The 72,089-nt window shown below is 37.3% G+C and overlaps 2 protein-coding genes across 5 annotated transcripts; one reads left to right on the top strand and one right to left on the bottom strand.

The window, feature by feature from the left end:
* The first annotated feature begins 41,760 nt into the window (after positions 1 to 41,760).
* On the top strand, positions 41,761 to 46,005 carry LOC107771655 (G-type lectin S-receptor-like serine/threonine-protein kinase CES101). Of its 2 annotated transcripts, none has more exons than XR_012704526.1 (8): positions 41,761 to 43,022; positions 43,304 to 43,426; positions 43,928 to 44,017; positions 44,104 to 44,288; positions 44,449 to 44,659; positions 44,743 to 44,980; positions 45,082 to 45,215; positions 45,490 to 45,630. XR_012704526.1 is itself a non-coding variant. In XM_075242273.1 (8 exons), the coding sequence occupies exons 1-8, from the start codon at positions 41,897 to 41,899 to the stop codon at positions 45,796 to 45,798; spliced, it is 2,433 nt and encodes an 810-aa protein (XP_075098374.1). In that variant the 5' UTR covers positions 41,761 to 41,896; the 3' UTR covers positions 45,799 to 46,005. The 2 variants fall into 2 exon arrangements, 1 of the variants encoding a protein (XP_075098374.1); XM_075242273.1 differs by having other exon boundaries at positions 45,065 to 45,215; positions 45,490 to 46,005.
* A 12,309-nt stretch (positions 46,006 to 58,314) lies between these two features.
* Positions 58,315 to 66,686, bottom strand: LOC107771654 (potassium channel AKT1). Of its 3 annotated transcripts, none has more exons than XM_075242098.1 (12): positions 66,386 to 66,620; positions 64,054 to 64,100; positions 62,007 to 62,372; positions 61,849 to 61,906; positions 61,330 to 61,647; positions 60,699 to 60,944; positions 60,513 to 60,611; positions 60,372 to 60,404; positions 60,057 to 60,242; positions 59,764 to 59,958; positions 59,594 to 59,669; positions 58,315 to 59,430 (listed from the first exon to the last, which is right to left on the bottom strand). In XM_075242098.1, exons 3-12 carry the CDS (start codon positions 62,051 to 62,053, stop codon positions 58,529 to 58,531), a joined length of 2,160 nt encoding a protein of 719 aa, XP_075098199.1. In that variant the 5' UTR covers positions 62,054 to 62,372; positions 64,054 to 64,100; positions 66,386 to 66,620; the 3' UTR covers positions 58,315 to 58,528. The 3 variants fall into 3 exon arrangements, with proteins under 3 accessions (XP_075098199.1, XP_075098200.1, XP_016446562.1); XM_075242099.1 differs by having other exon boundaries at positions 64,050 to 64,100; positions 66,386 to 66,613; XM_016591076.2 differs by lacking the exon at positions 64,054 to 64,100 and having other exon boundaries at positions 66,386 to 66,686.
* Positions 66,687 to 72,089: the final 5,403 nt, after the last annotated feature.

Raw genomic sequence — 72,089 nt, 5'->3', positions numbered from 1 at the left:
CCGTTCCACCCCTACCTCCACCAAGAGCGGCTCCACACCGGGTGTTGCCGAATGAAGGGTATGCAAGTGCTATAGTCCCACCTCGCATTAGGGCGGGCAACTTTCAAATCACAAATGTTATGCTCATATTGCTAGAGCAACGGGGATTCTTCACCGGGGCTCCGAATCAAAATGTGTACAAACACTTGAAAGGATTTGTGGACACTAGCTGGGGGAGTAAATAGACAAACGTCTTCGAGGATGCTTTAAGGTTGAGGCTATTTCCTTTCTCACTATGGGGGAAATCCTTGGATTGGTTAGAAAGGTTGCCAAACCATTCCATCCATACATGGGATGAATTGGCGGAGAAATATATTTCCAAGTTCTATTCTCCCGGACATATGGCTACTCTTAGAGACTAGATTCTTGCATAAAATATGGGAAAGGTACCAAACTATAGTGAAAGAATGCCCAAACAATGACATGACAGAGGCTATGATTTAACAAACTTTCTACAGGGGGATCAATACTACCAATCAATGCGTGGTCAACCAACTTGCCGGTGGAAATTTCATGACAACGCCATATGCCGAAGCTTGTGAGATCTTAGATGAAATGGCGGATACTTCATCGGCATGACAAAGTAGAGAAAATGTTCCTCAAGGTGATCCAAATGTGATTCACCTACATAAAATATTGCATGATCATGGGCAAGCAATTGCCGAGTTGACCACTATAATGAATCAATTGCCCAAAGCCCAACTTCAACAAGTGCAAGGTCCTTAGAAAGTAAATGCAATAGAGGGAGTTAATATGATGGTAAACATGAGAAGGCAAAAGGGTCCTAAAGTGCAAAACCATACGAAACATTATGTGCAAGAAGATAGTAGGTTTGATCAAGATGAATCTTGCAATGACCAAGAGGAGGAAGTACAATATGTGAATAACTTCTAAGGGCAAATAAACAACTCTCAAGGACCTAATCAACAACAATGGCGACCTCATGGTAATCAAGGGAATTGAAACAATCAAAATAACCAAGGGAATTGGAATAATCAAGGAAATTGGAATGATCAAAATAACCAAAGCAATTGGAGTGGCAATAGTCAAGGATATTGGGGAGGAAATAACCAAGGGGGATGGAACAATAACCAAGGGAATCATGGGTCGGGTTTTTCAAAGGCCCCTGATGTATCAACAACCAAGCAACCCGCCTCCTTATCCTTCCCATGGTCCTAGCTCTTCCAACAATGAGATGGGGCGAATTGAGAACATGTTCAAACAAATGATGGAGAAGAATGCCGACTCCGATGCTTAACTAGCCTCTCACAACACTTCAATTCGCAATTTGAAAGTTCAATTAGGGAAAATATCGCAAGCTTTGAACACTCGTCCTAAGGGGGCACTGCCAAGTGACACGATGGTGAACCCAAAGGGTGGGAACAACCCGGGACATGCCATGGCCATGAATACAAGGAGTGGAAAATGTGGGGAAGCAACCACCTCAAGTCAAAGAAAAATTGTGGATGATGAACAAATGATTAAAGAAGATGAGATTCCAAATAATTTGGTGCAAGCCAATGATGAAGGAAGAATTGATATTGATGACAATGTGGAGGAGACTCAAGAGGAAGTGAACCCGTCTAGGGAGCACATTTTAGACATACCGGAACCATAGTGCCAAAGGCTAAGGCACCAATGCTAAGGCCTTCTCCTCCATACCCTCAAAGGCTTGCCAAGCAAAATGGCGAGAACCAATTCAAAAAGTTCATTGACATGATGAAAATCCTATCTATTAATGTGTCATTAGTTGAGGCTTTGGAGCAAATGCCCGGTAATGCAAAGTTCATGAAGGATTTGGTGACAAAGAAGAGGTTGATGAATTGTGAGACTATAAAGATGACACATCAAGTGAGTGTAATTGTGCACTCAATGGCTCCTAAATTGGAAGATCTCGGCGCTTTCACAATCCCTTGTACTATTGGAAGCACCGACTTTGCAAAAGCTCTTTGTGATCTTTGGGCAAGTATCAATTTGATTCCCCATTCGGTTTTCAAAACTTTGGGAATTGGGCAACCAAGACCCACATCTATAAGGCTACAAATGGCGGATCGTACTATGAAGAGACCATTGGGTATTATTGATGATGTGTTGGTTCGTGTTGATAAGTTTATCCTTCCGGTAAACTTTGTGATTCTTGATTTTGAAGTGGACTATGAGGTGCCTATTATCTTGGGTAGAACTTTCCTTGCTACAGGGAAGGCTCTTTTTGATGTGGAAGCCAGTGAGCTCACCTTTCGGGTGGGCGATGAAAAGGTGGTTTTCCATGTGTGCAAATCTATGAGGCAACCGAATAGCAATGAAGTTTGTTCGTTTATGGACTTAGTGACCGAAGTGATTGTTGATGATGCTAGTGCCGTGATGAATGTTGATGATACTTTGGAAGCCGTATTGCTTAATCATGATGATGATGAGAAGGAAGGCTATGTGGAATGTGTAAATGCATTGCAAGGAATGGGGTCGTACACTTATGAACCATTAAACATTGTCCTTAGATCTTGAGAACGGAAGACTCCTCCAATAAAGCCCTCAATCGAGGAGCCTCCCACTTTGGAGTTAAAGCCATTACCTCCACATCTCAGGTATGAGTTTCTTGGCCCATGTTCTACTTTACCAGTTATTCTTTCCTCTTGCTTGACTAACATGCAGGTAGATTCTACTTTGGCGGTGCTCCAAAAGAGGAAGAAAGCTATATGATGGACATTGGCGGGTATTCGGGGTATAAGCCCTGCCTTTTGCATGCACAAGATTATTTTGGAGGAGGATTCCAAACCCTCCGTTGAACATCAAAGAAGACTAAATGAAGCAATGCAAGAGGTGGTCAAAAAGGAGATCATAAGTGGTTGGATGCCGGGGTTGTTTACCCCATTTCCAATAGTTCGTAGACCTCTCCGGTGCAATATGTCCCAAATAAAGGGGGCATGATGGTGGTCATCTTACAAAAATGGTGACCGAGTGGAGAGTGTGTATGGACTATCGCAAGCTCAATAAAGTCACAAGGAAGGATCATTTCTCACTTCCCTTCCTTGATTAAATGCTTGATAGGTTGGCTGGTCATGCTTTCTATTGTTTCCTTGATGGGTATTCCGGCTACAATCAAATTCTTATTGCTCCGGAGGATCAAGAGAAGACTACTTTCATATGTCCTTATGGTACTTTTGCATTCTCGCAGATGCCATTTAGTTTATGCAATGCACCGGTGACTTTTCAATGGTGTATAATGGCTATATTCATGGACATGGTGGAGGATTTCCTTGAGGTCTTCATGGATGACTTTTTAGTGGTCGAGAATTCTTTTGATGATTGCTTGAAAAATTTGGATAAGGTCTTGGCAAGATGTGAAGAGACGAACTTAGTACTCAATTGGGAGAAATGTCACTTCATGGTCGAGGAAGGCATTGTCCTTGGCCACAAAATTTCAAAGAATGGTATTGAGGTCGACAAGGCCAAAATAGAGGTGATTTCTAAACTTCCACCCCCAACATCCATGGAGGGAGTGAGGAGTTTCTTGGGTCATGTGGGGTTCTACCGCCGTTTCATCAAGGATTTTTCCAATGTGGTGAACCCCTTGTGTAAGCTATTGGAGAAAGATGCCAAATTCAATTTCAACGAGGATTGCATGAAGGCATTTGAATTGATCAAGTCCAAATTGACAACTACTCCTATTATCACTGCATCGGATTGGAGCTTGCCTTCTGAGCTCATGTATGATGCAAGTGATGTGGCGGTCGGAGCAGTTTTGGGGCAATGTATCAACAAAATCTTCCATCCGGTCTACTATGCTAGTAAGACCATAAACGATGCCCAAGTCAATTACACGGTGACCGAAAAAGAGCTCCTTTCTATTATTTTTGCTATGGAGAAGTTCCGCCCGTACTTGATGGGTACAAAGGTAATTGTCCACACGGATCATGCGGCGCTTCGGTACCTAATGAGCAAGAAATATTCAAAGGCGCGGTTAATGAGATGGATGCTTTTATTGCAAGAGTTCGATCTAAAAATCCAAGACCGCAAAGGCAGTGAAAACCAAGTGGCGGACTACTTGTCTCGCTTGGAGGAGGAGGGGAGGCCACATGACAGCCTTGAAATCAATGACTCCTTTCCTGACGAGCAACTTCTAGCCATTTCAATGACCAAGATGCCATGGTTCGCCGACTTAGCAAATTATCTTGTGAGTGGTATTGTACCGAATGAGTTCTCTTCAAACTAAAGGAATAAACTCAAACGGGATTGCCTTGACTACTATTGGGATGAACCGTACCTCTTCCGAATTTGTACCGATGGTGTGATTCAAAGATGTGTGATGGAGGAGGAACAAGTGGAAATTCTTGGTGCTTGACACGCTTCATCATATGATGGTCACCATGGTGGAGCGATAACGGCGGCGAAAGTGTTGAGTTGTGGATTCTATTGGCCTACTCTCTACAGGGACGCAAGTGATCTAGTCAAGCATTGTGATGAATGTCAAAGGGCCGGTGGGATTTCTAAGAAAAATGAGATGCCCCTCACCACCATCTTGGAAATTGACATTTTTGATGTGTGGGACATTGATTTCATGGGACCGTTCGTAAGCTCTTATGGGAAGACCTATATTTTGGTAGCTGTGAAGTATGTGTCAAAGTGGGTTGAGGCCGTTGCTCTACCCAACAACGAAGCTCGAAGTGTGGTGGCATTTTTGAAAAAGAACATGTTTACAAGATTTGGCACTCCAAGGGCTATTATAAGTGATGGGGGATCGCACTTTTGCAACAAAGCTTTTGATACCTTACTCACCAAGTATGGTGTCACTCACAAAGTCACGAACCCCTATCACACTCAAGCAAGCGGACAAATGGAAGTCTCCAACCGGGAGATCAAGAGTATTTTGTCAAAGACAGTGCAAGCCAACCAGACGGATTGTCAAAGAAACTTCATGATGCTTTATGGGCTTATAGGACGGCTTACAAAACACCGATTGGGATGTCTCCATACCGGTTGGTGTTCGGAAAAGCTTTTCACCTTCTAGTGGAACTTGAGCACAAGGCTATGTAGGCATTGAAGAAGCTAAATCTTGAGTGGGATGTCGCCGCCAACTTAAGGGTGGAACAATTGAATGAGCTTGATGAATTTCGGTACCATGCATATACAAGTTCTTCCTTATACAAGGAGAAGATGAAGTACCTCCATGACAAGTACATTAGGAACAAGGAGTTCAAAGAAGGTGATCTTGTGTTATTGTTCAATTCTCGGTTACGGATGTTTTTGGGAAAGTTGAAGTCTAAATAGAGTGGCCCGTTTGAGGTTGTGAGTGTGACACCCTTTGGTGCATTAGACTTGAAGAATAAAAATGATGAAGTGTTTAGAGTCAATGGTCACTGGGTGAAGCATTATTTGGGAAACGTTGATGATTGCCACGTCATGGCATTGATTTATTTCAAGTAATTGATGGTAATCTGCATCGTGCCGCGACGTTAAATCAGGTGCTTCTTGGGAGGCAACCCATGTTTCTTTTTATTTTTCTTGTTTTTTAGATAGGTCTTGTTTTGTGCTAACTGGTTTTGAAGTATATTGCAGGAATGAGTGTGCTTTGCAGGAACTGTGCTCAGGAAAAATGCTAAGTGTGGAAAAACGTGCGGACCGCACAATCTTGATGGCCACAACAGAAAGGAGCCTGCGGCCGCACAACTAGAGATCACAAAATTGCAAACTCTCTGATGTTTGAATTATAAAGAAATGGCCGATCTGCGGCCGCACAAAAATCTATGGCCGCACTCAGAATTGTGCGGACCGCAGATCGACAAAGAGTGAAGTAAGTGACAGGTAAAGAGTGCAGACCGCACACAAAATTGTGCGGCCGCACTCAGCTGCTAATCCTTGCCCTAAAATCGGCCAACTATAAATAGTGACCCTCTACCGATGTTCAAAACTTTACACACTCTGACTAGTTTACACCAAATCAAGCACAGTGCACTCAAATTGATTCAATCATCTCGCATTCACTTCATCACCCTAGATTCTTCCCTACATCATTCATTACTGGTATGTTCAACTCATGTTTAGATTCTTTCAAATTTCTTAATTTTTGTTCTTTATTTGTTTAGTTAGTTTTCGGCCTAAATGTCAAAATTAATCATTATGTAAGCTTAAAATAGTATGGGTAACTTCATACTTGTTAATTGGGGGATGGGTAAACCGTGTATCATGTTTAATTTGCCAATACCATGTCTAAATTGTGCAAAAATTGAAAAACCAATCTAAGTTCAGTGCCGTCCAATTTTGAATTGTGCGGCCGCACAAGAAATTGTGCGGTAAGCAGATTTTAGGTGAGGGAAAAGTCTGTGCATTGATTATGAGGACCGCACTCAAAATTATGCGGTCCGCAGAAACTAAACTGCGGTCGCAGAAAAATGTGTGTGGCCGCAGATCAAAACTTTAGAGAATTGGTATTTCTGGGCCTTGAATTGTGCGGCCGCACTCAGAATTGTGCTGACCGCACTTCAATTGTGCGACTGCACTTCCAAAATTGTGCGGTCCGCACAAGCCATTCTGCGGCCGCACTCAGAATTGTGCGGACCACACTTCCCCCTCTTGCCCATTGTTTTGTCTACAACTTTTTTATAGTCTGTGTTTGAACTTTAACTTACTCATGTTGCTATGTATTGCAGAAAATGGTTAGATCAAGTGGACGTGGTGATACTTCCAAAGGGAGGGGTGAACCCTCCCGAGGCCGAGGCAGGGTACCCAACCACTCTCAGTCCATGGCCCACCAATAATGTTATCCCTAGTCAACCCTTTTGAGCCTAAAGCCTTTCTCATTTGATAATCATGTTACAAGCCTTTACCTGTTTTGTAGTGACCCTCTCCTGGCACCCGAGCTTTCTTTAACACTCATGAGAAGCAATTGGCGAAAATATAAGTTTGGGGGAGAGACGAGGAGTTTGAAAGTAGTATCAAGGTACAAAAAGAGATAAGAAATAAAGAAAAGGCAAGGCAAAGAAAAAGAAAGAAAGAACAAAAGAAAAATACAAAAAGAAAGTGAATAAATTGAAGAGTTGAAGGGATTCAAAGAAAAGCAAAAGTGCAAAGCATGGAGGAAACAAAGAAGGAAAAAATGAATATCATGACCAATAAAGAGTGATGTCAAGTCTCTCTAGTTCCCCTAAGGAAAAAGAAAATGACTCAAAGAGTCAGCAAAGCATGAGCCAAAAAGAGAAAATGGAGTGCTTAAGGAAAGATGAACCCTTCTACACTAACATTTCCCACCTTAGTCCAAAAGTCTTCATTACATGCCGAAAAATCCCTACGTGATTTCAAGCCGAGTGATCTTACATTAGTGGTGATTTACATGAGGGGCTAGCATATGGTACTTAGATCTGTACTTGTGACATTCTTTTGAGAGAGATGCGCAAACTTTTCACAAATCCTTGAATTGAGTGCTTCATTCTTAAGTGAGATAAGCTAACGGAGAGTAGAGGAGGAGGAGTTTGGGATCCACAGTAACCTACATGAAAGAGCGAACTTCCTTGATGAGTAAGTCAACTCTTGATGCTAAAGTGTCTCATTAGAACTATTTGTGCTTAAAACTTCAAATCATTGCCTTGTTGATAATTCATAAGTGTTGTAGGTAATTGTTGGTCCCAATTGATGTGTATTTTCTTCACTTTAGATTAGCTGGATAGCTCTTTTCTTGTGGAGGTAGAAATTACCTTATTTGCTCGAGGACAAGCAAAAGCTTAAGTTTGGGGGAGTTGATAAGTGGGGATTTTGACTACTTATTTGCGCATTTTGGATTTTGTTTTAGTTCAAAAGTATTTAAAGGTATTCCCAAAAACTGATAAAATATTCTTACTTGTAGGAGTATTGAAAAATGAGCCATTACTATGAAATTAAACTCAAGAGGAGTGCTTTTGAACAAGGACAAAAATCAAGCACAAAAAGCTAAAGTGCGGACCGCAGATTTCTGTGTGCGGCCGCAGAACATGAAGAAGAATTAACAAAGCTGCAATGTAAGATGCGGACCGAACAATAATTGTGCAGCCGCAAAAGTTAAGGTTCAGAGAGTTTCAACTCTAAGCCCAGCAAGAACTGCGGACCGCACTATAATTGTGCGGCCACAAAAATTAAATGTGCGGCCGCACCCAGAATTGTGCGGTCCGCAGAACTCAAGAGACGCGGCCGCAATGTAGAATTGTACGGCCACAAATCCAACTCCTGTCAAGAGCAGAAGCAAAAAGTGGACCGCACACAGAATTGTGCGGCTGCAGAACCTCCGAAAGGGCAATTTTGTCAGAAAATTTCAGCTGTGTATAAATAGACTTTTTTGACGAAATTAGGTTAAGTTTTGAATACCAGAAAGTCTGCAGCCGTTTTTCTTTACCCTTTTAGGAAACTGTAGCTTATCTTGTTGATTTTATATTGGATTTTTATCTATTTATTTTTCAATATGAGTTCTATCATCCTTTCTTCTTTATTTTCTTCATTACCCACTATGAGTAGCTAAATTTCTAGCTAGGGTAGTGATCCAACCCTAGTGTGGGAACCTAATGGGTGGTTGATTTAGGGCTTGTTTATGGTTGGGTACGTATTATTTAGCCTAGTTCTTGCTATAATTGTAGAATTAATGGTTGAAAATATTGGTTCAAGCCTATTTGACTTGGTCTCTACTTGAGAAAGAGAGACTTAGTCTAGAAAAACTTGGCTAACAAGAGTTTGGGATGAAATCAAGAGATTGATAGTCCCAAATAAAAGGGTTAAACCTAGAGATAGTATTAGTTCAATACCCATTTGGACTTGAAAAAGCCAAATTGGACAAAACCACTCTCTTACCGAGAGGTATTGAGTGGGTATTTGAGTGTTGATTGCTATAATACACCTCGACCAACGAAACTCGCTCTAAAGCCCACAACCCGTTAGGGAAATACCTAGGTGGAGGTCACAACCCTAGACCTTTTACATATTTGAAAAACAACAACAAAAACATTCTTCTCTAGTTTCATATTTTTCGATTGCAATCCTTAGTATAATTTTAGAAGTAAAATCAAAATAAAGTTTGGGGAAGTGCAACTTAGACAATTCACGTGCTTAGACCAAATACATACCACTAATCCTATCTACGCTCCATGTGGATTCGATCCCGACTCCTGGTTGGGTATTATTATTGCAATCAACCGCTTCACAACCCCAATTTGAGGTGTGACTTGGGTGAGAACACTCCCCATCTTCAACTTCGGGTATTTAGACTTCCCCTAATCTACAAACAAAAATAAAATAAAATGTGACACTATAAAAATAAAAATAATAAAAATAAAAAACATGATGGGTTGCCTCCCAACAAGCGCATGATTTAACGTTGTGGCGCGACTCTACTACTCTGCTCAGGCTGGGCACTTTCGCTTCTTCTTCCTCCCATGAAGTCTAGCCTTTTTGCACGCTCTAGTAAGATCTCCTCTTTCATCTCTGGCTCTTTTCTCAATCATCTTTACACACTCAGCTTGCAACACTACCTCCTTTAACTCAGTTTTCCCACCTGGATCACTACAATTCACATAAGGACTCTTCTTTATCCCCTTCGATTCCACCACAGTAATCAAGCACAAGTCCTCATAATGCGTAGGGAGCTTAAGTGCCTTATACACATTAAAAATAATTTCCTCATCATCAACTCTCATCTTCAACTTTCCTTCCCTCACATCAATAATCGCTCCATCAGTAGCTAAGAACGGCCACCCCAAAATAGTGAGCACTTCCTTATCTGCCTCATAATCAAGAATAATAAAAAGCAACAGGAATAATAAACTTTCCGACTCGCACTAGCACATCCTCAATAATTCCTTCCAGCATCACTAGTGACATATCTGCCAACTGTAAGGTGATTGTAGTAAGTCTAAGGGCCCCCAATCCTAGTTGCTTGAACAAAGATGATGGCATCAAATTTATACTAGCCCCTAAATAATAGGGGGATGTATCAACTTCTTATTTCCCAATAGACAGCGGAATTGTGAAACTCCTAGGATCCTTCAACTTAGGAGGAAGTTTACTCCAACTCTAGCACTGCACTCTTCCGTAAGTGCAACTGTTTCAAACTCAGTATGTCTTCGCTTGTTTGTCACAATATCTTTTAGATACTTTGCATACTTAGGCACTTCCTACAAAATTTCTACCAAATGCAAATTCACATGCACTTGGCTTAGAATATCTAAGAATTTCTTATACTTAGCATCATCTTTTTGCTTCTATAGTCTTTGTGAAAACGGAGAAAGTGGCCTTGTCACAAATACTGTCTCTAATCTTTCACTCTCTTTCTCATTCTCCTCAACTGTCTTGGAAACTAATTCTTCTTCAAGACTAGTTGTATACTTCTTTTTATTTGGAACTTCTTCTAATACTCTTCCATTTCTCAAGGTAAATGCATTGAATTGAGCTTTAGGGTTAGGCTCAGTATCTTTAGGAAGAGCCCCAGCTGGCCGATTATTTTGAGCACTGGCAAGTTGCCCCATTTGTCGCTCTAGATTTTGAATAGCAGTAGATTGATTTTGATTACCAGCCATAATTTTCCTTAGCATCTCCTTAATATTACCCATAGGATTTACTGATTGAACAACCTGCGGCGGCTAAAAATTCTGGTGCTGGCCTTGTGGTCTAAGCTCCTTGATTTTCACCCCATGAGAAATTTGGGTGGTTTCTCCAATTAGGATTATAAGTATTACCAAATTGATTTTGATTTATTTGTCCTCTATTGCATTCCCCACAATGTAAACAGATTCTGGATTCACTGAACAGACATCACTGGTATGGACCTCGCCACAGACTTCACAGAACACCTGCACTTGTTGTACTGGTTGACCTTTTGCATTGGTTGGAACTGTTGTTGGTTCTGAACCACATTCATCTTGCTGATTTGATTTGCTAAAGATGCTACTTGTGCAGATAATGCTGAACAACATCCAATTCAAGTACCCCTGTATCTTTAAGGGATGCGTGTCTACCTGCTTCCCCTTGTGAATATGGGTTGCTTTTGGAAAACTTGTTCAGCAGCGCATAAATCTCATCAAAGTTCTTTTCTAATACTTGACCACCAGCTGCTGCGTCTACCACTATTTTTGTTCCAGGGTGAAGACCTTTGATAAAAGTGTGAGCCAGTACCTCGTTGGTTTGGTTATGGTGTAGCCAGTCTCTTAGTAGCCCCTTGAATCTCTCCCAGGTTGCATATAGTGATTCACCTTCTCTATATTTAAATGCAACTGTCTCACTTCTTATCTTTGCGGTTTTACCAGTAGGAAATAACCTAGACAAGAATTTGCGAGCCAAATTATTCCACGAAGCAATAGAGTTATCTGGCTTAGATTTCAACCATCTCTTGTCCTCTCCCAACAGAGAAAAAGGGAACAATGTGAGCCTGACATAATCAGATGTGACCCCGTTAGTGATATAAGTATCACTAATCTCCAAAAAATTCAGAATATGTTGTTGCGGGTCCTCGTGTGGCAGTCCCATGAACTGTCCATTTGCATGAAGTACCTGGATCATGCTCCGCTTAAGCTCGAAATGTCCAATGATCCTAGGCTTAACGATACTAGAGGTGACATTAACAATGCCAGGCATGGCCACCTCTTATACTACCAATGGGTGTTCATCTCTCATTTCAACAGGAAGTTGAATGAGTGCTTGTAGATTATTTGCTTCTCGAGCTTCTCTCAACCTTCTACGAAATGCTCTCTCAGGTTCTGGGTCAAAATCCTGTAGTCTATCCTGGCTTCTAACACAAGAAGATTAAAAACATAACTCGATGAGTAGTAAAAGCTTAATTTAGTAAAACAATTAATTTCGAAGTCCCCGGCAACGACGCCAAAAACTTGTTGGCCTAAATCGCACACACAAGTATACACGGTCAATCAAGTAATAAAGTGTGAGTAGAGTATCGTTCCCATGAGAACTTATGGTCAATTATCAACTAAATCAAGCAATTTCTAATTTATCGAGTTAAAAATAAGTTCAAGATAATTTCTGTTTAATTAATTCTACTGATGATAATATTAATAAAAAGAAAAACTAATTAACTAGCACACTTATCACGAAGAGTTGAATTCAATGAGAAATAATATTCCAAGATCATGGTTGGATAACAGTCCTGTTGAATTCTTCAATCAACTCGACTTATTAATTTATCCGGGTTATTAATCTGCAAGGACAATAATACTCGTAGAAATTTGACAACTTCTACTCATCTATTAAATTTATTCTAAACCCTATGTTCCTATGACATTAGAGATAAAAATAACGCATTGACAATCTCTTGTACAATTGGCTAAGCACGACAAATAGATATATTTCTATCCGTATTCGCAAATCAATTCCCCAATGACTAGGTTCAACATTGCGCTCTATTCAATCCTATTGCAATCAAGAATTACCTCTTTCAAGTTCAACTTAAGATTCAGACATAGTATTTCACTGTTAGCTTGGCAGTAAAATAATTAAACTCAGGATATGAATAAACAACCTAATATGACAAATTAAATCGTCAAATCAATATTCGAATATTAATATTCATGTGAAACGATAAACCCAGAATTACCGAGTTTAGCCATGCATAGTCATGGTAGCAATCTCAAATAATTCTCAAGAACACATAAAAGTCAATAAAAGAAGGGGAAAAAAAGAACTCAAGACGAATTCTACGGGTCCCAAATTCTGTGATGGCTTTTCTCCGTTTCCCAGTGTGTTAGATGACCTAAAAGGGGCATTTTTAACTTATATATTGCGTACAAAAGTCATGGGCCAAAGTTTTCCTTTTTCTTTTTCGAATCAGCTTCAGGGATTGATGCTAAGTTAGATGCTTCGCGTCTGCCTCAACTTGAACTTATCGGCATCGGATGCTGGGGTGGATGCTTCACGTCCACCCTATGTCCCCTCAACTTTGCTGCGCCCAAGTGCAGATGCTAAGGTAGACGCCTTCTTCTAACTTCACTGCTAAGGATGCGCTGCCTTTTTTCCAAGTAGCACTGCGCTGCCTTTTTTTCAAGGTTGGATGCGACACATCCACCCTCTTTTCATATAGCGGGAATATTTTTTCTTCATATTTTTTCACTCCAAACATCCTAAATCATCACACGGAACTTAATTAGTTATAAAGCCAATAATTAACACATATTGGGCATTTTTAACACCAAATAGTATCAAAAAACGTTTAAAACATAGGAAAGTAACATTAAAATTTATAGAAATATGCCCAACATCATTAACTTAATAATAATTTAAAAAAAACCTACCCCACTAAAATTCTAAGATATAATTTCATGCTTGTTCTAAAGGCGCGCACACACTCCCATGCTCTTACTATATCATTCCTTATTACGTCTAAACCCGGTAAGGTTTTCATGCTCTTAGTAGTGCCTTTCCGTCAAATCCTTTAAATTTCATCCTTACGAATTTCGTCAATTACTTTTGTTTACATGAACATTTTGATCTATCAAGTTTTTTATTATGTATCTTCCAACTTAAATAATATAATACAAAAAAATTATTGATAGGTTTATACTACATAGGAGTGCACATGCCTAAAAATTATACACTTTGCATCCTTTTGATCTTCACGTGAAAGAGGCAACTTAGATTAATCATTGAAACTACTCCAAAGGGAATCAATTGAACTTCTGAAGAGAGTACAAAACTCTGCTCTACTTACTAAAAATCGTAGCACTTTAGTGTGTAAAAAAAGCAGCCCGGTACACAAAATATTCTGCTCTCACGCAGGCAGTGACGTAGCCATATACATTGAAGGGTGGTCAGCCGAACACCCTTCAGCGAAAAATTATATTTTATATACAGAAAGTTATACTGTGTATGTAGACCAAAAAATATTTTTATATGTATATGTTAAATTTTGAACATTTTTCATGAAGTTTCTGGCTTTGCCATTGCACGCAGGATCCGGGTCAAGACCGCTGTGGAGGTTTGAAATTACTATTATGAAATTCTTTTCAGTAGTTGATGCTTCTTGATCATTAGTGTTATGATGTTCGGCTAAAAAATGCATATATTTAACTATTATTGCCTCACATTCTAGTTCTTTTAATTATCTTTTGAGTATTAATTATATTATTTTATGCTTAATATTATATTTTAACTGTGTAGGAATAAAGTGGTATGAGGATTAAAAGATTTGGAATAAAATTGAATAAAATACGAAATAAAAAAAAAAGAAAAATATAGAAGGAGACAAAGGGTGCACCCTTTGGTGTTTGTTCCCCCAATTGGAAGACAAATATATACAAAGCAAAGCAAATAACAAAAGAAGGAAAACGTACCTCGAAACCAAGATTTGAGCGTGAAAAGCTAATAGGTTTCAGCGGCAGGGTCAGCACGAGGCGCTGCCCTAGACGCTGGAGGCGGGACTTTTTCTAGTTTGCTCGGGACAAAGTTATTTCGACCCTACATATTCCTAACTCTTATAAAAGGGGTTCTAAATCTATTTTTATGGGGAGAGGACGTTTTTGAGAGTAACTTTGGACCAAGGGGAGAGCACAGAGCCGCCGTGGAGGTCGGGTTTCATCTTTCTTCCACCAAAGGTAGTAATTTTTATGTTTCTTTGTATAAACTAGATAGATTTAGCCCATGCAAAGCATGGGCCCAACATTTCACATTTTCGAGCATCTGACGATTTCTTTTTTCTTTTCAATCCTTGAATTGGTTTCAGTATGGACCAATACATATCATTCAGAATATTGATGATTTTGCATATGCATATTCTAATATGATTGGTCATTGCTTAATTTCAAGAAACATAAAACCGTAACCAAGAGATAACAACTAAGCATGATCCTTAGAACTTGGACTGTAAAATGACTTCAAATGTTGCAAATATTCTTTGTTTACAAGGTGATGTAAACTCAAATTCTCAAACGTGAAGACACAAAAACTTAAAAAGTCCAATACATGCCATGTAAATCAAATGTCTCAAATATTGATATGCAAAAACCGAAGAAGTCTGATGCTTAGGGAAGACGCAGAACGAAGCAAATTATTTATCAATCATAGAAACGACCATTCAAGCTATATCACATATACTTGAACTTAGGAAATCAATCTGAATTAAAGTGAACGATGACAAATCATATTTAGCTCTGGATAAAAAAAAAAAAAGAAACCCACATACTGACAATGACAACTCAAAGTGCACTTAACATTTCCACAATGTTTGAAAAATTGCCAAGCGTGGGAGGAATTCGTCCTTCGAAACGGTTATCGTTCAAGTCGAAATACTTTCTTTAAAAGCCAATCTCCTTTAGTATTTTGTACCGATCACAATATATTCATACAAGTCTTGCATATCAACAGCGCATTAACATAAAAATCTTGAAAATTTTCAACACAGAGAAGCAAAATCCTTTAAGCCTTCATTAGAAAGTAGCTTACAATTCTCGAAAAAAAAAATTAGGTGCACGTATTGAAAGAAATTCCTTCTGAGAATGTGTAAATGCAAATTAGAGGCTCATTTGTGCTACTAACCTGTTCCAAAATATATCAAATAAATTGGATTCCGCTGAAAAAGATTAATAACCAAATAAATAGACAGAAGATACAAAACTACATAAGTGGAAGGCACCTCTTCAAGTTTTTATGATAGATCTTGCAACATAGAGCAAAGTTTCCAAGTCCGTCGGATCTAAGTCGGAGACATTCTAATTGGTAAGTCAATAAAGTGGTGAATTCTTATTTGAGCTTCAAGAATCTAATCATTAAGTCAACAATTTATCAAAAGAATCAATATGTTCAGTCTCCATGTACATATATCCAGATACTACATTAGCCAATAACATAATCAAAGAGACTCATGACTGCTAGAATCCTATTTTGACGATATACAACCAAGAAAAGTTATACTTTATTGGCCGCAAGGATCACCTATTCAGTATTTAACACATATCAAGTAATGTAACCTTTTCATTGTGAAAGTACTCATGAATAAGATATAACTATACTTTAGGTCAGCATCATAGAGCAAAAATTGCATTTTCATGTCCATGTTTATCATTTCTTGCAATTAGTGTTTCGTCTATGAGTGTTTCAAGAGTATCTCTCAATGTGGGACTTGTTTGAACCATTTAGGAAGCGTCTCTATCTCCACAAATCTCAAATTCTCAAACATATTGAATGTGAAGATCAAAATGAAAGTAAATGCAATCATGTAGAAAAGTCGCTCTTAAATGATAATATTAGGAAGACTTGACAAAGAAAAAATTAAGTCGTAATATTTTTCAGATCTTCCAGTAGAGAAAACATATACACATAATAAACAAAACAAATAAATTAAAATCACATAACATTTTATAAGTACGGAGAAGATAAACAGATAAATTTTCTCAATTAGTAAAATTAGACATCTCTTTGGATCTAGTGTTTTTGGCGAATCTTACTTTTAACATGAAGTTTTACCCTTCGTATTTCCTTCTGGCTCCCACGACACTTAACGCAATATTTTTAAGAAGAAACTTAAAAAAGGGAAGTCGTTAGTATCTTGAAAGAAGAAATACAAAAATGAAAGTTTCAATTGAAAATACCTTAACAACTTTGGATGGTTAAGGACCAAAAGCAGAAGGAACATCATTTTTTGGTTAGACACATCTACGGAAAGCTAAGATGATCTCCCTGGAACCATTAATAACTGGTGAGACTAATCTAGTGTTCGCCTACTAAATACAGGAAATAATAATCCTTAATCAGTAGATCTGAATGATAAAATTGAATTATGTCGTTAATATCAAGAAAACTTAAACATTCAAAAGGATGCGAGGCTAGTAATGGAAGGTCAATATCATGGTAATATCTGAAGAATCATCGTTGGTTCCTTAAAGAGCTGCAACAAGATATGTAAGACTATGCTCCGCACAAGTTTGCATATTTAAAACTACTTTCAAGTAGACATATAACTGAAACATTGCTTTGTCGAGAACTATTTGCTCCTTATATATTCATTACTTGAGCTCAATTTCTAGTTAACAACTAAAAAAAGCTCAATTTCTAATTAAGCTTCGATCTAGTATAGAATATCAACTCTGTATAGGTTAGAATGCAAGAGGCGAATGTGTCGTATGGAGTATAACAATTAGTTAGAAAACAAAGAGTTCCTAAACGAATTCAACTTGAGCTTTAAATGACTACCTATTTGTTTTTCTTATACCAAAAATTCAATCTGTAACCTCATCAATCTAATCACAGCTTTGAGATTAATGATATAGAGCATACATGTGTTGATACATCTGATTTCTTGTTATGATCCAGCAAATTCAGTTCCAAGGAAGCATTTCAACTCTCCTAGACCTTTTATCTTGAAATTTTGGTACAACACCTCTTAGCTTCTTCAACCATTTTGTCATGTTCGCGTTATCAGTAAGTTATTGACATATATAAGGACGACAAGTTCACAACCATGTTATTGACATGCCTTTTAGTGAACAAAGTACGGTATAAAAAGTAGATTATTTTTACGACCGTATTTGCATAACTAAGATGACGATTTAAGTAATTAACTCCTCCATCCATGTAAAAAAATAATTCAAAGAGTATAACAATGTTTTTCCATTAAAGTAACAGAGGATTAATTAAACTTTGGCATATTTAAATTGAACAAAAGATAAACATCCATTTTAAATTCACATTCTTCTGTAATCCTTTAAAATTACTAACCACAATATGCCAAGTACAATGAAAAGTTTCAATCTCTGCTTAGGAAAATAAAGAAGACAGGTTGCTCATAGGTTTCAACTATAAGTCCAAATAATTAAATCGAAACTTAATCCATCATTAAGTGATTAACACATGCATCTGTAGTTTGTTTTGTCACCATAAAATAACAGCAGCCATGGAAATGAATCCATAAAAATGAAAACCGTTAAGAGATCTTAAAATAAAGGAAAAAACAAGACGAAGATGATTTGAGAAAAATTTAAGAGAACCATACCTTGAATCGTAAGACAGATGAGAAAATACAGGAGCACAGAGTATTCCTTAATGTCTGAAAAAGGAGAACTGAAAGGATAGTAGGATACGCCTTAGTTCTGTTGGAACAGACGAAAGAGTTTTGAAGACACGCATTGTTAAAAGCACTTTTGTGGCAGAGTATAATGACAATTCTGCCCTTGGTCAACCAACTTGCCTTTTCTATATAATAGAAAAATCTGTTATTTTGCTACCATGTCTATGTGGAGCTAAACTTAATGTTCTAGGGTTGTGGTTCTTTCATGACTGTTGTTATTTGAATATTGATTTTGATTTCTTATTTGTCATATTGGTTTATTTATTTAATCTTGCGCTTAATTATTTGATTGCTTGATCTCCAATTAAATACTATCTATGAATCTAGAGTTGAACTCAAAAATGGGAATTCTAGGTTACATATAGGATTGAGTAGAGAAAATTCTTGAACCCGGGCATCGGAGAACGAATTCGCGGGATAGACATATACCTAATTGGCTTGCTTGGTTGATGTACAGAAATTATAAATGCATTCTTGTTAGTTCTAATTCCATAGACATATAGGTGTTAGGTTAGCTTAAATAGGCGAGTAAGAACTCGACGGATTCTTCCGAGCAATATTAACCTTGTCAACCAATAAACTAGATGAATTAGTTAGTCAATTCAATTGAAGAATACAATGGGAATATTAGATAGCCCACAACCCAGATCGTTTTTATTACATTGATAACATAAAAATTTTCTCTTCTTTTGTTCAACGTTCACTATTTATTTTTACTTTATTTTAATTAGTTTATAGTCAAATACTTCTAAGTTTAATTCTTGTCTAGATAATTAGGATAGTCTAATTTAGTTAATAGTTAGTCACAGGTCCTCGTAGGTTCGACATCTGACTTCTAGTCACTTTATTACTTGACGACCGCGTATACTTGGGTGTGCGTTTGGTTGCAACAAGTTTTTGGCGCCGTTGCCGGGGACTTAGAATTAGCTATATTTCTAAATTAGATATTTTTTTTTATCTATACTATTTTTTTTAGTTTAGTTAGTATTTTTTATTTATTTTAACATGGCATCTTGGAATGAAAATTATTCGAATGATGGTTATTCTTATTTTGATGATCCTAGTCCATATTGTGGAGGACCTCACTGGTAAAAATATTATCAGAATGTTCCCGGGAACGAGTTATGCGCACAATCTCAATCCTTTGAGTAGAATATTTGTAATATGTGGTGGTGGTCACGATGGCCATTGGGATGGTTGTCCTAATTCTTTTCATCCTTCTTTGAGCCCTTGTTATGATCTTTCTAACCGTGTTTCTGAGTTTGATAGGGGCAATGATGTAACGACTCGACCGGTTGTTTTGAGAGTAATAGCCCTGATCCCCTATTTACTGCTTCTCCCATATCTATTTCTACTATTGTGACTTACCGGGAGGTTTCATTTTGATTTTTGAAGTATTTTGGGACACTTAGTCCCTAAATGGAGGTTTAAGCACTAGAATTTGGACCGTAGTCGAAACTGTGTGAAGATGACTTCGGAATGAAGTTCCTTCGGTTCCGTTATCTCTGCTAGGTAATTTTGGGCTCAGGGGCATGTCCGAATTGTGTTTTGGAGGTCCGTATCTTATTTAGGCTTGAAATGGCGAAAGTCGAATTTTTGGAGATTTGGACCGGTAGTGAAAATTTTGATATCAGGGTCGGATTCTGATTTCGGAAGTTGGAGTAGGTCCGTAATGTTGAATATGTCTTGTGTGCACAATTTGGGGTCAATCGGACGTGGTTTGATAGGCTTCAGCATCGGTTGTGGAAATTTGAAGTTTCAAGTTTTTTAAGTTTGAATTGGAGGGAGATTCGTGATTTTAGCATTGTTTGATGTGGTTTGAGGGCTCGAATAAGTTCGTATGGTGTATTAGGATTGGTTGGTATGTTTGGCTGAGGTCCCGGGGGCCTCGAGTGAGTTTCGGATGCCCAACGGATCGATTTTGGACTTATGAGGTTGCTGAAGTTTTCTGGTGTCTCAGTTCTGGTTTCCTTATACGCAATCGCGTGGGGTGATCCGCGATCGCGTAGGCTTAGATGGGCATATGATGGAATTGTTCTTCGCATTCGCGGACCTGGGCATGCGAACACGTAGTGAAGTGAGTTTGTGCTTCACGAATGTAGAGCCAAGGTCGCGTTCGCGTAGTGTTAAGTGGACCAAATCTGGGCCACGCGCTTTGCTCATCGCGAACGCGTTGGGGTGTTCGCGATCGCGTAAATATGAGAGCCAGAGCATCGCGTTCGCGTAGAGTTAATTTCTGGGGCAGCAAAGTTGTTCTTCCCGATCGCGAGGCTATTTCCGCGATCACGATTAAGGAATCACTAGGCAGGATTAAAGTTTCCAAAAAAATGGGGGTTTTGCCATTTTATCAAAAACTTGAGTTGGGAGCTCCGATTTGGACGAGATTTTGAGGGATTTTCAGAGATATCGATTGGGTAACGATTCTTAACTCCTTTATGGTTATATTCCACTAATCCATCATTAAATTCTTCTTTAATTTCGGATTTTGGGGTTGAAATTGGAAAAAATTAGAAGAACTTCTTCAATAAAGATTTCGAGTTTTGGAAGGGGATTTGTGGTTGGATTTGAATAATTTTTATATGGTTAGACTCGTGAGTGAATGGGTGTTCGTATTTTGTGACTTTTACCCGATTTCGAGACGTGGGCCCGGGTTGACATTTTAGGATGGATTTCAAATTTTTTTTTAAATCTTGATTTCATTAATTAGATTAGCCTATTATAGTTGTATTTATGATATTCAATTATTTTGGCTAGATTTGGTCTATTCAGAGTCGGATATTTGTGGAAAAGGCATTCTTACTGATTGATCGAGCTTGATTCAAGGTAAGTGGCTTGCCTAACCTTGTGTGGAGGAACTCCCCGTGGAATTAGTATTGTTTTTGATACATGAGCGCCGTGTACGTGAGGTGATGAGTACGTATACGGGCAAATTGTGTAAAAACCCAATTTTTCTTCTAAATAATAACCTGACTTCCTTCTTATTTGAGTTCCATCAACATGTGTAGTGTCCGGCTAGACTGGAATAGCATGCCTACTTGCCTTAACTGTTTACTTGAACTAGGTGCAGCATGTTTAGTGAATTTACCTGTCGTTCCTTAACTGGTACTTAGGTTGAACTGTAGAATTGCATGACGTAACTATTGAATTCTATTGTTTGGCTACATATTTACTTCGGGTAGAGCATGCCTACTTGCCTTAATTATTTACTTGAACTACATGCATCATGTTTAGTGAATTTACATGTCTTTCCTTAACTGGTACTTAGGTTGAACTGTAGAATTTCGTGTCATAACTATTGAATTCTATTGTTTGGCTGCATATTTACTTTGAGACTATGGAACGGTATTCCGGGAGATCCCCCTGTACTGTATATTTACTTTGGGACTACGGAACGGTATTCCGGGAGATCCCCCTATACTGCATATTTACTTTGGAAATACGGAACGGTATTCAGGGAGATCCTCCTGTTCTGCACATTTGCGTTTGGGACTAAGAGATGGTATCTCGGGAGATCCCCTGTTGTATTTCTGTGTACTGAGCTGTTACCTTATATGAATTCTTCCCTGTTAAATTTCAGTCTTTATTTTACTGTGATATTTCATTCTTGCCTTGCTTTATTATTATTTATACCAGTAGGGTCCTGACCTGACCTCGTCACTATCGACCGAGGTTAGGCTTGGCACTTACTAGGTACCGATTGTGGTGTACTCATGCTACTCTTCTGCACATGTTTCCGTGTGCAGATCTAGGTGCTTCTTATCAGCCGCACTATCAGTGAGCCGGGATAGCTTTGGAGATTTCAAGGTATATCTGCCACGTCCGCGGACCTCGGAGTCCCCTTCTACTCTTTCACATGTCCATTATCTTCTGTATTTTTCTTTTGTTAGACTCTGATGTATAAAGACACTAGTTTTTCCTTCTGGAGTTTGTGATTCACGATGTTCCGGGTTTTGGGATTTATTTTTCTGGGTATTTTTGAATAGTTAGTTATTGTACATGCCAAGCGGCATGGTACCCAGTTATGTTGCTATTGTTATAATTAGTTGTTAAATTTATGTTTTCATTTTATTATTCCGCAAACATTAGGCTTACCTAGTTGTAAAGACTAGGCGCCATCATGACGTCATACGGAGGGGAAATTGGGTCGTGACAAATGAAGTGCAGCATATGGATGTGATGCATATATTAGAAATATTTGGAGGCAAGTAGCAGAGCAGCATGATGAACTCAAAAAGGATATGAAAAGAATGAGGACAACAATCACAAGGATGAAGGCCAATCTAGAAGAATTGAATAAAGAGAGCGAGTTCCAACTAGAAGAAAATTTTGAAAAAGAGGAGATTTTTAGCCAAACTTGGCTAATGGAACAAGCTGGAAGATTAGAAATGTATGAGGCTCAATGTGAGAAAATTATAAATGAGATGAGATACTTTATAGAAGGAAGAGCTGAACTGGGACAAGAGATTGATATATTTAGCATTACTATTCATGACTTAGAGGCTCAATTGAATGCAAAGGTTAATGTTCTAATGCCCAACAAATAGTAATGAGTTGTGTGAAGCTGAAAAGGAGAGTATACGCCAAATTGAGGAGATAAAAGTGGAGAGCCAATCATTCAAGTATGTTTTTGTTGATGATGCCCATGTTGAGAAAAGTACACTAGAGCCATGTGAGGAAGCAAATAATGTTATATTTGAAGACTCTTGTGCATGTAACTATGAGGATGTAAAGAATAATACAATTCTAGAGTTAGGGAGTATTGGTCCTCATTCCATACATTTTTCAACATTGTGTTTGGATCATGACATGAAAATTGAGTCATCTGAGCCTTTTAAGGAGTCAATGGACGAGGAACGGGGTGCTTACATTCTTGAATTCGTTGTGCCAGAGAGACAGAATTACATACCTCATCCGAAAGCCAAGAAGTGTAGAATGCGATATTGGTTGCTTGGCCCAATTAAATTTTCCTTACCACCTCGGGAGCATAACAGAAAGCTTGAAGCCAAATTAGGGGCTCAATTCATAAGTTCGAGGTGGAGGCAAAAAGTTGTTTACGTCGTGCCGCGACATTAAATCAGGCGCTTGTTGGGAGGTAACCTAGCTTTACTGCTTTCTTTTAGTTTGATTTTTTTTTCTTATTGAATTATTTTTGTAGTGTTGTTTTATTTTGTAGGATTTTGAGCATAGGGAGCAAAGCTATATGAAGTGTGCAAAAGTGAGACAGATGGTTGGAACTTAGTGTGAGATGCCCGCACAAAGGATCATGCCTTGGAGAAGTCTGAGTACCCCGTGAGCCGCTATTACTTCGGCCTTTGGCCTCTCATGAAGTTTCTTTTCCACCCTTGTTATTTATTTTTACTTTATTTGTGCATTGGGGATACCGCACTCTTTTTTAAGTGTGGGGTGAGAAAATTTCTCTAGATAGTTAGTAGTAGTATGTTAGTAGTAAAAAAATGTTAACATCTTATTTTGAGTTTAACTTCTTATTTTTATTTTTGTAGTAGTGTAGTATTTTAGGTGATTAATTTTAAAATTTTAAAAAAAAAAAAAAGGGGTGCACCCTTTGGTGTTCGTCCCCCCAATTGGAAAACAAACATATACAATGCAAAGAAAAAACCGAAAGAAGGAAAACGTACCTGGAAACCAAGATTTGATCGTGAAAAGCTACTGGTTTCAGCGCTAGGGTCAGCGCAAGGCGCTGCCCTGGACGCTAGAGGCGATACTTTTCCTAGTTCACTCGGGACAATGCTATTTCGGCCCTACACGTCCCTAACTCTTATAAAAGGGGTACTAAATCTATTTTGATAGGGAAAGAACGTTTTTGAGAGGAAAACACAAGCACAGAGCCACCGTGGAGGCTGGGTTTCATCTTTTCTTCACCAAACTTAGTAATTTTTATATTTCTTTGTATGGATTTTTGTTTGGCTACTATGTCTATGTGGAGCTAAACTTCACGTTCTAGGGTTGTGGTTCTTTCGTGAATATTGCTATTCGAATATTGATTTTGATTTCTTGATTTGTCGTATTAGTTTATTTATTCAATCCTGAACTTAATTATTTGATTGCTTGATCACCAATTGAATACTATCTACGAATCTAGAATTGAACTCGAAAGTGGGAATTCTAGATTGCATATAGGATTGAGTAGAGTAAGGTCTTGAACCTAGACATCGGAGAATGGATTCGCGGTTAGAATAAACACATACCTAATTGTCTTGCTTGGTTGATTTACAGAAATTATAAATGTGTTCTTGTTAGTTCTAATTCCATAGACATATAAGCGTTGGGTTAGCTTGAATAGGCGAGTAAGAACTCGACATATTCTTATGAGCAATATTAACCATGTTAATCAATAAACTAGATAAATTAGTTAGTCAATTCAATTGAAGAATACAATAGGAATGTTAGATAGGCCACAACCCTAGCTCATTTTCATCACATTGATAATATAAAACTCCGCTCTTCCTCTTTTTAAAGTTTATTAATTATTGAAAAATATTGGATTTTTCGTGACGATGGATATCCTAGACAATTTTCTTGAGGGATTAAAGTCTAACAAAAAATATTACAAAAAAATAAATAAATTTGAAAACAGAAAAATATAAAAATATATCTTTTTATTATTTTTTAGGTAGTAATAATCCCCCTATGGATTTTTTGGGCCTCGGTTCTTTTCCATGGGGTGTAACTTGAACTAGGTAGTAATATTTTTTTATTTTTAGAGTAGGATGTAGGAAATAAATGGAGGAAGAAAGATGAACCTAGGCACCTTTGATTTGTTTGACAGTAGCACATTTAGGCTTTGACATGTGTAGAATATTCCCCATGTGTTGAAGTCGTTCATGTTGCCTTGTGTATATGGATTGCATGTCTTGTGACGCCTATGTCTTATTTACTTGACCTATGTTCACTTTGTGCTTAATGCTTAATATCTCGTGGCTCTGTGAATACTTGCTTTAATCTGAGAGTTGGAATGAGACCGTCCCTTAGTGAGGTATGTGCCATATGTGGAATATGAGTTAAAGAGAAATTTTAGGTGATGCTCGGTTTGAGAAATGATTTTAGGCTTTCTTTGATTTTTTTTAACCTATATTTCTTATCACAAATAAAATTGATCCCTAGTAAACCCTTTTGATCCTATAGACTTTTATTTGGCACACACATTACAAGCCTATACCCTTTTAGTTATTAATTGACATTTTTTTGATCCCTTTACCTCTTAAAGCACTGTAATTGTGAAATGAGCGCTACAAGAAGTAAGAACTAAGTATGGGGTGGCTTTCAAGTGGAACTAATGAAAGAAGGACTGTAACGACCCGACCGATCGTTTTGAACCCTAGCGCGTCCTTCGATGGTTTGAGGCCATGAGTAGCTTCACTTCAGATATTATGACTTGCATATATGGTCCGAATTGAATTTCGAGAAGTTCGGGGCTGACTTAGATGGAAAATTCTAATTTTGGAAGCTTTAAGTTGGACGAATTGACTAAAGTCTGATTTTTTTAGTAAACGAACTCCGAATTGGGATTCGAAGGTTCCAATAGGTTCGTATGATGATTTTAGACTTGGGAATATGTCCAGATTGGGTTTTGGATGATTCAGGAGCGTTTCAGCGCTCATTGTGAAAAATTGTCATTTTAGAAGAATTTTATAAATTTGGGTTGAAGTGTATTTTAATTCCATCGATATCTGTTTGGAATTCTGAGCTTGGGAATAGCTCCGTATGACGATTTTGGTCTTAGAAGCACGTACGGATGTAGATTTAGAGGTCTGTAGGTCATTTTGGGGTTATTTGGCGGAAGTTGGAAGTTAGAGGTTTTTGGAAGTTTGACCGGGGGGTGGACTTTTTGATATCAGAGTCGGATCTCAATTCTGGAAGTTGGAATAAGTCCGTAATCTTATTTAGGACTTGGGTGCAAAATTTAAGATCAATTGGACGTGATTTGATAGTTTTCGACATCGGGTGTGAAAGTTAGAAGTTCAATAGTTCATTAGGCTTGAATCGATGCGCAATTCGTAGTTTCGATGTTGTTTGGCATGATTTGAGGCCTCGACTAAGTTCGTAATGTGTTTTGGGATGTGTTGGTATATTTGGTTGAGGTCTCGAGGGCCTCGGGTGGATTTCGGATGATCAACGGATCGAGTTTGGACTTGGAAGAAGAGCTGACACATCTGTCTTCTGGTGTAATAGCACCTGTGAGGTTTTGGCTGCAAGTGCGGAGCCGTAGAAGCGGAAAAGAGGGGGCGCAGATGCAAATTTTCGTTGGGTAGTGCTGAGACCGCAGATGTGGTCATCTCGCCGTAGAAGCGGGACCACACCTGCGGAGTGGGCGGCGCAAAAGCGTGGGCGCAGATGCGCATGAGGGCTGCAGAAGCGGCCAGCGACCTTGGCTTGGTTTCTTGCAGGTGCGAGACTTAGAGCCACAGAAGTGGCTGTCGTAGAAGCGACCTTCTCACGGCAGAAGCGGAATTCGTGTTGGGCAGTGAGGCTTATTTAAAACGGGGGTTTGGCCCATTTTCGTCTATGGGAGCCAATTTTGGAGCACTTTTGGAGTGCCATCTTCATCAACTATAATGGTGTAAGTGATTTCTTCACATTGTGAGTTAAATACATGATTTTTATATGGATTCAAGCATGAAAATTTATAAAAAAATTCTGAGATTTTGAAAAAAACCTAAAAATCGATTTTTTTTTTGGATTTTGACCATGAAATTGGACATGAAATTTAGAATAAATTATATATTTGAGTTCGTAATGTTATGGGTAATGGTTATGTTCGAAAAGTTTCGGAATCCAGGCACGTGGGCCTGAGGGTTACTTTATCGCCTTTTCGAGCGGAGTAGGAAATGTTTTAAATTGATTTGTTATGAGCATTAGAGTATATTATTATGGGTTTGCACATTGTTTGACTAGTTTTGGAGCGACGGGCATGGGTTTGAGGTGTTAGAGAGGCTTTGGAGTTGGTTATGGAACTTCGAAGCGAGGTAAGTCTCATGTCTAACTCTGTGAGGGGGGAACTATCCCTAGGTGATGTATTTGATATGTGTTACTTGTTGCGGGGGCTACGTACGCACGAGGTGATGAGAGTCCGTATGTAGTTAGATCCATATTATTGTCAGGGTAGACTTAGACTCACACCATGCTATAGCTGTACAATTTGAGCAGTCCCTTGTCTATTAGATTCCTTTATTTTACATTATGACTTGAGACTAGACTTGTGTAGAGCGATAGACTCATTATTGTAGAGATTCGACGGGCTTCATGATTTGCCGCGAAATAATTGTACTCCTCTTACGAATTTCTTCCGCGTTATGCGTTCTCATCGAAAGGTTTCCCCCAAAGCTTCTTATAACTCACATGTCCCTTCGTGAGTGGGGTCAAGGACCCATCAAAGCTTCTTATTCTAATGGGATCGGGCCGTTCGCCTTGGCAGGATAGATACATCTATGGTTAGTGACGTTCGACCTTCGGCAGTGCGCACACCTTATAGGATCGGACCGTTCGTCTCGGCAGGATTATGTACTACACTCTCATGGGAGCGGGTTATTCGCCTCGGCAATATATATAATAGATGTATCTATGTCTATATACCAGATTATGATAGGATCGGGCCGTACGCCTCGGCATTTCTGTAAAATACTTCTATGGAATCGTGCGTATTATTTGTCAAAAGGGCCAGTGTATCTGGGAGTTTTCCTGATTTGAATTATGACGACCCATCTAGTGAGGTCCATTATATATATATATATATACACACACACACACACACACACTTCGGTGGAGGAGGTGACTGCTAATCGAGAGTTGAGCTTATTGTTGAGAAAAGGATTTTACCACATATTTATACTTGTTTAATTAGTTTACTTACTCTGCCCCATATCTATTTACTTCTTATTGTATCTGTCTTATTGGACCACTAGTAAGTGTCGATGTCGACCGCTCGTCACTACTTCTCTGCGGTTAGGCTAGATACTTACTGGGTACGCATTGATTTACGTACTCATGCTACAGTTACTGCACATTTTTGTGTAGGTACATATATGTCTGGTGATCTTTTGGGCGCAGAGCCGTAGATGATGCAGAGACTTACCGTGAGCTGCATTTTATGTTACGATTCGCAGCCTGCAGAGTCTACATCTGAGTTATTTATATTCTCCTGTCTAAATTTTACTCCAGACAGATGTTGTAATGCATTATATTTCCTAGTTGACACTCATGAACTTGTGACACCGGGTTTTGGGGGTGCTTATGGGTGGTTCATTGTTGTAGTCGAGAAAATATTATTAGTTACCCCGTAAAAATTCTATTTCTTACTACTTAATTGATAAAATTATGATTTCAAAAATATTAAAATGAGTAATTAAGTTAATCATCCACTGTTGGCTTGACTGACGGCGGTGTTAGGTGCCATCACGACCTTTAGTGAATTTTTGATGTGCCGTAGAATTTCGGCACTTTTGATACTAATTGCATAGACTTTAGCTCGTCTTTTAAAGCATTTTTAGTTATTTCTTATGAAGTTTTGGTGCTTTGCAGTGTGCGATACTTGAAGAACCAAAAACACAAAAAAAGTCAAAAACCCGTAGAAGGGAAGATATGCGGCAAGTATGCGACCGCAGAAGTGATGTGCGGATCGCAGACCTACCGCAGACTGAAGCAGTTATTTTAGCCAATGAAGAAAAGAATATGTGGCCCATTATGCGGTCGCATAACACTTCTGCAAACCGCATAATGACCGCACAATTGCAACAAGAGATTTTGTTTGAGCGCTTTGCGATGAAGTCTGCGGTCGCATAATAGCTATGCGGACCACATAATGGAAATGCGATGGAAAATTGGGCAACTGGGCTTGTGATTATACAACGACCCTTGCAAATATGCGGACCGCATACTTGGTATGCGACCATTCTGCGATCACAGATGGGTTCTGCAGGGGCATTTTTGTCCCAATTTGACCCCGACTTTTTGTTCACTATAAATAGATTTATTAGGGTTTTTATGGGAAAACTGGTCATAAAAAGCAGCTACTTTTAGAGCATTGAATGCACCATTATTTTGGAAGCTTTTGAAGAAAGAATCTTGTATCTTTGTAAGCTTTATGACTTCATTTATTGCTTTGTTCTTGGATTCTAGTATGAGTAGCTAGTTTTAACTACTAAGGTTGTGGACCCTAAATGGGTGTGATGTTAATGGGTGTTTACCATTGAATATATATATAATGGTTGGTTGATATTTATTCAGTACTTATTCTTCATGTATTGTTAGTGGTTACAAACATTAACTAATTCCATTTCACTCTATCTTTACTTGAAAAAGTGGGTTAGGGTTTGGTGGAATTGAATATCAAAAACTCAAGGCTTTAAACCTTATTTAATAGAATCACCTAGGAATAAGTGGGTTCTATTTGGCATAAATTGGTTATTCTTAATTGCAACTCTTTTATATTTGGGAAAATTTTAAAGAGAAGATATTACCCAACTATTGGGAAATATTGGGTAGTCACTTAGAAACCATTTGCATATCAAAGGACTTTCCATTAGAAATATATCATATTAACACCGATAGCATTACATTCCAACGATGGGGACACAACCTTGGTTTCCTAAATCAAATTAAATACATTCTTACAACACAATAGTCTTCTTTACTACATATAATTACAATACCATTTTCAAGCTAATAGAATAGAATTACGACTTAAGTCAAGTTTCACACTATTCAAGCAATCTTTTCACACATATTCCCTGTGGGATTCGACCCCAACCTAGTTGGGTTATTATATTTGTCATTGACCGCCTTACACCATTTATTTAGGTGTAATTTGAGCGTATCAAATTTTGGCGCCGTTGCCGGGGAATACGATTTTAGAATTACTATTTAATGTGTGCTTTACTTTACGTATTCTTCTATTCCATCATACTTTGCTTGCTTTGCTTGGTGTTACTAGGTAAACATGGCTGAGTTTGAAGAAGAGGAGAACCCTTTTGCGGATATAGATGAGTACATTGAGGATACAAACGCCATTGTCCCTCCAAGAGTTAATGCTGCCACCTTCAAGGTGGAACACGGTTTAATCCTAATGCTCAAAGCAGAGGGGTTTTTCAGAAATTCCACCGATGATGATCCGACACAACATCTCAGAAACTTCTTGGGTATGTGTGCGATGGACAAGTAGAACAACGTTTCAGATGATGCCTTAAGAATGAGGGTGTTCAAGTACTCACTAGCTGGAGAGGCAAGGAAATGGATCCGAAATCTACCATCTAATTCCATTCACTCTTGGCTTGAACTCGTCCGAGCTTTCCTAGCTAAATGGTTCCCGCAATGCAAGAAGTCAGAGCTCCGGGATAAAATTTTCTTCTTCAAGCAACTACCGGGAGAACATCTACATGAGGCATGGGATCGATTCAAATTATATTTAGTGAGGTCGCCGAATCATGGTTTTCTGGACAACATCTTATTGGAGAAATTTTACATGGGCTTGGACCCCTTGAATCAATCCATAGCAAAAAATGCAGCTGATGGATCCTTTATGTATAAAACATTTGCAAGGGTCAAACAAATTCTTGACAAGATGGCAGAACATAACCAAGCTTGGCACTCGGAAGACACAACGGGTGGAATTGAATATGGTCCTCCTTCATTGACCAACATGATTAAGGAAAACCAAGAAAAAGATCAATTAATTGTTGAGCTTGCTACTAACATCAATGTGTTAACCAAGATGTTTACTGAAAGCCAAACAAAAAAGGTGAATATTGTGAAAGATGTGCAACCCTTGTCAAATGAAGATTGTGAGGAAGCAAACTATGTCAACAACTCTCAAGGTGGGTACCAAAGACAAGCCTACCAAGGTCCCGGACAACAAAATCAATGGAGGTCTAACCCGCAAGGGCAAGGCCATCAACAGTGGCGAAATGATCAAGGTAGTTCAAATCAAGGTAATTGGAGTAACAATAATAACTATTCAAATCGGAGTTCAAACCCCTATATTCCACCAAAGGGGCAATACTCTAACTCTTCGCATTGGAAGGAAAGCTCGTCAAGTGAGTCCAAATTAGAGAACATGCTTGAAAGAGTATTGCAAAATCAAGAAAGAAATGACACTTCAATAAAGAACATGACCCAGCTTCTAAGGTCCCACACCGCGCCCATACAAAAGTTAGAAATGCAAATGAGAGATCTATCAAGAGAGAAAAATCCACCCGGTCTCTGATGCTCGTACTTCACTTGCTGACAATTTAAACACTGAGCCACAAATCCAACTATATCTTTCTTCATTCGCCTCCACCAATAGTGTTGCCTCAGATTCTGATACATCTTTGCGGCCCCTGGATAAATAGAGTACCGCGAACTGTGATCCTCCTGGAGAACAAACTCACGCAAACCATCTACATTAGGCACACATTGCCTGCCCTGCATCAGTAATATGCCTTCATCCCCAAAACTCGATTCGGCTCCGAAACATCCAATCGAACAACCTGGTTATCCAAGGCCCGAGGCCTCTCTGCTACCGGTAAGTATGCTAAGCTTACGATTCAATGTGACTTCTTTCTTTTTAGTCTGTTAAAAAAGAATGACACCTTTTATTACGATTTAACTTTAAACTTCTGATTTTACCATTAATGGCAAGCTTTTTTAGCCACAAAAATGTTATGTCATGTGTAAGAGTGCAAGTTGCATAAGTCATTCCCTCCTTTCTTAAACTCCGTGCCTAGTCAAACATTGCCACATAAAATGAAACGGAGGAATAATATTTTTTTCTTCAATTATACTCCTCAGAGCATAACCAATTAGAATTCACATAGTCAAATGAAGTTTTCATTTTCCTTTATTTTTAAAAAAAGTGTGTTATGTTCCAATTTTGAAAACTTTCATAAAAAAAGTTAATGAATACTTTCAAAAAGAACAAAAATTATTCAAATTATTGATGGAAGGTCAATTCAGGATGATTGTAGGTTGCCGTAGACTTATTAAACCAAAGAATACTTTCATGTCTTGCAAAGTATTTTGTATGAAGGCTTTATAATTTCTTCTTCGTCTCAGTTGTGTATCCAGACAGTACTTTTCCTAATATTTTTCTCACATCATATGAGGAAGTCATTGCATTCCACAAGGATCCAAGAGCATGAAATAATCACGGCAGCAATTACAGATACCAGGATGAAGAGGAAGCAGATGTGCAGACAACAAATGCACACTCTATTACAGACATGGTCGCCAAGGCCAATCCATCAACCACACAGCCATCACTGGGAGAGGCTAGCAGCTCCTAGGTCCCAGACCCAGCCTCACAACAGGTGACGCTTTCTGTTCTAACCTCAGATACCACCACACAGTCCGAGGTTCCACCTGTCGCTTCCACAGAGCCAGCACCTGGCCCCACAACTGCCTTACGAAGCCCCTAAACCTTGCTCTTACATTCTCTATGCATTGGGGACAATGCATGCATTTTGGTTGGGGGTGGGGTAGTCAAACTTTTGTGTGAAACTTGTACATAAACTCCTACTTTAATAATGTAGATTGATAGATAGCAATGAATTCCCCTTGGTTTTTCTTCGTCGTGTTCTTTTCCAAGGGTGTAATAGTAGAACCATGGCGAAAGCACAAAATGTTTTGACTTGTTTGGTGTTGATTGTTATGGCTTCAAGCATGTGATGAATTTTTGTTGAATAAATTATACCCTTCTAATTTTGTAACAAAAAAAAAATGATGGTTAGTCATTCTAGTGAACTTGAGGCTCACTCTTTGACTTTATGCTTACTCAGAATCTCAAATATCATGTGATGAAACTTTGAGTTGCCTTGCATTTATTTGATGGCTGAAATTATGCTGAGTCGAATAGTTCATGTGTTGTGAGTGAGTGAGGATTTGTATAAATAATGCATATGCTTAACTTGTGATATCTAGAATTTGCCCGGTTGGTTTCTTAATGCAATCCTCAGTTTAATGATTGGATGCTGAAATGATCTTAGGCTCTCTTTATGACTGCTAGCTAATTTTGAGGTTGATGTTGTTGTTCCTCCTGGCAACACTGGTCTGGATCCCTCTCAGACATCTTTCTTTCAGGTGCTCAACATTCCCACCAAGATTAATAAGGGTACTGTTGAAATTATCACCCCTGTGGAGCTCATCAAGAAGGGTGACGAAGTGGGTTCCTCTGAAGCTGCTCTGCTTGCCAAACTTGGAATCAGGCCCTTCTCATATGGTCTTGTTGTTCTCTCTGTTTATGAAAATGGATCTGTCTTCAGTCCTGAAGTTCTTGACCTGACTGAGGATGCTCTCATTGAAAAGTTTGCCATGGGAGTTTCTATGGTTACCTCATTGTCATTGGCCATTTCTTACCCAACTTTGGCTGCTGCACCACACATGTTCACCAATGCCTACAAGAATGTCTTGGCTATAGATCACTAAGGACTTTTCACGGGTTATAGTGTAGGCTTCGAGAAGGGTTGGATGAATATTTGGGAATGTAGTGGCTATACCTTCCTTGAACTCTATAGGGTTGGATGAATATTTGGGAATGTAGTGCCACACATGTTCACCAATGCCTACATAGTTTTTTATTTTTTAATAATTAATTTTACAATATAAAAAATTATTTTTTATCCTATATATTTAGGATTTTTTATATTCATTTATCAAGATACACGCGCAATGCGCGTAGCCAAAAACTAGTCTATATACTAGATTATGATAGGATCAGGTCGTACGCCTCGGCATTTCTGTAAAATACTTTTATGGAATCGTGCGTATTATTTGTCAAAAGGGCCAGTGTATCTGTGAGTTTTCCCGATTTGAATTATGACAACCCATTATATATATATATATATATATATATATATATATATATATATATATATATATATATATATATATATATATATATATATATATACACACACATACACCCCGATGGAAGAGGTGACTGCTAATCGAGAGTTAAGCTTATTGTTGAGAGAAGGATTTTATCACATATTTATACTTATTTAATTCGTTTACTTACTCTGCCCCATATTTGTTTACTTATTATTGTATCTGTCTTATTGGACCACTAATAAGTGTCGATATCGACCCCTCGTCACTACTTCTTTGGGGTTAGACTAGATACTTATTAGTTATGCGTTGATTTACGTACTCATGCTACACTTATTGCACATTTTTGTGGAGGTTCATATATGTTTGGTGATCTTTTGGGCGAATAGGCGCGGATGATGCGGGGGCTTACCGTGAGCTGTATTTTATGTTACGATTCGCAGTCTGCAGAGTCTCCATATGAGTTATTTATATTCTCATGTCTAAATTTTACTCGAGACAGATATTGTAATGCATTATATTTCCTAGTTGGCGCTCATGAACTTGTGACACCGGGTTTTGGGTTTGCTTATGGGTGGTTCATTATTGTAGTCATGAAAATACTATCAGTTACCCTGTAAAAATTCTATTCCTTACTACTTAATTGATAAAATTATAATTTCAAAAATAGTAAAATGAGTAATTAAGTTAATCATCCACTGTTGACTTGGCTGACGGCGGTGTTAAGCGCCATCATGACCTTTAGTGAATTTTGGATCGTGACAAGGGCGCGCTTGTTTTGTAAAATATTATACCACTAGCGGAAATTGAGAAAAAAAGAGAAGAGAGAAAATCTAGAAAAAAGAAGAAAAAAATATAGATGAATAAATTGTTGTCTTGTTCTTGCTAGCGGGATGTAAATTAAGGTAGTGCTTAAAGAAAGAGGGAATATTTTTGGGGTGTGATCTTGTTTGTGAAACTGAAGTGGTGTTGAAGAAGATGTGCTTAAAGTTTATCATGTGATTTGTTAAAGTGCTAAGGAGGGTTAGCCACTATTCCTAAAATATATCCTACCCATCCCTTAGCCCACATTACAACGAGCGATCCTGCATTAGTAGAGATTTACATTAAGGGAAAGCATATGGTACCTTTTGCATGCATGTGACTTCTTTGTGAAAGTGAGCGACTTTCTTTGATATATGTGAGTCTTTAAAATATATTCGAGCATGAGATTCGAATGTGTGGATTCTTTTTGCTCTCCTAGATTTTGTTGTGTGGGCACATGGTTTCACGAGTGATAGATAACGTTATTAGGCTTCTCGACGATGTTGAGTATTCAAGCCATGAGTGCATTGTGACATTGAGTCAGTTTTTGAGGTTAGAATTGTTATAAGCGCGTTGTCTTTGTTATGTATATTTTTTAAGAATGACATAAGTAAAGGGAAGTGTAAGTAATTGTTTATTCTACAGTTTAATTGTTGCTATCAACCATGGTCATTGGTTTAGTGTGCTTCAAATGTGTAAATATAAAGTGCTCAAGAATATTGTGAATTGTTGGTTGACTCGAGGACGAACAACGTTTAAGTGTGGGATAGTGAAGTTCGGCTAAAAAATGCATATATTTAACTATTGTTGCCTCACATTTTAGTACTTTTAATCGTCTTTTGAGTATTAATTACTACCTTCGTTCCGGTTTATGTGAATCTATTTTCTTTTTAGTCCGTTCCAAAAAGAATGGCCCCTTTCTAAATTTGGAAATAATTTTGCTTAAATTTATAATTCTACCCTTAATGAGAAGCTTTTATAACCACACAAATACTCTGGGCCCCTTTTTGAATTATTTAGGACCACAAATTCCAAAGGGCTTCATTTTTTCTTAAACTTCGTGCCCAGTCAAACAGGTTTATAGGAGTATATTATTTTATGCTTAATATTATATTTTAGCTGTATAAGAATAAAGCGGTATGAGAATTAAGAGATTTAGAGCAAAATTGAATAAAATACGGGAAAAAAGGAAATTATAGAAGGTGACAAAGGGGGCACCCTTTGGTGTATGTACCCCAAATTGGAAGACAAATATATACAATGCAAAGCAATTAACGAAAACCAAGATTTGAGCGTGAAAAGCTACTTGTTTGAGCACCAGGGTCAGTACGAGGCGCTGCCCTGGACGCTGGAGGCGGGACTTTTTCTAGTTCACTCAGGACAATGTTATTTCGACCCTACATGTCTCCAACTCTTATAAAAAGGGTCCTAAACCTATTTTGACGGGGAAAGGACTTTTTGAAAGTAACTTTGGACCAAGGGGAGAGCACAGAGCCTCCGTGGAGGCCGGGTTTTATCTTTCTTTCACCAAATGTAGAAAATTTTATGTTTCTTTGTATGATCTGTTGTTTTACTATTATGTCTATGTGGAGCTAAACTTCACGTTCTAGGGTTGTGGTTCTTTTATGACTGTTGTTATTTGAATATTGATTTTGATTTCTTATTTATCATATTGGTTTATTTATTCAATCTTGTGCTTAATTATTTGATTGCTTGATCTCCAATTAAACACTATCTACGAATCTAGAGTTGAACTCGAAGGTGGGAATTCTAGGTTGCATATAGGATTGAGTAGAGCAAGTTCTTGAACCCGGGCATCGGGGAACGAATTCGCAGCTAGGATAGACATATACCTAATTGCCTTACTTGGTTGATTTACATGAATTATAAATGTGCACTTGTTAGTTCTAATTCCATAGACATATAGATATTAGGTTAGCTTGAATAGGCGAGTAAGAACTCGGCGCATTCTTCCGAGCAATATTAACCTTGTCAATCAATAAAGTAGATGAATTAGTTAGTCAATTCAATTGAAGAATACAATAGGAATGTTTGATAGCCCATAACCCTAGATCGTTTTCATTATATTGATAACATAAAAATATGTTCTTCTTTTCTTCAACGTTCACTATTTATTTTCCTTTATTTTAATTAGTTCAGAGTCAAATACTTTTAGGTTTAATTCTTGTTTAGATAATTAGGATAGTCTAATTTAGTTAATAGTTAATCACAGGTACTCGTGGGTTCGACATCCGACTTCTAGTCACTTTATTATTTGACGATCGCGTATACTTGCGTGTGCATTTGACCGTAACATGTTATCTTGCAATTAATGCCGGTTTGTCCTTGTTATCAAATAAATAGTGCAATTTGGAACAACATTTGCTACAAAGATATTATATTTAATCGTAAAATACCAAGATAGAAGTAAAAGCTTATACCTCTACTCTCCCAAAGGCCCAAAAAAAAAAAAAAAAAAAATAAAGAAGTTTGACTTTCATATATTGGCAATACTAGCGAGGTTAAGCTCGGGCCCAATAGTTATATGGGCAATTCGTCTCTAAATTTATATCTTGATTTAATTATTTCTCTGCTGATTCTCAATGGTAATATCATCCTACTACCATTCAGAAACTTTTTAAACGTTTAAAAAGGACCTTAGAGTTAGCTATATTCATCAAGTAGTGTGAGACAACTTAAGTTTAGTTCAACTCTCAGATAGTCCTTTATGTTATCTGATTTCTAAATTGATGTGTATATATTTTTTTGTCCCATGTCCCAGGGACTTCTAGTTAATGTAAAAGTAAGTTTTTATCAAATAAATATTATAATAAAAATTATAATTAAATTAAGCTTGCAATAAAATGGAATGCATACCTCTTGAATTTGAGATTTTGTTTTTGCTGAAGGGTAGAAATCATGTGTAATAGGCATTGAGCAGCTTTTGAGCATGTCTTTTAACTTAAGGTGTGTTTATGACATGCATCTTTCTCTCTTAGATTACTTTTAGATAGTAACTTTATCCTTTTCAATTGTATATATATGATCAGAAAGTGTCAATATTTTCATAACTTGGTAATTCAAGAGTGCTCTTTTAGCATTCTCTTTATACCTGATCTTGTCATACCTTGTATATTGTTCTGGCTATCCAAAGTCTTGTAATTTCTAGGGCGGCCTTTTTAGCTATTTATTATTATTATCGACCTCTCGTGTTATTTATTATTAAATTTGCTCTTTCTTAAAGTAAAATATATATGTAATTTAATTTTTATATTGTATATAACATTTAAATTAATGAATAACTTTTGTATTTCAAATTTACCTGTTGCTGCATTGAAGGTGGGAATATAACATCAAAATTAAAAATATAATTACAAAACTATGAAATATTAAGTACAATTATGTGTAACGAATATGTTATCCTCATAGTAAGCGTAAACCTTTTCTGGTCTTATTTAAAATAATGTTTGCATTATTCATATTTTACTTGCGTCTCGACCCGATTAAAAACTTTTCAATCCTACGTTAATGAAGAACCTATATTCTTCTATTTGCTTTCAAGCACTATTAACATGTTAATTTGATTAATTTGCTTAATTTTATTTATATAAATATTAGTAGTACCTTTTTTATAAAAGTAAATTGATCTTCGTTTTCCTTTTCAAGATTTCAATTCCAGCCTGTATTTTAACAATACTAGTCTTAGGGTACGCGTTTTGCGCGTGTGCTTATATCAAGGGTACACAATTTTAAAAAATCACATAATGTGTTTGAGTTATAAAACAAAAGTTTAGAAATGATAAGTTCTTGAAAATAATGAATGTTAATCTCATTTAGCTAACTTAATGAAAAAAGGCTCGCTCCACAAAAGTCCTTAGATGCCTTATTGTGATTTCAAAATTATTATTTTTTACCTAATATTGAAAACACGTAAATCACAAAAATACTTTTCAAATAAAACAAATTAAAAAGTTAAATATTTTTTTTATTTTAGAGATTTGAAAATAAAGAGGTTGCCCTATATCATAGAAAAAATCCATAGGTAATGATGCAAAGTCTAAAATGATTAATGTTGAGCTAATATTTTACCAAAATAATTTAATATATAAAAAAATATAGGGAGCTATCATGTGTTGAAATGAACGTGAATAGAAACAAAAGTTAATTACAAAATTAATTCAATTTAGAAGTCTACTGGTATTTTATCATTATTGATTCAATTTGTATTTTTACCAATTTGATTTTTAATACTACGTAATAACTATTTTGCTTATTTTTGATATCGTTCATTATCAATGTTCTTTTTATAAAAATAAATTTAATTTATCTAAAGTTAAATTTAGTTAGATATTTTTTGCTATACTTTAAGTACCTTAATTTATAAATTCGTACATTGTTCAAATAAGAATAAATTTAATAGTCAAAACTTAGAGTTAATTTAAAGTATTAAAATAATAATTTATCTAACATTAATTTATCTTCAAAGGATTAATTTATTAATCATTATTTGGCATAACATCTTCTTGCTTTTATAATAGTGAATAGTAAGTAGATGTTTACAAAACAAAGGCAACGAAAGAGGAATCAATTTTGATTTCGAAGAAGGAAGGGATAGTTAAAAATTAACGCTCCAAAAGAGTTGACTTTTTTACTATTTATTTAAGGTAAAATTTAATTGATTTAAAGTCCTAATTTTTAGGTATATAATTCAAATTAGGAAAGATTTAATAACCAAATTTCAACGTAGTTTCAAATCTTAATTATTAGAAAAATAATTAAATTATTATTTTTTCTAATGTAAAATCTATTTTTAAAGGTTAAAACAGACGAACGACATTTCGCTAAGGGCTTTCGTACTTTTAAGATAGTATAGATATAGATAGGTTTTGTAGTAATTAGTTTGTCCTTTTTAACCCTACAGTGCTAAGATGGGTATTCTTATTTTATTTTTTATCCCATCTAAAATGATATTCTTCTATTACATTTTATGTGATACTTTTTTCTTTTCGGTCAATTAAAAAAAGAATGATATTTTTTTATATTTAATAATAATAATTTAGCTTTAAAATGTTCATTGTACACTTAATGAGATGATTTTTAGCCAACATAAATATTTATGACTCATTTTAGACCATAAGTGTCGAAAGTCTTTATTTTTTTCTTAAACTTTATGGTCAGTCAAACACTGTCACATAAATTATGACGGAAGTAGTACTTAATTTTTTGCAAACTAACTAAACTCTGTAGTAGTTTATGTGATGATGTGCATTACTTATGTAAAAAATATTTTTTAATCTTTTCAACCAAACTTTGAGCTATTTTAAAAGGAACATTAGTCTGAAAAGATTTCTTCTAAAATTGGTTTTGGAATTATGATGTTGCACTAATCTTTTTGAGTGTTAATCAGTAAATTTCTCAGTGGTTTAAGGCCAATAAAATAAATTTTGTTCGCTGAAGTGTTTGTCTTATTATTAAAACTTCTCAAAAAAATTCAATTTGTTTTTTCATCCATTAGAATTTTCACGTTTTACGTAATAATCATGATTAATTCAGCTTCTTTCTAGAAAGAGCTTAGCTATTTTATTCCATGGATGTATAATGATAAATTTAAAGTGGGCCCTACATGGACAAAATAGACTTCAAAAACACAGCTGGACGTGAAAGACAGCAAATAAGTGGCCCACTGGTTCTGGAAATAGTTCACACGTGCTATGGTACATGCAACGAAGTGTGATGTACACCCTTAAGATAATCAAGTACAAATTAGTTAACGAAGTCTGATGTACACCCTTAGATTTCAATTAGGAGGATATATAGTGTTTTTATAATTTTCTTCCAACGTGACTCGAATTCAGGATCTAATGATCGTAGGTAAAGGTACACACTTTTAAGCAGATTAGCTTTTAAGCCGGTAGCTGAAGCACATATGTTGATCCCAAGCCCCTCAAAGTGTGATTTATATATAAGTAGAATTATACAATTATGGTCATTTAAAAAATTACTTATAAATAATAATTGTCTATATTAATTATAGATTGTTGATCTTACAAGTAAAATAATTAAATGGTTATAATTAGTCAAAATATCTTAATAGTATAAAAATCATATATTATGTACTATCACTATTCATAATTGAAATTCAAGAAATAAACGCGTTAGCTGGAAAGTTCATTACGTGTAAAAAGTCGATGCTATTAGTTTTTGTCCCCAGCCATCTTGTACGTACTAATATGCCTAACCATCTTGCACGTATAATAAGACTTATTTATTATTGCCTCCTATAAGTGGCTAAGACAGAAAATCTAATAAGAAATTCAAAATATAAAGAAATAGATATACGAAGAGCTTTTAATTATGTTCAATATCAGCTAAGGGTAGTGCGTGCCGGTACACGAATCATCCCGCATTCACGTAGGATTCGAACAGTAACGGAGCCAGGACTTTTACCAAAGGGATTAAGAATATTAAAAAGTAAACACACGAACAAGTCAATGAGATTCAATATCTACTATTTATACATAAAAAATAATTTTGACCTTATATATACTGTGTATTTTTTTCTACTATTTATGCATAAAAAATACTTTTGACCTTATATATACTATGTATTTTTTTTTATGAAGAGGGTTCGGACCTTCGCTACCCTAACTCCGCCCCTGATCGGGAAAAAGGCCGCACTCAAAGAAAATGTGACGTATGCGTCCTGCCTTGGCTCGAAATTTACCATTCAACATCTGCTTTACAAATTATCCACTCACATCCACACAAATTACAATCTGTTGAATAAATAAAAAGCTAAGCTATACTGTAGGGTAGTCAACTAATAGTACAAATTACAAAAAGAGGAAAGCTCAGGTATTCTTCCTAATCAAGGTAGATAAATTGAGTTAGAAAATGTGCTGCTTCCATATTTTGACCTAGTCAATTTTCAAAAAGTTAACAAGATGGATTGACCTTTCCTTTCCTCAAAGACCTTATTAGTCTCCTCACAATATCTAATTGTGTATATATAAAAAAATTTTGGTTAATGCCCCTTAACCTCCTCTCATGTATTTGATGTCCCAGAAAGTTAGGTACATTCTGCCATAGTCACGAGTCTATTTATAGTCGCGACTATTGTGATAGTCAACAAGGTTGAAACTTCAAGAAAAAATTTGGAATTGGGAGGACGAAGAACTTCTCTTGATCACCCTTACTAGAAAACTAAAGGACAGTAGTTCTTTAATGGCATGGCTACAAATCCTACTATTTTGGTGTTACTGTTGCTTTTTCATAAACATTTCTTATTCTCAAACAGACACAATTTATCGGGGACAAAGTCTCAGAGTTGGAGAGAAATTGGAATCAGCAAACAAGGAATTCAGGTTGGAGTTTTTTAGCCTTGATGCTAATAAAACTCACTATATAGGCATATTCTACAACTTACCCTCTAACATGACATTATTCTCTGATGATTCTCGCCCCGTTTGGATTGCGAATCGCGACAATCCAATCCCATATGCATCAGGTAATAATCTCACATTGGATGATGAGGGAAAGCTGAAAATTAACGATGGAACTGATAGTTTTATTTTAAGTTCTTACAATGGAACAGCAAGAAATGCAAGTGCTACACTATTCGACAACGGTAATTTTGTGCTGGTGGAGTTGGAAACTAATGGTTCTGTGAAAAAAACTCTGTGGCAAAGTTTTGAGCATCCTACTGACACACTTTTACCTGGGATGAAAATTGGTAGAAATCGTATAACCGGGGAAAACTGGTCACTGACTTCTTGGAGAAGTGAAGATGAACCAGCCTCGGGGTCTTTTACGATTGGTATAGACTCAACAGACCAATTGACAATATGGTGGGAGGGACGTGTGTATTGGATGAGCGGACGTTGGAGTAATGGGACATTTAGCAATGTATCGCGAATATCTCACTACGACTATGTGAACATGAGCTTTGTTTCAACAGATGATGAAAGGTACATGACTTACACGGTCAGTGGGACTCGAACTTTATCTAGATATACAATAGATTCATTTGGTTTAATCAAGGAAAGAGGAGCAGCAGGACCTTTTGGTGTGTGTTTTTACAAGCCTAGTGCTGGTTGTGTGTCAGAAGAATCGATTGAGTGCCCAGTTAGAAATGCTTCGTTGTTTGAGAGGATGCAAAACAGTGTCACTGGTAATAGATTTAGGTTTGAAAACAACAACATGAGTTTGTTTGATTGCAAGAGAGAGTGTGAGAAGAATTGTTCTTGTGGTGCTTTTGCCTCAATTACAGCTACTGGAACTGGTTGTGAAATTTGGAGTAATGTATCTATCTTGAGTTCACAAGATCAAGATGTTTACATTCCTGGGGGAGGTACTATCATATTTGTCTCGTTATCTTTTCCCTATGCTTTTGGTTAGACACTTTCTAATGCTAAAGAATTCAGGTATTAAATGCAAACAGTTGAATGTGCTTTGATTTGCCCTCTTGCAATATTTCTATATCTAGCCATGGAAACAGCCTCTTGCAGAAATTACCCTTGTGGTCAGGCTCTTCCCCAGACCCCGCGCATAGCGGGAGCTTAGTGCACTAGACTACCCTTTTTCATCAATAAAGCAAGCTCTAACTATGAATTGTGCAATGTGTTTTTCCAGATTCGGTGCCAACAGGAAATCGGAGCACCTCCACTGTACCGAGCACAATCTCACTTCCTCCAGATTTATCACCAGCACCATCTCCCGCAACGCCAATGTCACCTGATTCATCTCCAAGAACTTGTATGTATAGTGTATAAATCAGTTTTTTGCATTTTTAACTGAATATTAGCTCTTGAATTAGTAGATTAATCTAAACTAAGGTCATGAAGAGGAGGCAGACATCCTTTTGGGGTGTATTTTCTCTTTATTAAATTCTAGCGAAGTATTGTTTTATGATTGAAGGTGAAAACCTTTCTTTTGTTGTTCCTCGACATAGTCCATTCAACAAAGAATCATTCATTTTAGGAATGTATTCTCTTTTAGTATACGTTATACATCACACCCCCTTGGGTCATTGGGTGCGTCCTTCCCCGGATCCTGCATGAACGCAGGATGATTCGTGCACCAGGCTGCCCTTTTTATTCTTGAAGAGCCCATTTCACAATCTAGTCCTTGTTTCGAGTATATCCATCCTTTAGATCATCTGGTTGGCATTGTAGAATGTAAAATGCATCTCACTGTTGCAAAAGTTAAGTGTGCTTTCAAAATTTTTGGGAATTTTGACTCATTGTTGCGATGCAGCAATAAAATGGTGGATTTGGCTTATAGCTGCAGTTGGTTTGACTATATTAATAGGACTTAGCTCCCTATACTACCTTCTGCGCGGAAAAGGTGAGCACTTGAACAATACAGGAGCTTGACACCAGTAAATTTCAATATTTTGCTTCAGATTTCACAATTTATTCTTTTACTATCAGGGAAAGCAAAAGCAACAGCTTTACTATTGCTTAACCAAAGTGCAAATATAGCCAAAAGGAGAAAGACTGACAAAAAGATGAGCCAAGATGTGCAGTTATACAGCTTCGAGAGCCTGGCAATCGCCACGGACAATTTTTCACTAGGAAATAAGCTCGGAGAGGGTGGATTTGGACCCGTTTACAAGGTAAACCTGAATCTTTCTAAATGAAGATGATTCTTCCAAGCATATATTCAATGAATATTTTAAGACAAATACAAAGTTTAAACGAAAGCTACTGAGTTCAGCTGAATCCGTAGCCTACACTCTAGCTCCCCCCTATATTGAAATCAGTCATTATTTTCAGGGAGAGTTGCCTGATGAACAAGAAGTAGCTATAAAAAGGCTTTCAACAAGTTCTGGACAAGGCCTTGTGGAGTTCAAGAATGAAATTTTATTGATTGCAAAACTTCAACATACTAACCTTGTTAGGCTTTTAGGATACTGTACTCAAGGTGAAGAAAGGATTTTAGTATATGAATACATGCACAACAAAAGCCTCGACTTCTTCCTATTCGGTAAATATCATACTTGTAAGAAATTTTTATCTTTTTTTTGTCTACAAATTGCTTTTTTTTAACCTCTATAATGATATGAACAGATACTAACAAAAAGGAGCTACTAAATTGGGATACTCGATTCAAAATCATCGAAGGAGTTGCTCAAGGTCTACTGTATCTGCATAAATATTCAAGGCTGACAGTGATTCATAGAGATTTAAAAGCGAGCAATATCTTACTTGACAGTGACATGAATCCAAAGATATCGGACTTTGGCATGGCGAGGATTTTTGGAAGGCAAGAATCTGAAGCTAACACGAAAAGAATCGTTGGAACACAGTAAGTACATAAACAATGTCTGCAACCAAAAAACTGTCATATATACAAGTTTTATATTACTCAAAAGTCTAAATACAACTTCAGTGGTTATATGTCTCCAGAGTATGCATTAAGAGGCATTGTTTCAACAAAGACAGATGTATTCAGCTTTGGAGTATTACTCTTAGAAATTGTTAGTGGCAAGAAAAGCAACAGCTGCTATGATTCTGAGCATCCGCTAAACCTCATAGGACTGGTATAATCTCTAAACTTATGAACTTATCTCATGAAATAGTTATGAAGACTCCTTTCCGTTGGGCCAAAACAGGCTCAAAGATACTTTTAACATGGTGCGATATCGCCCTCTTTGGGCCAAGCCTGCACGGTTTTCCCCAAAAAACCTCACACTATTAACATTATCCAACATCTTATAAGTAAATCATTTTTCTTTTCCACATTCGATGCGGGACTTTGTTTACACATAGCCAACACTTTCTGACTAATGTGCTAAGTCGGTTCTATTGTTTCAGGCATGGGAATTATGGAGAGAAGAGCGAGCTTTGGAGCTAATAGATGTAACGCTAATTGAATCGTGCTCGCGCGATGAAGTAATGAGATGCATTCATGTGGGACTCTTGTGTGTTCAAGACTATGCAAAAGATAGGCCATCAATGTCAAGTGTTGTTTCAATGCTTACAAACGATACGAGACAAACACCACCACTACCAGAACGACCAGGATTTTTCATAGAGAGGGGTGATCAACGAGCACAAATTTCCGAAGAAGTAGAAAGATATTCGATAAATGGGCTATCAATTTCAGAATTGAAAGCAAGATAAGTCTCATCCTAGGCTGTCTTCACAACCATTGTTAGAGACATATTTTTTATTAAAATTTCATCAATTTATGTATGGCGCGAGCTAGAAACAACGAGTGCACCTATATATGTCCATGGCCATTGCCTAAATTAGAAGGCTGGCTCCATCAACACTGAGCTTCAATAATAAATTCACTCCTGTTTTTATGCCATCTTACTATATATTCCACATCATGTTTTCAATAATAAAATGCTATCTCACTATATATTCGACAGTTAATTATAAACCTTAGATGTTGTTCTTTCAGACATTTTTTTCTGACGTTTCTCTATATTACATCTGTATAAATATGAGTTCCTTGTTTAAAGGAAAAATACATACAATAAATGGCTATGGACACCATTCTTTTATTCCTCAGAGTTCTTCGCATTGATAACAAATATGAGTTATTTCTAAGTGCTAATTTACAACCTGTTAACTTGATGGATTTTGTAAGAAGATGAGGAAGGAAGTGTTTGGAACATTAGAGGCAGATCCAGAATTTAAGTCAAAGATTATCAATAGACTTGGTTAAAAAGGCCACCAACTACGTTTATAATGTTAGATAATATACTTGTCACTCATCAGTTGCATAACTTGGTCACCAACTATATTTGTAACGTTAGAGAATACACTTGTCGCTCATCAGTTATATAAGTCGATCACCAACTATAGTTGGAGAATTCATTTGTCACTCTCATCAATTATATAAGTCGGTCACCAGCTATAGTTATAATGTTAGAGAATACACTTGTCGCTCATCAACTATATAAGTCAGTCACCAGCTATAGTTATAATGTTAGAGAATACACTTGTCGCTCATCGACTATATAAGTCAGTCACCAGCTATAGTTATAATGTTAGAGAATACACTTGTCGCTCATCGACTATATAAGTCAGTCACCAGCTATAGTTAGAGGATACATTTGTCATGTGAAGGCATAGTTAGATAATATACAAAATTCTTATTATGAAATTTTTTTCAGTATTTGATGCTTCGTGATCATTAGTGTTATCTTGCAATTAATGCCGGTTTGTCCTTGTTATCAAATAAATAGTGCAATTAGGAACAACATTTGCTACAAAAATATTATATGTAATCGTAAAATACCAAGATAGAAGTAAACACTTATACCTCTACTCTCCCAAAGGCACAAAAAGAAAAGAACAAACAACGAAGATTTGACTTTCATATATTGGCAATATTATACAATTATGTCACTTTAAAAAATATTTATAAATAATAAATGTCTATGTATACGGGTCAAATCGAGCTCATAGTACATACTAGCATCTGACATGGTAGTCCGGGCTCGAGATATGGCAATAGAGGACTGAAGATCGGCCCCAAACCCCACCGGGCTAGCACCCGGGATCGAACACCTGTCTTCAAGAACATCGAGGTCGCGGTTCCGGAATCGGTCCCGGGTCAAATGACCTCGAAGAAGCATTGCCAAGAGAAGTCTGAAATGCCGGATATTACGGCGGAAATCACGGATATTTATCAAAATAGGACCGACAATCAGCAAATTAAGGATCTTTTACCTTTTATAAAATTGTATCTAAAGTAGGACTTCTCCACTATATAAAGGAGGCCTAATAATTCATAACGGAGATGGTAACATACACTCATAAGCAAACACATTATTATTTCTCTCTTAAAGCTCTTGTTCATCTATATTTTGAGGTTGATCGAGGTGCATCCTGTTCGAGGGTCATTGATCCTCCAAGATTGAAATCGTCAATTCGTGTGGTATTATTATTATTATTGTCATTATTATTATTATTATTATTATTATTATTATTATTATTATTATTATTATTATTATTATTATTATTATTATTATTATTGCATACATATTTATCGCTTTGTATCAAGTTAATCCGCGTATCCTCAACACCACTTAAAAGAAAATTGTTATTTGATTTTGAGGGTAAACAGTTTGGCGTCAACTGTGGGGCTAAGGATAATAGCGGAAATTTGATACAAATTACCATAACACACCCCATTTTACACTTGTTCTTTGAAGTGTTTCTGATTCCAAGTTAAAATCGAAATGTCAAACCCACAGTTTGCCTCTCTAAACACAGACGCGGAGTCCAGCCACCATGGCAGGAACACCAATGAGCACTCGGTAACGAGGTGCCCTTGGTCGATCTCGGTAGAATCACGGTGGTGGGTCCCATCGATATCTGTTCGCATATGGCCATCAACACAAATCAGCCTATCGACCCCGAAAACATCGTGCGTAGGGGAAGTCCGTTCAACTGCCAGAATACACACGATGGAGAAAATGATGGGATCAACCTGCGAATGATCTTCGAAATGCTACAGGCTCAAGAAGCGGCTATGACTCAATTGCAGAACCAAGGTCGAGCACCGAGAAGAAATGAACCTGAGCTCCCCCAGGAAATCATCCACAAAAATGAATTGATCGCGGAAAAAACAAACGAAAGCGAATCGGGGACTAACCCCGAGATCATAAAAATACTCGAAGAAGTTGATAAAACTGATAGAATCAGGGAAAAATAAAATCGAAGACAATGATAAAAAGGTGAAAACCTATAATTTCAGGGTCGACCAATTCCCGGGAGCACCCCAGATATTGAAGGGCCTGGATTCCAAGAAATTTATTCAGAAACCTTTTCCCCCGAGCGTGGCTCCAAAGACGATCCCTAAGAAGTTTCGCATGCCCGAGATTCCTAAGTACAACAGAACGACCGACCCAAATGAGCATGTGACCTCCTATACATATGCCATCAATGGGAACGACTTGGAAGATGATGAGATCGAGTCTGTCTTGCTGAAAATGTTTAGGGAGACCTTGTCAAAAGGAGCTATGATATGGTATCACAGTCTGCCTCCTAATTCTATTGACTCGTTTGCTATGCTTGCAGATTCTTTCATAAAATCACACGCCGGGGCTATAAAGGTCGAGACCATGAAGTCAGACCTTTTCAAAATGAAGCAAAGGGATAACGAGATGCTCAGAGAATTTGTGTCCTCATTCCAAATGGAACGAATGGATTTTCCCCCGGTAGCGGACGATTGGGTCGTTCAAGCCTTCACCTCAGGACTCAACATTCGAAGCTCGATGGCTTCACAATAGTTGAAACAAAACTTTGTGGAATATCCGGTCGTCACTTGGACCGACGTCCATAACTGATACCAATCGAAAATCAGGGTCGAGGATGATCATCTTGGGGCCCCTTCCGGGTCCGTTTATCCCGTCAGAACCATCGATAGAGTCAAGAGAGATGTCGATCGTGAACCTAGATCAAGCAGGGATCGATATCAACCGTACAATGACGGAGACCGAAGAAGCAGCGGGTCCGGGAGGAACCCTATGAGATATGAAAGAAGTAATAACCGAGGACAAAATAACCGGGGACTCATGAGCAAAAATAGCTTAAAAAAGCACCGAGATTATCGGAGTACAACTTCAATATTGATGTCTCTTCCATCGTATCTGCCATCGGATGCATCAAAGACACCAAATGGCCTCGACCTTTACAATCCGCTCCAGCCCAAAGGTATCCTAACCTAATGTGAAAATATCACGGCACCCATGGCCACAGAATAGAAGACTGCCGACAATTAAGAGATGAGATGGTATGGCTGTTGAACGACTAAATCTCCGAGAGTTCCTCAGCGATCGGGCCAAGAACCACTATAGGAATAGGGATTATAATAAACGGACCAAACAGGAGGAACCACAACGTATCATTAACATGATCATAGGCGGGGTCGACATTCCCAAGGTCCAATGCTGAACCGCACCAAAGTATCCATCACAAGGGAAAACGGACTCGAGATTACGTACCGGAAGGGACCTTGTCATTCAACGACAAAGATGCAGAGGGGATCACACAACCCCACAATGATGCACTGGTAATATCGGTACTCATAAATAAATATCAAGTTAGGCGTGTGTTAATTGATCCAGGTAGCTCGGCCAGCATCATCAGATCGAGGGTCGCGGAACAACTTGGCCTACAAGATCAGATCGTACCCGCGTTTGAATACTGAATGGGTTCAACATGGTATGTGAGACCACTACAAGGGAAATAACATTACCGGTGAACGTCACCGGAACCATTCAGGAAGCCAAGTTCTATGTAATCGAAAGGATATGAGATACAACACTTTGTTCGGGGGGCTATAGGATCACAACATGAAAGCAATACCCTCAACATTGCACAAAGTGCTGAAATTCCCGATGCTCGGAGGAATCAAAATAGTTTTCAAGTAACAGCCGTCTGCTAGGGAGATGTTCACGATTGATGAAGTGATCCCGGCATCCACACTCTCGATATCAAAAGATCCGAATCTGATGGTCAAAGACGGAGCCAAATAGTAATCACTGATACCAGCCTCGACAGAATCGGAGAAGCAAGGGGTAGACGAGGACGATGACTACCGAGTCCCCAGATCTTTCATAGTCCCTGACGATTCCGACGCTACAAAATCAATGGTCGAGGAATTGGAACAAGTCGTACTAAGTGAACACTTGCCCAATCGAAAGGTATACTTGGGCACGGGGCTAAACCCCGAGCTTAGGAAAAACTCATTCAATTTCTTATAGATAACGAAGATTATTTTTCTTGGTCCCACCTCGATATGAGAGGGATCATACAAAAAATAACCACTCACAAGTTAAGTCTGGACCCAAAGTGGCACCCGGTCAAGAAGAATAGGAGACCCCAGCCCGAGGTCAAACATGCTTTGATCAAGGATGAGGTATCTAAACTTCATAAAATAGAGTCCATTCAGAAGGTTAAATACCCGAATTGGTTAGCAAACGTAGTGGTAGTCCCTAAAAAGGGAATAAATTAAGAATGTGTGTAGACTATAAGGATTTGAATAAGGCATGTCCCAAGGACTCCTTCCCTTTTCCCAACATCGATCGCATGAGCGATGCCACAACCGATCACGAGATACTCAGTTTTTTCGATGCCTACTCCGGATACAACCAAATACGGATGAACCCGGATGATCAGGAAAAAACCTTCTTCATCACTAAGTACGACACATATTGCTATAACGTGATGCCATTCGAATTAAAAAACGACGGTGCCACTTACCAACGCTTAGTAAACCGGATGTTCGAGGAACAAATAGGAAAATCAATAGAGGTTTACAATGATGATATGTTGGTTAAGCCACTGCGAGCAGAGGACCATTTGAAATATTTGTAGGAAACCTTCAACATATTGAAGAAATACAATATGAAGTTGAACCCGGAGAAATGTGTGTTTGGAGTTGAATCAGGTAAATTCCTCAGATTCATGGTATCCATCGTGGGAATCGAGATCAACCCCGACAATATCAAAGCCATCGAAGATGTCACGGTTGTGGACAACATGAAGGTCGTGCAAAGGTTAACCAAACGCATAGCCGCCCTAGGGCAATTCATATCGAGGTCTTCTGATAAGAGCCGTCGGTTCTTCTCAGTGTTGAAAAAGACCAATAACTTCTCGTGCACCCTAGAGTACCCACAAGCCTTGGAAGAGCTCAAGTGATATCTATCGAGCCCACCGCTAGGGCTATGCATGGATCAGATAGGATTTAGCATATTTTGAATAGGATTTTTGGATTTCGGATTCTAGAAAATGCAATCCGAATCCGATCCGAATTAATATCGGATCGGATCGAATTTTCGGATTTCGTATCGGATTATTGTGCCTCAAAGTTGCAAACTCATATGTATATTTTCTTTGTGAAAGAGGCAATACAGTAAGAAAAATTCATGTTTATACAATTATGAGAGTATTATGGTGCCAATAGAGCTAAATCCATCAATTGTAAAGGCAATAAGTTGGAGAAAAATATAAAAGAAATACTAATTATCCGAATTAAAGTTTAAAATTTATACATGCCCGAATTATTTTGGATTTTGGATAGGCTCGAATCGTATAAAAAATAATACCAATCCGAATACGATTTCGATCCGAAATCCGAAATTTTAATAAACATAATCCGAAATCCAATCCAATTGGAAATCCGAAATTGAAAGGATCGGTTCGGATTTCGGATATCCGATCCAAATGAACAACCCTACCCACCGCTACTCCACAGGCCGAAGATAGACGAGCAGTTGTACCTATACTTAGTAGTATCGGAGATAGCGGTAAGTGGAGTCCTGGTCCGAGAAGAGAAAGGTACGCAATTTCCAATTTAATATGTTAGCAGGACTTTAGGTGAGGCCGAAGCTAGATACCCTCACCTAGAGAAATTGGCGCTCGCTTTGCTAAGCGCCTCTAGGAAACTTAAAACATATTTTCAATGTCACCCCATGTGTTGTGACTACTTACCCATTGGTGAAATTGACTAACAACGAGGCCGAATATGAGGCCATGATTACAGGTCTCGAACTAGCCAAAATCTTGGGGGCAGAGGTGATTGAAGCTAAGTGCGACTCCCTCCTTATGGTGAACCAAGTCAATGGAACGTTCGAGGTCAGAGAGGAACGAATGCAAAGGTACCTGGATAAGTTGCAGATAACATTACATCGGTTCAAAGAGTGGACTATGCAACACGTACCCCGGGATCAAAACAATGAGGTCGATGCCCTTGCTAACTTGGGGTCGTCGGTCGAAGATGATGAGTTCAACTCAAGGATAGTCCTCCAGCTCATGAGATCGGTGGTGGAAGAAGGCCATGCCGAGATAAACTCAACGAACCTAACTTGGGACTGGAGAAACAAATATATATAATATATGAAAACTTGAAAATTGCCCTTGGATCCAAAGGAATCGAGGGCCTACGTATAAAGGTAGCCTGGTTTAGCTTGTCCAAAGACGGAACCTTGTTCAAAAGAACATTTAGTGGCCCGTTCGCGGTATGTCTAGGGCCGGGAGATATCGAGTACGTTCTGAGGGAAATTCTCGAAGGCACCTGCGAAAATCATTCAGGCACTGAATCATTGGTTCGAAAAATAATCAGAGCCGATTACTACTGGATCGACATGGGTAGGGATGCGAAAGAGTTCGTACAAATATGTGATGAATGTCAAAGGAATGCTCCGATGATTCATCAAGCCAGGGAGTTGCTGCATTCGGTCTTGTCACCGTAGCTGTTCATGAAATGAGGGATAGACATCGTTGGCCCCCTTCCAAGGGCACTCGGTAAAGCTCAATTTATATTATTTATGAATGACTATTTTTCTAAGAGAGTGGAAGCCCACGCCTATGAGAAGGTCATGGAGAAGGAAGTTATCAATTTTATTTGGGACCATATCATTGTCGGTTCGAAATGCCGGCCGAGATCATGTGCGGCAATGGGAAACAGTTCATCGGCAACAAAGTTAGCATGTTTCTCGAAGACCATAAGATCAAAAGGATCATATCAACACCCTACCACCCTAGTGGAAAAGGACAAGCAGAACCCACCAACAAAACCATAATCTAAAACCTCAAAAAGAGGATGGCCGACGCCAAAGGAAAATGGTAGGAAATCCTGCCCGAAGTCCTGTGGGCATATCGTACGGCCTCGAAGTCTAGTACCGGGGCCACCCCATTCTTGCTAGATCACGGTGCCAAATCTCTAATACTGGTCGAAGTCAGAGACACGAGCCTCAGGTTCTGATATGCAACCGAAGAAACGAATAACGAGACCCTAAACACGAGCCTAAAACTGTTAGACGAAAGGCGTGATGCCGCCCTCGTCCGAATGGCAGCCCAGAAACAACGAATCAAGAGATATTAGAATCGAAGATCTAACCTTCGATACTTCAATGTCGGAGACTTGGTATTGAGGAAGGTCACATTAAACACTTGGGATCCGAACTAAGGAAAACTGGGACAAAACTGGGAAGGTCGGTATCAAATTATTGAGATCATCGGAAAAGGGTCGTACATACTCGGAACAATGAACGGTGAACAACTATCGAACAATTGGAACATTACTCACTTGAAGCGATATTATTGCTAAGGTGCGACCCCGGTCACTTTCTTTTACTCATCTACATTTTAGACTAAGACTTGCAGGTACCCGTCAAATAACGACACAATTTTCTAGACCTGAAAGCATGCATTGCATTCTTTTTCCTCTTGAACCGGTTTTGTCCCAAATGGGTTTTCCGGCAAGATTTTGAACGAGATAACAGTGGATTGTGCTAAATTAGAACTGAAGTCAACAACATTCGAGGCTTCTCTACGAAAAACCCTAACTCTGGGGGGGAATAAATGATTTTTTGGCAAGGAAAGTATTTTTGTGCTCGAATAGTCTATGCTCGATCGATAGAATTATCTGTAAGGGGCAAACGGTCAAATGAACCGTGACTACATAGATCACATGAGCCCGGGCGCAAAACACACATCTAACTTAGTATACTACGCACGAAGTTGAAAGTATATCTCTACCTTACGGATAAAAAGTTTACCCTTTGGAAAATATTTCATTTGGCTCCCCAAGGACATTGAGCCCAAGGGCCACTTCGCTCGTGGACTGCCACCCAAGGCAAGGTCTGGACATTTTAGGATATTGAAATCCGAGGGCACGAAACTTATTTGGTAGTGTCCGAACATTAAAAGCTACGGTTGTCCCCATTCGGGGACTATTATCCTAGGAAAGCCCGGAGTAACTCGAGGTGACAAGCCCACTGGGCAACACCCGAACTAAAAAGGCTACGGCCATATTAAAATGGCTCGGAGACGCTCGAGACCTGTAATAAATAACAAAACCTTGAAAAACATCTAAACCGGTTCTAAAGGCTACCCTCGGCAAACTATAATCTAAACACTTATAAGAACTTTGGGGAAACTTTTTCGGACATAATGATACCCTACGATTGCATAAGCAAAATAATATCGAAGGCAAGGCATGTTCGAACCTCCGAACATAACCTGACTATTTCATGCTAAGGCATTTCGATCTTTGCAAACATAAAGAATAAAGCAAAGGTAAACCTCAGAAATTGTCAAAGAGAAAAAGAAGCCTTATATTATATATACATTTAGTCTTTACAAAGGCCAAACGGCCTTGAAAAAAGGTGCAAAAATACAAAACCACAAAAAAACAAAGGAAAACGCACAAGGCACTTAAACGGCCTGGTCTTCGCCGAAGCCCGCCTCGTCGCCAAGATCTACGGAGTCTCCTCCACTTTCGGATCTGCTCGAACCCTCGGAGTCTTCTTCATCCTCAAGATACGCCAACTTCTTGACCTCGGCTTCGATCCCCTTGGCATTCTTAATTTCAGTCGATAAGTTGAAACCTCGAGCATGAATCTGCTCTAGGACCTCCCTTCGGGATTGCCACTTCATGTGCTCGACAGTACTTTTCAATCGATCCCGGGATGCTTCGGCATCAGTCTTATATTGGGGCACCATCTCGTCGGCATCGGCTTTAACCACTTAGCAAGGTTTTCTTGATCAGAGACATCCGAGCTTAGCTGAGATTGGAGCTTCTCAACCTTTTGGGCCCGCACTTTGGCCTTTTCCTTTGCTGCTCGAAGCTGGACCTCAACAGAAGTCACGTGTGACCGAGAAGTCTCTTTTTCCAAGGCCAAGCGGTCCATTATACCTCACAACTCTTCGATCCCGGCCTTGACTGCATCCATCTAGTCTCGGAGCTGGTCGATTAGATCGAACTTCTGTTGGACCTGCGGATTCCGACCGTTAGTCACCGATTCTAGCTCATCGCCACTAACCTCAAATATTCTTACTTTCTCGACTAGGTCGGCATGCTCCTTTCAAGTCACCTCCAGCTCAGCTGGGAGGCTCTTAGCCTCCCTTTCACAATGCTCGCTGAGAAGTTTGTAAGTATATCTCTTCTCAGTGAGCTGTTGGACCTCGGCTTCTAGCTGGATCAGCCCATCCCAATATCGAAGAAAAGTTTCATGATGAAGAACCGAGGCCTACATACGCAAAGAAACATGTTAAGGCTATCTATGAAATAGTCTAAGTACAAATTGAAAGCCATCAAGGGATATCTGAATTTACCTAGTTTAGCGCTTGTTGTGCTTCGTTGAACAGACAAGGTGCATCTGCCTCGTTCATCTTGGCTTAATCTTCCTCGATTCAGTGGTTATATGTCTCCAGAGTATGCATTAAGAGGCATTGTTTCAACAAAGACAGATGTATTCAGCTTTGGAGTATTACTCTTAGAAATTGTTAGTGGCAAGAAAAGCAACAGCTGCTATGATTCTGAGCATCCGCTAAACCTCATAGGACTGGTATAATCTCTAAACTTATGAACTTATCTCATGAAATAGTTATGAAGACTCCTTTTCGTTGGGCTAAAACAGGCTCAAAGATACTTTTAACATGGTGCGATATCGCCCTCTTTGGGCCAAGCCTGCACGGTTTTCTCCAAAAAACCTCACACTATTAATATTATCCAACATCTTATAAGTAAATCATTTTTCTTTTTCACTTTCGATGTGGGACTTTATTTACACATAGCCAACACTTTCTGACTTATGTGCTAAGTTGGTTCTATTGTTTCAGGCATGGGAATTATGGAGAGGAGCCAGCTTTGGAGCTAATAGATGTAACACTAATTGAATCGTGCTCGCGCGATGAAGTAATGAGATGCATTCATGTGGGACTCTTGTGTGTTCAAGACTATGCAAAAGATAGGCCATCAATGTCAAGTGTTGTTTCTATGCTTACAAACGATACGAGACAACCACCACCACCACCAGACCGACCAGGATTTTTCATAGAGAGGGGTGATCAACGAGCACAAATTTCTGAAGAAGTAGAAAGATATTCGATAAATGGGCTATAAATTTCAGAATTAAAAGCAAGATAAGTCTCATCCTAGGCTGCCTTCACAACCATTGTTAGAGAATGGTTCAGAATTTAAAGTCAGTGGATCGAATAAACATATTTTTTTATTAAAATTCCACAGTTAATCAGGGACGGCCCGACTAATTTTGTGGCCTAAAGCCAAACTTTATGAGAGGCCTTAACTTTTTAATTTTTATTTATTTATTTGAAATCTATTTTTTTTAGTTTTTCTTAGATACAAAGTTATTAATAATTTTCTTATAATCAATAACTCCTAATAAGTATTTCTCAATTGACAATATAGCTAATCCATTTAACCTTTCTTGTGACATTGTTCTTAGGTAAGATTTTATCAATTTTAATTTTGAGAACTTCTTTCCGTTAAAGCAACGGTAACATGAGTTATGAACATTATTCTATAAGCAATTTAGGCATTTGGAAAAAAATTAAATCTTTTTATTTGATTAAGTGTATCAATTAAAATGTTATCTTCTAATTGTACTATTGTTCTTAATACTTTTAATTCAGAAAATAAATCTAAACCATCAATATCGAATTGATTATTATGCTTTAAGGAACATTCAAGATTAAGACAATATTTTTTTTCAAATTTCCAACATCTAGTGATCTTAGTTTTTACTACCAAATAGAAAACCAAAAAAAAATTCATATGCTTCGAATTGTTCAAATCTATTTTGAAGTGAAAAAATAGCGTTGTCGTATAGAAGTAATCAACTATAAAGGACTCTTCGAAAGTTTTTGAGATTTCATTATAACATTCGCATCGAATTGTTACGTCCTATATATCACACGTGTCTTACGAAATTCAGGTTCGATATTCATTTCAACTGCAATTTTCTTGGTAGAAATTATAGCAGTTGAAAATCCTTCTTCTCTATATTTGTTAAAGAAAGAAATCAAACTTTTTCACTTTGCAGTACTCTTTTTTAAACTTATACATAGTCTATTAGGTGTAACAAAAAACGGGCCCCCCACAAATATGGGGCCTAAAGTTGTTACTTTACTTGCTTTATGGAAGGGCCGCCCCTCTAGTTAATTATAAGTCTTAGATGTTGTTCTTTCATACATTTTTTCTGAAGTTTCTCTATATTACATCTGTATAAATATGAGTTCCTTGTTTAAAGGAAAAATACATACAATAAATGGCTATGGACACCATTCTTTTATTCCTCATAGTTTTTCGCATTGGTAACAAATGTGAGTTATTTCTAAGTGCTAATTTACAACCTTGATGCATTTTGTAAGAAGATCAGGAAGGAAGTGTTTGGAATATTAGAGGCAGATCCAGAATTTAAGTCAAAGATTATCAATGGCCTTGGTTAAAAAGGTCACCAACTATACTTACAATGTTAGATAATATACTTGCCGCTCATCAGTTGCATAACTTGGTCACCAACTATATTTGTAACATTAGAGAATACACTTGTCGCTCATTAGTTATATAAGTTGATCACCAACTATAGTTGGAGAATACATTTGTCGCTCTCATCAGTTATATAAGCCGGTCACCAGCTATAGTTATAATGTTCGAGAATACACTTGTCGCTCATCGGCTATATAAGTCAGTCACCAACTATAGTTTGAGAATACACTTGTCACTCATCAGTTATATAAGTCAGTTACCAGCTATAGTTATAATGTTAGAGAATACACTTGTGGCTCATCAGTTATATAAGTCGGTCACCAACTATATTATAATGTAATACACTTGTCGCTCGTAAGTCAAAAGAGGTTTCAGAGGAGTTTCTGAACTCTCAACTTCTGTAAATTAGACAAAGTGGTAACTGGATGTGCACATCCTTTTCACTTACATGTTCACAAATTGGCTGTCAGTATTACAATTAACCTGTTCATCCCAAATTACCAATCTCCCCTACCCCCAAAGAAGAATGAAGAAGTATAATTCAAGTAAAAGGAAGATCATATAAAAAAAAGACCTATTTTACAATTTTGGTTTTCACCTCAACTCATCACCATTCTGATGATTATCAGTTTCATTGTTTTCTTTATCACTAACAAAAATTAAACGATCTCCGTCCCTGATCAACTCTATATCATCAATCTCAGCTCCATCTTTGCTTATAACTTTGACTTGCAAGATTCCATATCTATTAGAACCAATTTGAAGTAGTTCTTGAAAACTCGGTGGAAGTAAAACAAGCTTACCTCCATTGTCCCCTTTCTCGGGGCAACACACAGTCACTCTAGGAGCGTAAGTCTTGGTTGTCGTGGCACTTACATTTGCCTCGTTTGCAGATAAAACCACGTCGTGCTCATTGGTCTGCACGGCTGACATTATCCCAAATAATGAGTTGTGGAAGTTATTAGTCCTACGTCTAGGACGTGATCGCCCTAATGATCCACCGGATGCTAGAAATGATGCTCCGTGTGATGCAGGGAAGATAGTTGGCTCGCTTTTGAACCTACCAAGAAACCGAACCCCATGTCGTTCCTCAGGGATAGGATCAACGGATCGAGTTCTCATAACTTCCCCGGATTCGAAGAGTTCTTTGATGTCTTCATGTCCTTGTTGCTCAGCAAGATCCCGAGGGGTCCAACCATGTTCGTCTACTTGGTCAACGTTAGCCCCTCGATCCAAAAGGTATTTTACTATTTCCATGTTTCCTTCACAAACAGCAACATGAAGTGCTGATGAGCCGTTGACTTTGGGACGCGTGACATCCCCGCCGTAGCGGACAATATCCTTGAGTAAATTCAAGTTGTTCTGTTCAGCAGCAACGCAGGCGAAATGTCCCACATCACCAGCTGATAGTTTAGCACCGTTGTCAACGAGTAACTTGATCACCGGCTCGTGCTTCCCCGAGATAGCCTCCCACAATGGGACATTGCCTTCTGAATCTGTGTACACAAGAAATAAAATCAACCCTTTGATCTATGTCGTGGAAAGTTCAGCAAGGTCTAATTAGAAGTTCAAAAATGAGTGGAGTGAGGAGCTTTAGGAGGGGGTGAGCTTTAATTGAAGTAGGGGCGGAGCTCCTCATAGAGTTGAATTGAAAAATACCTCTACTGTTGACATCAGCACCAAAATCAAGCAGAAGAACCACACAACTCTCAATTCCTGTAGACGCTGCGACATGCTGATGAGTGAAAACAAATAAGAAAGAAACGAAATGAGAAATCTATTGTACATAGAATTATCCTTTGATAACAGAAGTTCGTATGTGTACAAACCAGAGCGGATCTTCCATTGTTATCCGATTCATTTGGATCAAGACCCCGCTTCAACAACTGATGCAACAACAAGTCATCACCTCTAAGCGTTGCGAAACAAAGGGTGAGAGGCAGATCCATTCTACCACGAGCGAGCATGCGTTCTGTCTCCAGAAGAACTCCCTCCATTATTGGATCCTTTATGTCCTTCAAATGCTGCTCAGCAGAAAGGAAAAAATACAACAGCCATATTTTAGTCGAATCATGTTAAGCGAATTCATCAATGTTAGAAAATGTTTTTAAGGCATTCGTACCTGAAGGAGATTATTCATGATTATGGTCCCGTCCCCAACATTAGCCTGGACGATATTCAGAAATGTGGTACGGTTCATACGTAGTAGCTGGCATAATCTCCTTGTTCGTACGGTAAAGAGTTGAGGCCTGTAACAAAGAACCCCAATTTCACCACAGAGATCACCAGTCTTCGCCTCTCCAACAACCTGAAACATCCATTTTACGTTCAGCTCACCATTGTGTTTTGGAAAAAAAAAATTAAATGTGCTTCATCAAAAAGACCAAATGAATGTACTAAAAATATGAAGTTCCCGTGCATTTGAGATGAAACTTGCCTGTTCAACTCCGTTTTTAAGCACCAATAGATCCTGTCAAATAGATTTGACATTAGACTAGTACTATCACATATTTATAGACTAGTACTATCAAGTAAAATATGTGACGTAAACAAGATTATGGAAAGAGGTTAAAATTACCACAGCTCCTGTTACAAGAATATAGAAATCAGTTGGTGCTTCATTCTGCAAAATGACATCTTCTTTGGGAGGAAAATATTCTGCCTTCATTTCCGAGACCTGGAACCATAGAGCGAGCGTCAAATGCAAAAGAAAACATGCTTACAGATGTAAGACAGGTGATTAATTATCTGTTTCCTAAGTTACCAGCTGGAAGAGTAGATCGTTTGACACCCCACGAAACAAGTAAACCTTATCTACTAAAGAGTAGAAAAGAAAATGCGAAACGCTTGACCGGATGGCTTTAGGAAGAGATTCAAGCGTCTCTTGCTGCTGCAGCCCCTCCGAGTCGGTTCTGAACTTCAAGCACAAGTGTGCAAGCATCTGATCTTGGAGGCGAGCCGGCAATTGGTTCCTCTGTGCAAAGCTTGAAGCTGCTTGAATTGTGTCTCTCTGTAGCAGAAGATCAGATGCATTTTAGAACCTAATAAAATTATAGCTCACTGATAAAATAATCGAGCAAACAACAACAACAACAAAAAATCCAGTGTAGTCACACAAGTGGGGTCCGGAAAGGGTAGTGCGTACGCAGACCTTACCCCTACCTTGAAAAGGTAGAGAGGTTGTTTACGATTGACCTTCGGCTCAGGAAAGATAAGAAGAAATGAGTAACAACAAGTAGTAACACCAGCAGACCAACCAGAAAACTGAAGTGAACGAAACAAAAAGTGATAACAGAAATTTAAGAATAAGAAAATACAAGACTAACACTATGTAGCACACTAATACAACTGGTATGAACGGTAAAATAATCAAGCAATAGGATAATTTTACTCACAAATTTTCTAGTCCTACTTGTCCCGTGCACAACCAAGTTGGTCATATTTCCTATTAAATATGCTGTCAATCCCAAGTTAAAAAGCATGTAGAAAATATCGAAGATCATCTCCCGCGTATTCTCTGGATGCAGATCACCATAACCAACCGTAGTTAGAGTAGTTATGGACCAATAAATAGAAGTGATATAACGAATCCATAGGCTCTGATTAAGGAAGTCGCCCATAGAAGCTCCGATCCATGTCTTGCTCGGGTTTGGATAATTAGCTGCGATCAGATAATAAAAGCATCCGGCACAATGAACGGCAAAAAGAGTGACCTATTGAGCAAAAAGAAACAATACGTTAATTAGAATTACAAAAAAAGGACAGTTTGGTGCATAAAGCATCTCGCGTTCACGCAGGATCGGGAAAGGGTCGCACCCAAGGGGTGTAATGTAGGCAGTCTACCTGATACAAACATCGGTGGCTGATTCCACTTAATATCAGCGCTTAATCAAAGAAGAGAAAAGTGTACTTACACAAATAAGCTTCGCACACCGAACCCAAAAGTAATTGAAGTTCCTATCTTTCTCCAATCTGTTTTCAAACAAAGAAAGACAAGGTCGGTATTTACTAAACCTTAAGGAAAATATATGCCTATATAGCGTTGATCACTCGAGGTCTCTGAGCAATTTACCTGGCAAACAATGCACTAACTCTTCGTAGACGCCACAAGCGAAGCATATTGAATAAGCCATATTGGCGTAAAGGTTTCGGGGAGATCTTTCGAGCGAGTTCTGAAGGGATTGTTGATATGACATCAAATAAAAACCAAGTACTTGCATACTTCCAAGCAATCTTTCTGTGATTATCGACAAGTAGATACGTTGTTCGATCCAAGTAAGCTACAAAGAAGGTAAGAACGATATCAATTGCGAAGAATCCATTGACAACATTGTCAGTCACGGCGAGTGGTCCTGTTGGTTTTTTCAGAAACCCGAACTCAAACGGGGAAACCCAAGCAGTGTAGACGACGAGTGCAACTAGAAAAGTCTCCCATAACCTGCAAACATCATTTTAACCTGAGCTGATTTTAGCAAAATCCATGTTCATTTCTATGAATCAGATATCTCATATAAAGAACGATGACTCGTGAATTAAGTGTAACATGCAGAACTTGTTAGCACATTTCTATTATACTTGTCTGCAAGAAAAAGCAGAAAATTTGTCACCCTCTTCTAAAAAGATGAAGTTAATGTTGTTGCTAAGTTAATTAGATTTCATGAGTTAACTATCCAAAAAAGAAATTGACATCATTGCTCACAATATTGTTTTGACCGCCAAGGCTTAGGCAAATTGTTTTGTCAAATACGTGTGATCTATAGGTTATGAGTTCGAGCCGCGGAAGCAGCTATTAATTCTTGCATTAAGGTAGGTTGTATACATCACACGCCTAGGGGCGCGACTCTTCTCCCCACCCAGCGTGAATGCGGGATGCTTTGTGCGTCAGGCTGCCGCTTTTTTAGTCCGTTAAATCCTAGAGAATTTGTAAGTCTCCTATATATGCCTGTCCCCAGAACTAAGCTTTGGTTTGCGTTTTGCAGCAATTATGGGCATTAGTTCCTTCTATCTATTTTTGGGCTGGTATTGATGCTAAATTTTAAGATAATGACATGTTTAGACACTGTAGTAAATATAAAATTAGGCAACCTTATTAACAATAAAACAAAGTAGATATTTTGAGGAGCAGTAATTGTCAGTATATGATTTTTATAGGAAATGTCATATGATTGAAACCATCAACACGTGAAACCTACAAGATATTATGGCCCCATGGAGTCTGATGTGATGAAATCTTTATTGGTTTTAGTAAGATCTTAATCTTGAAAATGACGGTCCAGTGCACCAAACCCGCGCTATATGCAGGGGTTAGGAAAGGGTCGGACAATATCAAATCTATCATATGCAGCCTTATTGTGCATTTTTGTAATAGACTGTTTTCACAATTTGAATCCGTTATCTCATGATTATATAAATGATTTTTACGTTTCTTCAAGACTCTACCTCAAAGCAAATAATCTAGAATAGCAATAAAATTAAGAGCACCAAAGAGTGTATGCTATTGGTCAATTAAGTGGAATGCAAAGTATAGGAGGTTGCATTAGGGACAACAAACATTAGGCTCAATGGACAAAATTATTCAATATCTGTGCCATTAAAAGATAACAAGTTCACGTTAAAATAGTTTAGGTGCCGACAAAGAACCCAACAGCATCCTTTTAAGAAAAAAATAGCAATAAAACAAAAGGGCTAAAGAAAAAGGTTTTCATTCGGTCAAAAAAAGGCAACAGGAATAGGAGTGGAAAAGACATAAAGGTATAACAGTGTAAAAGATGTTTTTTGTCTAAGCTACAACATTGGCAGCCTAGAATAATCAGCTTAACCTTATTTTGTACCCCATTGACCAGGAAAAGAAAAAGACACACTCCCCCACAACCCCCCACCCTAAGGGTAAGAATTCAGTCATTTTTCTCTCTAGCATGCTGTTAGACTTGCTAAACGTGAATAATAATTAGTAATAATTCTTTTTTTAATATAAAAATAGTATTCGAACCAGTTTGCGCATACTTTTAGTATTTTATCGGATATTACTAATCTGTCCACCAAAACTTAAGCTGATGGAGAAAAATATTTTTTATCTCAATTGGAATTTACACTCTAATTTTCAATTTTTACTTACTTACTTTACTGACGATTTGCCGAAGGTCTATCGTAAACAGCCTCACTCTACCTGCACAAGGTAGGGGTACTCTTCTCATACTTGTTGTTTATTGACAAAACAAAATAAATAAATATTTTTTTCTTACCGACTGGATTAGATAATTCAATAGTGATTAATTACAAAATTCAAAAAAAGATAAAGGACAGACACGGAACACACGGAGAAAATAAAGCATTGGAAAGATCTCACACATGTTACTCAAATATTCATCTTTTTCTCCAACCGAAAGTCAAAAGAGAAAAGTGAGGCTAAAGGAATTTTCAAAGACAGTCAAATCAAAGTCCATAATATGAAAAAATTTCGTAAATTGAACCTTTGAATTAATCCTATTCATAAAATCAAGAATAATAAGTTTCAAAAGTTTGAGCAAACTTGAGAAAGGTTAAAAAAAAAAAATCGTTTGTCTTGCATATAAAAATAATTAAAAAAGAGAAATATAGTATTTGAGGCTTAAGAAACGGCAAAATACAAAATTGGCTCTGTCGTATTTGTTAAGCAAAAAATGTTTGAAATATATATATAAAATAAAAAAATATTTTGTTGGTTATTATTTTAGAAGCGGCTAAAAATTATAGTACATTTTTTAAAAAGAAATCAGACGTTCTTTTCAATAAGCTCACGGGAAAATTAAATAAAGATGAATGAACAAAGACTTCAAACTAAATAATGCAAGGTGTCGGTAATGTTGTAAAAAATAACATTGTGGTGGAGCATACTAGAAGATCATATATTAAAAAATAATAACTACGAGAGAGAAGACTAAAACCAGCTTTCTACATGGGAAAATAAATTATAGAAAGAAAACAAAAGTATGTTTGTTAATTGTTATGCTAAACTATGAGTAACAGGGTTCAAATTTTAGTAGAGATAAATATGTTCAGTTTTTTTAAAATTACATAATACATAAATAGGCCCTTAAATTTGGGTGTGCACAAATAGACACCTCAATTTATATAAAATTGAACATATAAACACAAATATTGACGTAGCACTAACGTGGCACAGAAATTTTGGAGGTGTCTAGATGTTCATTTTGTAAGTTGGAGTGTTAACTGACAAAGTGAAGACAAGTTAAGGTACCTATTTGTGCACGCCCAAAGTTGGAGGGCATACTTGCCAACTGAGACTAAGTTCAAGTGCCTATTTATGTATTAGGCTCACTAATATTTTCCTATCTTGATTAGCATAGTTCTCGTTAATTGTGTTAGTTGAAGGTAATATATATTTGATTGATAGCGGAAGTTAAGCTGACCATGACCGACACCACCATTATAAAAAAATAAAAAATAAATAAAAAAATAGGGGTTATATTTCTTACAATACTATCAAGAATTAAGAAGCATTAAAACTTATTCATGTTATTCATTCAATCAACTACACTTTGTTTTTTTCTTAAAACACTAGTCTGACTAATTTCGGATTTGAGCGGCGTGGCTTCCTATCAGAAATTTCTCCATTTTCCGGACTCTAAACAAATAGACTCAATCCTATATTCGTTTAAACCCAGTATAATCTACCCTTCATTTCCAATTTTTATTTTTTATAATAACTAAGAAATCATAGGAGCACGATTCATAACTCGTAGGATAATGGATCGGTTATTTCTAATCTTTTGGTGAAAGAGTACTCATCATAATCAAGACTATTCTTTTCTTTAATTCAAGAACTTTCTCAAATCTTCAATATTCATACAAAAGAAAATATGAGAAACACATATAGACATAGAAACAAAGTGGAGAATTCCTAATTAATAGAGAATAGCACGAATCTGAATTAGTCGGACCAATAATTTCAAAAACTAATTAAAAATTTGACAGAATAAAGAAAGAATTGAGAACTTCCGGATAGAGAACGACATGAATCTGAATTAGTCAAATTAAAATAGTTGACAAAACAAAGAAAGAAAAGAGAACGACACGAATTCAAATACTTGTTAAAAAGTTTACCAAACAAAGAAACCAGTGGTTTCAAATACTAGTTTAAAAAAGCGGACGGAAGAAGAAAGAATAGAACGATATAAATCTGAATTAGTCGGACACAAGTGGTTTCAAATACTACTTAAAAAAGTTGACAGAACAAAGAAAGAATAGAGAACTTCCGGATAGGAACGGTACGAATCTGAATTAGCCGAACCAGCGTGGTTTCAGATATTAGTTAAAACTAATAGAGAACGACATGAATCTGAATTAGTCGCAGCTAAAACTAATAGAGAGAACAACACGGATCTGAATTAGTCGGGACCAGTATAATTTCAAAATACTAGTTAAGAAAAGTTGACAGAAGAAAGAAAGAACCTGTAATGGCGATCATAAGGAGAAATAATAAACCGTTGAAGCTTAACTCTTCGATTACTTCTAGCACCAAGAGAAGGAAGAATACCAGTAGAAAGACTATAATGACTACTATCTCTACTCAATTGTTCAATTTCTTGTGCAGCACCACACATAGAAACTCCCAAAACTCCAAGATTACTATTTCTTCTCACATCTCCCATTTTCTAACTATTATTTTTTAGATCTTTTTTCTCTCTTGTTTTTTCCAGACTTTTGGCTTTTATATATAGAAAGATGGAGAATTCGAAGATGTAATCATAGAGTCTAAAAAAAGAAAATATTTATTGAGAAAAAGGTTGTTTTTTTTAGCAGACACCTAGCCTTGTGAATCTTAATACACGTTGTTGGTAGGTGTTTGACTGATGTGAGAAAAAAAGAAAAAAAAAACTTTAACGGATTTTTTGTTGTTATTTTTGCCTTTAATTAGTTTGTGCACACGTATGGTAAGTATATATATTCTTGTCTTTTCTTATAAAGATTCGAACTACTTACCCTTTTTCCCCTTATTAAGGTGGCTTTATTTTGGCATAAATTCTTTTTTTGTTTGTTTTTAATTACCATCTAGTACTCGGTATAATATGATATAATTAATGTGCTTTTTATCAGGGTTTCTCAATTTTCATAACTTGAATCTGAAAGTTTTGAGGCTTTGATTAAAAGAGCAATATTAAAGTTGTTTTCGTGTAACCTATGAGTTACGAATTCAAGTCGTGAAAATTATTACTAATATTTGTATTAGGGTAGGCTGTCTATATTACACCCCCTAAAGTATGGCCTTTCCTTGAACCTTGCGTGCAAGGGCGGAGCTAGCATAGGACTTGCGGGTTCAGCCGAATCTAGTAACTTTGATCTAAATCCTGTATTTGTCTTAAAAATTCATTGAATATATACGTATAAATTATTAATTTATAACCCAGTAATAAAATCGAACTAAAATCTCGAACCCATAATTTTCAAATTTTGGATACGCCTTCACCTGCATGAATGCGGCATGCCTCGTACATCGGACAGTTCAGGCTGTTATTGGCTTAAGTACAAGTCAAAGCAATCCCTGTGAATATTGGTGTGCATGTCTTATCTTATCACGAGAATAATTAAAGTATAGTAACAAAATATTTTAAAGTTTGAATGGGATTCTTGTAGTTACCTTAACTATCGGTGCTACTCTCTTCCAGTTGTTAGTACGAAATCCTTTCATATTTTTGCGGTGTTTATACTTATATTTTGTCGGAGATTTGCCTAAGATATTGTCGAAGGGAGTTTTGTAATCTTCACATAAATTAACTTATTCAGCTACAATTAATATTTATCTTCGAAATTTATTTGTAATTTTATTACGAGATTTGATTAAATAAATAAGTTTTACACGACATTATATTTGGTTTGGTTTGGTTTTAGCTAAAAAAAAGTCAAACCGAAACCAAACCAATCCGACATTATATGTATAGAAGATTTAAATATATTTGATACATAAAAATATTTATGATAGTTAGTTTATAAATATTTCTTAAATTTTTTCATAATTTTATCTTTTAATGTATTATTTCAAGATTGGACTTATAATTTTTGGATGCTCCATTAAGTTTTATAGTCCATAAATGTTAGTAACTCAAATAAATCCTAAACCAAAATCAAATCAATACTAAGGCTAATAAAAGACATTCAATTCAATTGTACTATGAATGAAAATAGTGTTGGATATCTATTTTTTAGTTTTTCCATGGTTTAGATAAAATGTATAACTTATTTTTCTTTTAGTAGTTAGTCATGTAAATTATATGAATCTATTTGACTGAACACGAAATTTAAGAAAAAATGAAGACTTTTGAAATTTGTGGTCCTATACAAGTCAAAAGGGGGCCCAGAGTATTTGTGTGGTTATAAAAGCTTCTCATTAAGGGTAAAATTGTAAGTTTAAGCTAAATTATTTTTAAATATAGAAATTGGTCATTCTCTTTGGAACGGATCAAAAAGAAAATAGGTTCACATAAACTGACACGGAGGGAGTAGTACTTATTAGTCATAATTTTATTTTATTTTTTGGTAATTAAATGATTTTATTTACCAGTATCAATATGTACAAACAACAATTCAAATTGAGCCTAGACAGTCCCTAGGCTCAAACAACTCTATCTACTCAACAACCACACAATTCTAAGGATAAAAGTCCAGTTCTTCAAGCTTCTTTGTTAATTTACTCTGCATTAATCCTCTACTTATCACCTCTTGGATAATGTGTCTAATTAGCACTTCAGTTTGTTGTTGTTGCCCTTGAAAAACTTTCATATTCCTTTCTCTCAATATATGGTATACATCACAAGCCAGAGTTATTCTATATATTTGCGCATCTGCATTTCTGCCCTTTGCGTTGTCCTCTGCCCATTTTATCTCCCTCTGCCAGTCTAGAGCACTTCTCGATATGCCTTGCCATCTCAATAACTTTTTCCAGATTTTTTCAGAGACCACACACCTAAAAAATAGGTGCTCTATGGTCTCATTTTCTTTATTACACATAGAACAACTTAGATTATCAGTTATCCCCCAGGCATTCAATCTATCCCTTGTGAGTAATCTTCTTTGAATAGCGAAGTTCAGCACAAATATCCATTTTGAACCTCCTGCATTGTTGTATGTCAGCCTTCTCCAGGTCACTTTCTGAAACTCCCCTCGCATGGTATTGTATAACTTCTTAATAGAAAAGAAGTGCCAGCTAGTCACTTCTTGCATAGTGTATACCATTTCTTCAAAGTACTCTTTAGCCTTGATAATCTTTTGAACTATCGAGGATGCATACCTAGGATTAAATTCCCATACCAATTGTCTCTTCCCATAGTACATATGGATCCATTGTACCCACAACTTGTCTTTATTCTTACAAAGATTCCATAACAACTTACATATTGCAGCCCTATTCCATGTGTATATATCCAACACATTGCAGCCCCCAGCAGTTTTTGGCGTGCACACTTTCTCCTATGCTAGAAAAGCCTTTCTTGATGTTTCTACTCCACATGTCCACAAAAAGGTTCTGCACACAGCTTCTATCTTCTTTATCAACTTTTTAGGCAACACAAAAATCTGAGACCAATATATTTGAATGGAGAACATAACAGTTTTAATCAGTTGCAGCTTTTCAGCATAGGAGAGATATCTTGAGGTCCATGAAGTTATTCTGCCAGGTATTGTTTCCACCAATGGTTGGCATTGTGTCATTGATAACCTCTTGGTGCTAAGTGGTACACCCAAGTATTTAAAAGGTAATTCTCCTTTAGAAAATCCACAACCTGTAGCATCTCCTGTTGTACTTCATGTGGCACACCTCCAACGTAGATGGAACTCTTAGCAACATTTGCTTTAAGTCCAGATGCTTTGGAGAATTCTGTGAAGTATTTATACACCATTTGCACAGATACAGTGTCTCCCCTACAGAATAATAACAAATCATCCGCAAATCCTAGTTGTATAATGTTTAATTTGTCACATCTTGGATGGAAGTTAAAGTTAGGATCATTCCTCAATGTCTTCAAGCGTCTAGTAAGTTATTCCATACCAAGCACAAACAAATAAGGAGACAATAGATCACCTCGTCTCAGTCTTTTCCTAGCTTGGAATGGTTCTGTAGGTTTCCCATTTATAAGAATCGAATAGGACACAGTGCTCACACATATCATTATCCATTTAACAAACTTCTCAGGCATATTCAAGCTAGTTAAGACTAGTTCAAGAAACACCTATTCAATGGAATCATAAGCTTTCTGCAGGTCTAACTTTATCATGCATCTAGGTGAAATCCCTTTTCTTCCAGCAGATGTGACAATTTCATCGCAAAAGCGGAAAATTGGCAGAAACATAAGAATCGAAAATGGCCATTTTTCTTTATTTCGTTTAGACTTTTAAACCTCGATTTTTGGGCGATTTGAAGGAGTTTTTCAAAGGTTCGAATTGGATATAGTGTTCTATAATCAAAAGTTATTATATTTCATAAATCCATGTCTATATTCATCCTTTATTTCGGATTTAGATGGAAGAAATTGAAATTTTTGTAAAACTTTCCAAAAATAAAAATTTAAGATTTGAAGGTTCATTTGATGTCGGAATTTGATAATTTTTGTATAGTTGGACTCGTCTCGGAACGGGTGTTCGAATTTTGTAAGTAGTTTCCGAGATTCGAGATATGAGCCCCACTGATGATTTTTTAGATGAATTTCGAATTTTAATCTAAAAAATTAGTAAATTCATATGGAATTAATTCCTATGATTTGTATTGAGTATATTGAATTATTTATGACTAGATTTGAGGATTTCGGACACGAATTCGCGAGGCAAAGGTTTATTGGATTCTTGAATTTGGTTGCAAAGCAAGGTAAGAGTCGTGGTTAACCTTGACTTGAGGGAGTAGGACTTATTTGTCTATTTGCTACGTAATTTAATGTGCGGGTACAACGTATATGTGAGGTGACGAGTACTTATGCGTTGTGGTTGAGTAAAAGCATGCGGGTGGAATTTGTTTATCGAGAATAATTTCCTATTTAATTAAGATGTTCCTAATTAAGTTTATTATTGATTATTTGATCATTATTCATGAAATTATTATTTATTTAATTATTGTTGAATATTTTGGAAGGTGAAGTCAGTATTCTGGTATTGAATTGATTGATAAGTGTATATCCCTGCATTTAAATACTCTTCTGAATTTATATTATTATTTTCATGGTAAGGAAGAGTATAAAAGCACGAAGGGTGATGTCGTGCCATTTTTTTTTATCATTTATACTATCATTGTCATGGTGAGAAAGAGTGTAAAAGCATGAAGGGTGTTGCCGTGCCATTTTTTAGTGTAAAAGCATGAAGGGTGATGCCGTGCCAAAAGTGAGTTAAAGCACGAAGGGTGATGCTGTACCGACTATTATTATTTATTTATCAGTTTATAGGAGGAACGAAAGTAAAAACACGAAGGGTGGTGCCGTGCCATTCTCATATTATCAATTACTCATTTTATTGTTGATGAATTAATTGGCTGTTATGCGACACTCCTCCTGCTGAAACTTCTATATCATTCCCCTTCGCATGTTCCCTCCCAAATTTATAAATTGTTATTTATTGTGTTATTGTTGCTTCGTATTTGTATATACTTGTACAGGTTATTTACGTACGTGTCCTGTCATAGCCTCATCACTACTTCATCGAGGTTAGGCTCGACACTCACAGAGTACATGGGGTCAGTTGTACTCATACTACACTCTGCACGTCTTGTGTAGATTTTGAAGTTGGTCCGAGGGGTGTACCATAAACGTGCTCGAATTCAGCTACTCATAGGAGACTTGAGGTATAACTGCATATCGTTCGCAATTCTGATGTCCCCTTCTATCTTATCTTAGCTATGTATTAACTTTCAAACAACTTGAATTTAATTCAAACCTTTATTTGTATTATTCTAGTAACTCGTGTACTTATGACACCAGATTCGGGGATGTATTGTGATGATTCGGTAGTTATGGTCTTCCGCACTTTATTTTATTAATTGACTTCTGTTTAATTTAAGTTGCTTAAAAATAGTTAAGATTATTTTAACGTTGGCTTGCCTAGCAAGTGAAATGTTAGGCGCCATCATGGTCCTGAAGGTGGGAATTTCGGCTTGTGACTGTTGGTATCAGAGCACTAGGTT

The sequence above is a fragment of the Nicotiana tabacum genome, chromosome 21, assembly GCF_000715075.1.
Source record: "Nicotiana tabacum cultivar K326 chromosome 21, ASM71507v2, whole genome shotgun sequence".
In the NCBI taxonomy this organism is placed as follows: domain Eukaryota; kingdom Viridiplantae; phylum Streptophyta; class Magnoliopsida; order Solanales; family Solanaceae; genus Nicotiana; species Nicotiana tabacum.
Note: the sequence above shows the minus strand (reverse complement) of the source record. Positions and strands in the feature narration are given on the sequence as shown.

Bases quoted from the DNA above. Each gene is read 5' to 3' on its own strand.
- LOC107771655 (XM_075242273.1), top strand. From the start codon at position 41,897: ATGGCATGGCTACAAATCCTACTATTTTGGTGTTACTGTTGCTTTTTC. The intron at 44,018-44,103 runs GTGAGCACTTGA...TTTTACTATCAG, and splicing joins CTACCTTCTGCGCGGAAAAG to GGAAAGCAAAAGCAACAGCT. The intron at 45,216-45,489 runs GTATAATCTCTA...CTATTGTTTCAG, and splicing joins CGCTAAACCTCATAGGACTG to GCATGGGAATTATGGAGAGA.
- LOC107771654 (XM_016591076.2), bottom strand. From the start codon at position 66,585: ATGGGAGATGTGAGAAGAAATAGTAATCTTGGAGTTTTGGGAGTTTCT. The intron at 59,670-59,763 runs GTTTGTACACAT...TTCACTCATCAG, and splicing joins ACAATGGAAGATCCGCTCTG to CATGTCGCAGCGTCTACAGG. The intron at 59,431-59,593 runs GTATTTTTCAAT...TTGTGTACACAG, and splicing joins TGCTGATGTCAACAGTAGAG to ATTCAGAAGGCAATGTCCCA.